Below are 70969 nucleotides of genomic sequence, written 5' to 3'. Positions count from 1 at the left end.
TCTAACGAAAAACCACATTTTTACACTAAAAAGTCAAACATGATACTATTCATTTTACCCTTTATTTTGTCCTTACCGTTAAAACTCAAAGTTTTCAAGTCATTTTCATTAGTTTTCCTTAAAAAAAAAAGGTTAATTATAAGTTATAATTTGCGCCTATCTGTTTCCCAAACCTAACGTCCAAACAACATTCGCAGTTTTCTTTTCCTTTTTCGTTCTCTCCTTCTCAATCTCCTTCAAATGTCTCTAAAGTTTTTTACCCTAGTTTTAGTTCTTGCATAAGATAAGAAACTAAAAAAGAGATATCAGTTAAAGTTGTTGACTAATTACTTTCATACGCATGAAAGATTAAATTAAGTGGCAATCTTGTGCATTAAGTGTCACAGCCCGTCCCAAACTTCTTTTGTCGATGATGTAAAATGATGGAATTGTCCTCGGACGTTAATTGATGTGTGTGAATTATTATTGGGTTAAATTGTGTTAGATTGGTGACCCAATTAGAACTAAGACTTTTCTTAGTTTTGATTGGTGGCTTTTGGACCACACACACACCCACCTTTTCTCTCTCTCCTTCCCGTGCTCTCTTTCTCTCTTAGACTCTGACTCTCTATCCCCCTTCTTTGTACAGACCAACCCAGAAACCCTTTCAAACCTTGTAGATCGAAGGTTTTAAGATCACCATTGTGTTCGTGAGGACCATACGAGTTCAAAGGTACCATTTTCAGGTAAGGAAACCTTCGATTTCACGTGGAAACCCTAGCTCCGATTTGGTCATTGTTCATGTATACGTGAAATCTTGTGTTTCAGGGAATTTGAAGCTTATAGGAAGCTTAAGGAGGTCCTCACGAGTCTCAGGGTACTTCGTTGGAAGGAATTGGACGTCAGAGGGCTGAGATCAACGTATATCTAGGTAAGCCGAACTATCGAGCTTTCTCGTGGAAAACCTAGTAGATTTTAAGCCTTGAAACTTATATAACGTGAATCCACATGTTATTAGCTTCATTTTGGTACCAATTTTTTGGAAAATGGTGAAGAAACGAAAAAGAATAAGCGATTTAAAGTTTTACCCAGAAACCAGCTAAGTCACCGGCAACCGGCGACTCGCCGGAGAAAAAATGAGCATATTCCGTTAAGTTGACGGAATATGCTAACGCCGTTAGTCATCTTTAACAGTTACCGTTGGGTTTTAACGGAATATTCCATGGAATATTCCTAACGGCAGTTAGAGAATCCGTCAGCATTCCCTGCGTATGGCCGAGCGTATTGCCTTGCACTCGCCGGCGCGTGGCGGCGCGTGAGAGGTCAGAAAAATATTCTAAAAATTTGGGAATGATCCTGAGATTGTGTAGGTCACTGTGGTATATTCAAATACCAAAATTGAGCATTGTATGAGAAGTTATTAGTTAGTTTTGCCTATGTGCTTTAAATAACGTTTTTATAGTTAATTCGCATATAGGTGAAACTTATCCCGAGAACGAGCGTGTTCAAGGGCGACTCGGGGGCTACGACCATTCGACATACCAGTGAGTGGGCTTTTGGTTTTCAGTATATATTTATATACTTGATATTTTCCCAGAAATATGTGTTTAAATGAAAGTATGTTGTAAATGCCATGCATATCAGTATAATTCGTATATGAATTGGTATATGATGCTTTATATATATAAATGTGGTGCTGTGGACGCTCAGATAAACTCAGGTGTGTTATGTTTGGTTATGTGAATTGTCAATGATGTGATATGTGATTGAATAATGTTGAACTCATAAAACTGCACCTAGGGTGATTGTGATTTAGCTAGAGATATGACACATGCCTGTATATAATGTCACATCCTGCACCATATGCTCATATTGGATCCAATTTAGGTGCACAGTCCTGTCGCATAGACCATCTTAGGTGGTTCCGACTCGTAGGTGACTAGCGATTTATCGCCTAGCTATTATGTGAGAGTAGTATTGAGCATAATTATATCACACCCATTATTGTCATACAGACATTTTCCTTTGGTTCCGACTCTTGTGCAGTATGTTGTCGTATAGGTCATTGTAATGACTTCGGCTAGATTGATTTTGAGCTATGAATTCAGCCGTATAGGCTACCACAGGGGTTCCAGCTAACATGTTATATTTATATGAAATTATTCTTACCTGAATTGCTTACTCTGTTATATCTTGGCATGACATACATATGAATATGATTATGTGAAGTATAATTTGAATTGATATAATTTCATATATATTTATGTATATGCATATATCTTGATTCTGGGAAAAATTATACATGTTTTACAGCGAGGGGTTAGATATGTTGATAAATGAAATGGTTTTGTAAAACATTTGTTTTTGCCCACTCAAGTTTTCTGTTTTGCGCCATTCCAGGTTTTAGGTAAGTTTGCAGTTGCTGGGTGCGAGGACTTCGGCGGTTCTGACATATCTAAATAATTGTAGGACATCTTATGGCACTGTATAATTAGTACTTGTCCTACTGGACTGCACCTAGACTCTATATGCTCTAATTAGGAGTGTTTACTTTTGTATTTTACTCCTAACACTTCATGTTTAGTAGTGCACTCTAGTAGTTTCGGTTTTTAATTATTCATATATCTTATCTTCATTGCTTCCACAACCTCTAAAATGCTAGAAAATAAAAATTTCAGTGAATATAGTCTTATATATTTATTTTGTTCGAACTATTATGTTTTAAAGCTTAAAATAGAGACATGTTTTTTTTTTTTTTTGAAAATAATATGCAAAAGATGCCTCATTTTAATTTCTCGCCTTGGAACATCAAAAACTCAAGAATGATCCTTGTGAGAGGATGTGATTTAAGCAAAATGATTAATTAATATAGGGAATTTCTTTTTCTTTATTTTATTTTATTTTTTTTAAAGGAGATCAGTTGGTGACTTCGCCACGTCAGTCTACCATTTCTGGGGTCGAGAAGACTCACAGAGGAGTTGCATTCTTCACCTGGTTACCATTGTGTGATTCACATAGTGTCAAAAATCGAACTCAAGAAGTATCTGTGGATGCAAATTTTCGCCGTCTTTTCCATTGACGAAAATGCACCTGCAAAATAATAACACTTAAGATTAAGGCCAAAAGCCTCATGCGTCCACGATGAATGGGACGGGCTTTGATCGAAGAATCTCCGATGCCAAAGTTAGAATTCTGAAAAGAATGTGTTTAGGAGTTTGTGGGTAGCAAATGACTTAACATTTTAATGGGATAAGAGGAGTATTTATAGGAGGGTGGCCAACCCTAAGGTGGAGAATGGCCGGCCATATATGGTGGTATTTGGAGAATAATTACAAGATATTATGTGAAATAATATCTTGCAATTAACATGACAATTATTCCTAAATTAAATAGGAAGTTTTGGGAGTTACCTTTTGAATAAAATCAATAAGAGATTGATGATGAGTGATGAGAGGGATTTGAATAAATACCATTTTGATCACCTTTGACTCTTCTTGATTGAATCGTTATTGTCTGTTGCATGCGCCTGAGAATTCTGGTATGCCTCAAGGGTAATTTTGTCCTTTTAACCCAAAAGTCCACATGTCACCTCCATAATTTTCTTGATTATTTTTTGCTCCACAAATGCCTCCACACCTGTTGGGCTGCTTGCAGGAAATGGCAGCATGTGTAGAGATCTCCAACTTTGATGCAGATTCCTACTTGGACTTGGAATTAGATTCTTCTAGGAAAGGAAAATAAATTACCTCCAAAGCCTATTTAAGTCTACCTTAAGTAGGGGATTCAATTAACTTCAAAGGGCAATTATTTATCACTACAAGAAATAGAGAAAGCTCAAGGATATTTGTTCCCTCTCCATTAGCATTCTTCTTTGCTTGCCCGTGCAAATAACCGTTTTCCATTGATTTCTTTGTCTTCTTCGTGCCGTACCAAGGTAAGAAAATTTAATTTTCTTTGTCTTCTTCTTGGGTGGTGCTACTGCGTGGCAGTTGTAGGGATAGTGCGACATGTCGGCTGGCAGGCCAAGAGTCGACTCAACATGGGCCGAGGAGGTGGTGTGGCAAGGGCCACGGCTGGCTGGAGCCAAGAGCTGGCTCGGCATGGACCGAGGAAGTGGCGTGCCAGAGGCCACGGTTGGGCTTCTTGTCAAGAAGGAAGAAACTGCTTAAGTTTGATTTCTGAGCTGCCGTAGATAGAGTAATCGAAGATGGTGCTGCTAAGATCGGATGCCACGCCCCGATCCTGACATACGTCCAAGATCGACATGTGACGTCACCACATCCCTGTTTATCCATCATGTCTTGCCTCCAAAACAACCAAAACACAATCAACGATTCAACCACGCAATCATTTTCTTTTATTTCATGGCTGCATCTAACCTTAGCATTAGACTGCCTACATACCCTAAGAAGGGATCAAGCCTTTCGTAGTTCACCCTTCACTACACTCCGACGTTTATCCCAGTACGTTCTAACAGAAAGGCATAACATTCCTCAATCAATTATTGAGACTTGACAAGCATAAATTATTTGATTCAGGCTACATAATGAACCCATATGACATTCAAGATTTCCATTCCATTGATCATATAAATCACTATGTTTACAACATAATACCACAATCGATAGCAGGTAACATATCAAAGAATTAACAAAGCACATTATTATTCTCTGGTCACATTGATAAACTAATCTAATCATATTAATAACAATCATATCCAACATCATTCCACAATCACTTCACTTAACCAATTCCATGAATCAAAGATGCACAATATTAACATTTAACTTTGTTAATCAATCAATAAGATCACATATCATTTCACAAAATTTAATAAAAGAACTGTTTGTACCATACTTGACCAATCCCGAAACTACCGAGCACCGGCCAACGCTATACTGTCAAGGACCCAGAAGAGTTCCCCTCCGACCAGGAGGCCAATCACTACTCGACACGTGTCAAGATTAGAAGCCAATCAGAGCGCAGCACGTGTCGACATCAAGAACCAATCATAACATGACACATGTCAATGTGACAAAGCTACAAGTTTTTCTATAAATAGGGGTCATTCCCCCACAATATGGCCTAATGCCATTTTGTGTTAAATCATTCACAAGAACTCACTAAATTGAGAGCTTGATCCTTTGTACTTGTGTAAGCCCTTCACTACTAATAAGAACTCCTCTACTCCGTGGACGTAGCCAATCTGGGTGAACCACGTACATCCTGTGTTTGCTTCTCTGTCTCTATTCATTTACGTACTTATCCTCACTAGTGACCGAAGCAACCAAGCGAAGGTCACAAAACCTGACACTTTCTGTTGTACCAAAGTCTTCGCTGATTTTGTGCATCAACAAGAACTATACACAATTCCCTCCATGGTAAATCTAATTTATACTCACAACATTTACTGTGAGTAATTCCCATTCATTTGAATCTAGGGTTTCAGTCTAACTTTATGGAAATGAGCAAGAGTAATGATTCCATACCACTTAACAGAATCGAACTAAAATACGATTGCCTACCGAAATGTACCAAGTACAACTAATCCTTATCACCCCTAGTATGCGTATGGTCCCCCATTGCGAATATACCAAGAAAAACCATATGCATAATCTAAGTGTGCAGGCAGTGATCACCTATCGCAGATACACCAAGCATGATCACCCTTGAAATATGTATGGTCCCCTATCGCAGATATACTAAGCAGGATCACATCATAACTCTAGGTAGTGATCACCCATCGCGGATATACTAAGCATGATCACTCCTAGAATGCGTATAGTCTCCCTATTTCAGATAAACCAAGCAGAACCATATGCATAGTCTAATAATGTAGGCAGTGATCACCCATCATGGATATACCAAGTATGATCATCCCTAACAGTCCCTCATCGCGGATATACTAAGCAGAATTGTATCCTATAGCTCTAGGTATTAATCACCTATTGCAGATATACCAAGCATGATCATCACTCCTAGAATGCGTATGGTCTCCCATTGCGGATATATCAAGCAGAACCATAAGCATAGTCTAATCGTGCATGCGGTGATCACTCATTGCAGATATACCAAGCATGATCACTCTTGGAATACGTATGGTCCCCTGTCGCGGATATACCAAGCGAGACCATCTATGTACCACTGCTACATGGTGCAGCTAGAACAACACACACATACCCCTACCTCAACCCCTATGATTTACAACGTAAACACCTACAATATCGCATTTTCATGACCACTAACTATCTTGTCATACCAGCATATAAGTTCTACATAATACTTCTAATAAGATTCTAGGTTCGCATTTCTATACTAGCAATCTTACATTTCATTCGTATCATCTAGAAGTTCAGTAAACATGTATAACACAATAAGGCGCCATTTGCATTTAAATCGAGGTGCACATCACCTGGGATAACTCGCAAAATAAGATAGGCCCGCTAGGCTCCACTAGGTCTCTAGTAATGCTACTTTTAGTATTGAAGAATGCTTCAAAACATCTTGACCAAAGTCAATCCTAGTAATCTAATCAGGAAGATCCGTGCATTAGACTTCCGATCCGTAAGCTCCTAAAGTTCTTAAATATTACGTACAAGAACATACTAAAATTTGGTGATGATCTAATAGTCGGATCATCGTTCGCTACAATGGTCAAGTGGTCATCCTTAATGAAACTAGATTCAAATGAAAAAATTTCACTAATCGGGTGTCAACTATGGAACTGGGGTATCAAATGTATACTAGAAGGATCAAATGGTCCCTTGGGCCACGCACCACCGCCACATGCTGGCCGCCTCGACTCTTCGAAAAATTCACCTAACTCCAAAAATTACCAACACAACAAGGGGAACAACTTTCATACCTGGGCCGAAGTCCAAATCGGCCGGGAAATACTTGAAATTGCCTTCGATCTGTCGGAAACCCTAGAAATGGGTGTTCTTGATTCGACCTCAAAACAAACTCCGACACCTCAACCACTGCTTGGGCTTTGTTCTTGAGGTTAGGGGGAGTAGATTGGTGATGGTAATCGATGGAGTTAACTTCGAGATTGATAAATTGCCGCCGTGGAACCACTGCACCGCACCTATGGGTGCGGTTCTTCATGAATCCGAGCCCAATTTCTTTGATTTTGGGGTGGAATTGGTAGAGGAGGGTCGTGTAGTGTATCCTAGGTGGTGTCTTGGAGTAATTCGCTGGAATTTGGCTGGAGAAAGCATTAGGTTCCATGGTTCCCGCCGGGTTGGGTCATAAAGGGAAATGAGTGGAGGAATCCCGTGCTTCTCCCTCTCCTTTCTTTCTTTTCTGATTCGTCCCCCTCTCTCATTCATTTCTCTCATTTTTTACCCCTCTCCCACTACCATCTAGCATATTCTAGTCTTTTTTTTTTTGACTAATTATGAAAAACCAAACTTTGTAACTAAATAATTAAAATTCTAATATTAACAAAAACATAGTTAATAAAATCTAATAGATATGAAATACGTAAATTAAATAATGAAATTCTGGAGATGGGATTTCACATCCCCCGGCCTTATAAAAAATTCGTCCTCAAAATTTTCAATATCGTTCTTTTCCACTATTCACAAAATTACCTATCAACAAGTTCAACATTTCGAACTTCGATTTACAATTATCATTTCAGCAGCAACAATACTAATTCTCATGCAATCACGATTAATGATCTATCGAATAAGAATTTTATAACATAAATACGAATCAATTCACAATCACCTATATCCATGATTTAAATGAAAAGTGTTCTAACTACCATTTGAAGTAATAATGATACATGTGAATTTCATAGCAAACTTTCTAAGATTAAAAAAAAATTAATTGAACCACTTAATCAATGCATTATCAACATTCATAGACAATACCTCTGCTTCTGACTAATTAGCACAATACATGAGCTCAACACAACGAATGCTAATAAAAAGCAATGTAACATAAGCAACACAATGCTTCAAACCAACAAAGTCAAACGCTTAAGTAACGTCTCGTCAAAGTTACTCATTACATTACCCAAAAGCATTTCCTACTCTAAGGTAAAGGTACGAGAACCTAATACCTAAGCTCTGATACTACTAAAAGTTGTCACGCCCCAATCTCGATATACGTCCAAGATCGACACGTGATGTCACCACATCCCTGTTTATCCATCATGTCTTGCCTCCAAAACAACCAAAACACAATCAATGATTCAACCACGCAATCATTTTCTTTTATTTCATGGCTGCATCTAACCTTAGCATTAGACTGCCTACATACCCTAAGAAGGGATCAAGCATTTCATAGTTCATCCTTCACTACACTCTGACGTTTGTCCTAGTACATTCTAACGAAAAGGCATAGCATTCCTCAATCAATTATTGGGACTTGACAAGCATGAATGATTTGATTCAGGCTACATAACGAACCCATATGACATTCAAGATTTCCATTCCATCAATCATATAAATCACTATGTTTACAACATCATACCACAATCCGTAGCAGGTAACATATCAAAGAATCAACAAAGCATATTATTATTCTCTAGTCACATTGATCAACTAATCTAATCATATTAATAACAATCATATCCAACATCATTCCACAATAACTTCAATTAACCAATTCCATGAATCAAAGATGCACGACATTAACATTTAACTATGTTAATCAATCAACAAGTTCACATATCATTTCACAAAATTTAATAAAAGAACTCTACACAATTCCCTACTTGGATTATAAATAATAACATGGTAAATCTAATTTATACTCACAACGTCTACTGTGGGTAATTCTCATTCATTCGAATCTAGGGTTCCAATCTAACTTTATGGAAATGAGCAAGAGTAATGATTCCAGACCACTCAACGAAATTGAACTAAAATATGGCCTCTTACCGAAATGTACCAAGTATAACTAATCCTCATCACCATTGGTATGCGTATGGTCCCTCGCGGATATACCAAGCAGAACCATAGGCATAATCTAAGCGTGCATGTAGTGATCACCCATAACGGATATACCAAGCATAATCACCCTTGAAATATGTATAGTCCCTTATCACAGATATACCAAGTATGACCACATCCTAACTCAAGGTAGTGATCCCCCATTACGGATATATCAAGCATAATCACTCCTCGAATGCGTATGGTCCCTCGTTACGGATAAACCAAATAGAACCATATGCATAGTCTAATAATGTAGGCAGTGATCACCCATCGTGGATATACCAAACATGATCACCCCTAACAGTCCCTCATTACGGATATACCAAGCAAGACTGTATCTTATAGATCTAGGTAGTGATCTCCCATCGTGGATATACCAAGCATGATCACTCATAAAATGCGTACAGTCCCTCATTGCGGATATACCAAGCAGAACCATAAGCATAATCTAATCATGCATGCAGTGATCATCCATTGCGGATATACCAAACATGATCACCCCTAAAATATGTATGGTCCCTTATCGCGGATATACCAAGCAGGACCATCCATGTACCACTGTTACATGGTGCAGCTAGATCATCACACACATACCCCTACCTTAACCCTTATGATTTACAACGTAAGCACCTGCAATATCCTCTTCTCACAACCACTAACTATCTTGTCATACCAGCATATATGTAACAACCCGTGTCGAATAATTTTACGAATTTTAGAACAAAGGGGTATTTTGGTAATTTCATTGAGTTTGGGCTAGATATTTTGAAATGTGTTTTTGGGTCTTATTTGGTATGCCCAAAGGAGCCCACCCTTCGGTTTTTATCCTCTGGCCCAAACACTACATCCTTTCTCTTCCTTCTTCCCCGTGACAACTCACACTCTCTCTCCCTCACTTTTCTTTTCTCTCTAATTCTTCCATCCATTTCCTGAGCTTTCTATCCTCTACAAACCTTCACTCCTCTCTATGTTCACACACGCACGCACAACCACCATCACTCATTTCCTTCCATGCAAGTTCCACAAAGCCTGGAATGAAGGGACACCCTGTATCACATGCACCGTGACTGCACCACTGTGCAGTTTGTTCTTCGACGAACCTTTGATGTAGGTGAGTCCCCATAACCTTTTGGATGGTGTTTAAGGATAGTTTAGGGTTGATTTTAAGTTGTATACGGTTGTTGGATGTAGAAACACCTCGAATGAACTTGTCCCAGATTTCGGCGAGAACCTATGGCTTTTAGGCCATTTTCTGGCCAACTCCTGCCACCACACGTCTTGAAATTAGTATGACTCTCTTCCTTTTTCCTTGGGCTTCATTTTGGTATATTACATGATAAGTTTTAGTTAGGTTTTGGGGTTGAATGGAGCTCGAAGAGGTTTGATTTTCTTCTTCGACGAGATCGGCCATCCCGGCCTAGAATTGGGCCAAACCCGATCCACATACCTAGGCCGGCCCAACGAGTTGGGCCATGTTAACCCAAAACCCAACCCAAGCTTTGGCCCAAACTTATACTTGAAACCAAGCCCAAAACCCTAGCCAGCGCGTGGGTCCACGGGTGGGCCTACACGTGAGCGCCTGTCTTGGCTGGCGCGTAGAGCACACGCGCCTCCACATTAGGTACTGTGCTTCGTCGCTGTCCACAGCGCTGCCATGGACTTTTCCGGCTACCCAAATCTGCGCGTGGCCGTCCGGGCCATCGCTCCATGGTGGCACATGAAGGTCTTATATTTTTTACGTCCTGAATCCGTTTATGATGTTTGTTTCTCAAAATTCAATCGTTATAGTATAGTTTTATTAATTGGTACCTTTATGTGGTTAGGTGTAATTGTTTATGGCATTTTCGTCCTCTTTTGTTTGCACAGCTTTTCGACAGCGAAGTATCTGTGAGTGAACCCTTTTAAAAATGCATATTTTACTATTAGAAATGCATACATGAAAAGCATGATTTATTGGTTACGTTTTATGAAACCTTTATGAGTAAATTGGTTTCACGCTTTATGAATTATCATGCTTTATTGACTTTACGTTCCTTGTGGTATATATGATTGATAACTATATACATACTTGTGAATGGGGTTTTTACGATATGACATTTTAGCTATTAAACTTCGATTAAGATATATATATATTAGAAATATTATGTTAATGTTTTTATGTACTTACTTAGTGGTTATTCATACGAGCTGCCTAAGGATGAATATCCTGCCTACGGGTGAATGTCCTGCGTACGGGCGAATGATTTGCCTACGGGCAAATGATACTTATATTGGCTTCGGCCGGGCGTTTGGTTGGTAGCTTTGGCCATAAGATACTTATATTGGCTTCAGCGGGGCGTTTGGTTGGTAGCTTTGGCCGGAAGATACTTATATTGGCTTCGGCCGAGCGTTTGGTTGGTGCCTATGGGCGGAAGATATTTATATTGGCTTCGGCTGGGCATTTGTAGATGGCTTCGGCCGGAAGATATTTATATTGGCTTCGACCGAGAGATGTAGTGCCTTCGAGTGAATGAAGATATTTGTGTGCGTGTGTGTGTCTATATATATATGTATGCCTTGTGCTACTACTGCTAGGCACCCTATATACGATATATGTTTTATGAAAGGTTTTATGGCATGCTAGGGTTTTCGGAAAAACCTATTACTTATTATGCTATACGAGTTTTCTAAACTTGGGGGTTAGTAAGTTAAAGATTAACTGTTTTAGTATTACTTATATATCAAATTGGTCTACTCATGTTTTGTTTTGCACCCCCTCAGGACTTAGAATCGAGGCGTACAATCCCGACATCAAGGCACTCCCGCATCGGCATCTTCGAGTCCTCTCAGTGTAGGACCCATTCCTTTGTTCATTCAATTTATTATTTTTCCTTTTTTGTGTCTCGTATTAGTTGTATGCTCTGAACACGTTCCCCAAGTGCATAATCATTATATATAATTTTATAAGTTTTATTTATGTTTGTTACTTTTTTTACATGTTAGTATGGCTTCGTCACCTTCAGGTGTCGGCCAACACATGCCTACCTTGGTGTTTAGAGGATATTAGGGTCAGATGTGTCAATATAAGTTCTACATAATACTTAAAATAAGATTCTAGGCTTGCATTTCTATACTAGCAATCGTACATTTCATTCGTATCATCTAGAAATTCAGTAAACATGTATAACACAATAAGGCACCACTTGCACATAAATCGAGGTGCATATCACCTAAGATAACTCGATAACTAAGATAGGCCAGTTAGGCTCCACTAGGTCTCTAGTAATGCTACTTTTAATACTCAAGAACGCTTCATAATATCTTGACCAAAGGCAATCCTAGTAATCCAATCAAGAAGATCCGTCCATCGGACCTCCAATCCGCAAGTTCTTAAAGTTCTTAAATATTACGTACAAGAACATACTAAAGTTTGGTGATGATCTAACACTCAAATCATCGTTCGCTACAATGGTCAAATGGTCTTCCTTATTGAAACTAGATTCAAATGACAAAATTTCACTAATCGGGTGACAAATATGGAACCAGGGTACCAAATGTAGCCTAGAAGGATCAAATGGTTCCTCAGGCCATGCGCCACTGCCAAGAACCGGCCCTCCCGACTTGCCGAAAAATTCACCTAACTCCAAAAATTACCAAAAATTACAGAATTGTAGAACACAACAAGGGGAACAACTTTCATACCTAGGCCGAAGTCCAATTCAGTCGGGAAATACCTGAAATTGCCATTGATTTGTCGAAAACCTTAGAAATATGTGTTCTCGATTCGACCTCAAAACGAACTCTAACACCTCAACCACTGCTTGGGCTTTGTTCTTCAGTTTAAGGGGAGTAGATTGGTTGTGGTAATCGATGAAGTTAACTTCGGGATGAACATATCGTTGGAGTGGAACCACCGCGCCTACCGATGTAGTTCTTCATGAATCTAAGCCCAATTTCATGGATTTTGGGGTGGAATTGGTAGAGGGAGGGTTGTGGAGTATTTCCCAGGTGGTGTCTCAGTGTAATTCATTGAAATTTGGTAACATAAAGCATTAGATTCCATGGTTCCCGCTGAGTCTGGTCGCAAAGGGAAACGGGTCGAGGAATCCCATGATTTTCCTCTCTCTCCTTTCCCCTTTTTTATTTTTTTTCTTTTCTAATTCGTCCCCCTCTCTCCCTCATTTCTCTCATGTTCCCTCTCTTCCACTGCCATCTGGCAGATTCTAGTCATTCATTCTTTCTTTTTTCTTTTTTTTTGACTAATTATGAAAAACCAAACTTTGTAACTAAATAATTAAAATTCTAATATTAACAAAAATATAGTTAATAAAATCTAATAGATATGAAATATGTAAATTAAATAATGAAATTCTGGAGATGGAATTTCAAATCGGAGCTGCTGAAGATGAAGTGTCAGGTGAGCAAACTACTGAGTGCGAAGTGGCTGCTAAAGCGCCCAAGGTTATCCAAGCTGCTAAATGAGTAGTATGCTCTATTTAGCTTATGTATGATTTCGGCGACCTTTGTATAAGTTTATCAATTTGCTAGAAATTTAATATACTGCTTTCGTTTTACTCCATCTTTGTTTTTCTTGAAACTTTGCTTGCTTGAAGTGTCTTGCAAAACTTTTAGCCATAAAACCGTTGGTTGAGCATGCTGATTCAAAAAAGGCTAACGATCTGCTTAGCTGGTATTTGAGTATTCGATCCTTTAAGCTGTGTGGCCTGCATCACAACATGATAAAGGTATGTGGAATATGAAAATCGTTAACTAATCACATCAAAATGAATTGTTATGTGGAAATTTATGGGCAGTTTGCCCCTTTCCATTGAAGAGTAGACCCAGATGGGTGTCGGAGAATTGTTTTATCCTTTTGCATTGGAGAGATTACCCATATAGGTGTTGGAGAATTGGTTTATTTTTTCGCATTGGAGAGATTACCCATATGAGTGTAGGGAAATTAGTTTACCCTCTCGCACTAAAGAGCAGACCCATATAGGTGTTGGGGAATTAGTTTACCCTCTCGCACTAGAGAGTAATTAGTTTATCCTCTCACATTAGAGAGCAAACCCATCTGGGCGTCAGGGATTTAGTTTACCCTCTCACACTGAAGAGCAATTAGTTTATCTTCTCGCATTAGAGAGAGCAGACCCAGATGAGTGTCAGGGAATTAGTTTAGTTTATCTTCTCGCATTAGAGAGCAGACCCAGATGAGTGTCAGGGAATTAGTTTTCCTCTCGGACTGAAGTGCAATTAGTTTATCCTCTCGCACTGAAGAACAGACCCAGATGGGTGTTGAGAAATTAGTTAACCATCTCGCACGGGAGAGCAATTGGTTTATCCTCTCGCATTAGAGAGTAGACTCAGATTGGTGTCGGGGAATTATTTTACCCTCTCACACTGGAGCTTACCCTAGATGGGTGTCGGGGGATTGGTTTACCCTCTCGCACTAGAGAGCATGGAAGTCGTTGCCATGAGCGCAGTTGAGGAAAACTGGACTGCTAAACAATTAAAATAATCATCAGCCTGTGAAGTCTTGTTCGTCGATCTGCTTGAGACTTCGAACTGTTTATGGAGCCCTCTTAAGGGTGTAAGTAGGAAATGCATTGAGCTACTCCCAGACATTCTCCAAGTACTGCGTCATCCTTACATGTTTCATCATGTGTTCTTTTGATGCTTGGTTGGCGTTCAGCTGAGAATCTGGACGGATTGCAAGCTTCTTCAACACTAAGTCTTTTGTTAGCAAGGGCTACTAGTAAAACCTCATATTCTAATCCATCATTGGATGCTTCGAAGGTTGAAGTACCATGGGCTTGGTTGGCGCAGTTAGGAACCGTATGGCAAAATCGACATAGTTGGGAGCTGTGATGCGAGATTAACACGGCTATGAGCTATGGTGACAGATTAAGGGTTGCTGGGTGTCATAAAGCAGGTAGGCACAACTGTGAGAGTGGAGTCGGGGGTCAGCTTAGGCTATGTTGTGTGTAGTAGTAGGAATTGGACCACTAGGTCTGCGATGCTCGGCTACTGGTGATGTGCTACTTGGTATTGAATTGTTTAGAGTGATAAAACCAAGACTTGCCCCTGGTTCTTTATGGGTGGGTTGGTGTGTCCTTCTGGTACTCGTTTGCCCTCGATTCGCCATTAGGCTGAGTTGTTTCATTTGTCGAAACAAAAGTAATCTTTTTATCCGCCAATGTATGTGGGATGGTTGCATTTGCTCAATCTTGTCAATGAAATATGACCTGCTTATGTTGGTTATGTCTAGTTGAAGCGCCTCGTCAGTAGCTTCGTTGTGTTCGAAATTGCGCAATTGTTTGGTTGAGAGTCTCTCAACTTCTTTTTTAATTTGCCTCTGTTGGGGTATCGAAGCTTCTGGCTGTCCTCGATCATGACATGTTGGTCTAGTATGCTTTTCCCTATATTCGGCTCGTCAATACCGCGACCGAGGTGCATATGATATGTTCTTGGTAGGCGAGCAGGTTACTCGTAGGCTGATAGTTGAACTTAAGCCAGATTGAGTGACTGCTTCTCTATGTTTGCTATGCTGCCTACTCTGATGTGAGGTGGACGATGCTCCTTGCGGGCCTAGCCACGAATGAACACTTTGCCTGAAAGATTGTCTATGTTGATAATTGGAGTGTGGCCTCAACCGTGAATGTATGTTTGTCCATAGGCTTAATCAGGAGTGCATGATTCTCCGCGCGCTAAGATAAGAGTATACAATATCCCAAAGATCCAGGCGAGAGTGTAGACTGCCAGAACACTCAGTTCGTGGCTGGTTGAAGGGCTACTTGCCGGGATGTTACTGGAGAGGTTTATCGTCTACCCTTGTCCTACTTTGAGACACCTCGTTTAGGGCATGCTGCATCTCGGTATGCTATAAAAGCTGATTCACCAAGGTTTTCTTTTGCGCGAGGGCGCTTATCTATTCTATGACTTGTCGGGACAAGTGTTGTTCGCCATTCGGGATGGAAGAGCCTAGATGGTAGGTTTCTCCATATATGGTAGAAGTGTCGTGGACTCTGTTTGCAAAATTTTGAGTCGGGATAGTCAAATCCGTAAAAATTAGGGGTGAAAATGCCCCCGGTTCAATCATCGATCTATAAATTTAAAGTCAGGACAGTTGAATCGGTCGGGATCGCCAAGTGGGCCACATGAGTGGGTTGGGTTACGGAAGTGGGATGAGCCATATGTGGGGCGTGTGGGTGTGGTGTGACGCTTAGAGCGCATTGAATCTGCATTGCTGAGGCTGCGGCCTAGGCCAAGAGGATTGTTGGCGCAGCTTGGGCCTGGGATGCGCCTTGGGCCTGCACTGTTGGGATAACAGCTTGGACAACGGCTCGGTTGCCTTGCGGCATGGGCTGCTTGGGCCTCCTCCTAGGCCATTAGAGTAGCTGCTCCCTACTCTCCATATGCTTGCTGCCATGGAGCTAGCCCATTCCCCTCTACCACGGTGGTCCCTGTGGCTGCCATGGCGATGGTGCTCTGTGGTGACAAAGTTGCTCATCTTGCCATCCCGTTGAGCCTCGTGGATCGTCGTGGTGGGGCTACGTCTCGTCCTCCATCATTCGATCCGGATCTTTGAATGTAAAAAGTTTCGTTCTTCATGGTTTTCGAATTTCCTGTCATTGTATTTTTCCCTTACCTCTATTCAAAGAATTCAAAAATTCTAAGAATAAGAAAGTACGAAATAATTTACGAACGAACGAGAAATGAAAAACTTTGAATGTGATAGTCTTCTTGGAGCGTGTGAATCAAACTCTCAATGAAAGCACCAATTTGTGGATGCAAATTTCTGTCGCCTTCTCCTTTGACAAAAATGCACCTGCAAAATAATAACCTAAGATTAAGGCCTAAACCTTCACGTACCCACGATGAATAGGGTGACTTTGGCCGAAGAATCTTCGATGCTAAAGTTAGAATTCTGAAAAGAATGTGTTTAGGAGTGTGTGGGTAGCAAATGGCTTAGCATTTTAGTGGGATAAGATGTGTATTTATAGGAGGGTGGCCAACCCTTAAGGTGGAGAATGGCCGGCCATATATGGTGGTATTTGGAGAATAATTACAAGATATTATGTGAAATAATATCTTGCAATTAACATGACAATTATTCCTAAATTAAATAGGAAGTTTTGAGAGTTACCTTTTGAATACAATCAATAAGGGATTGATGAGGAGTGATGAGAGGGATTTGAATAAAACCATTTTGATCATCTTTGACTCGTCCTTAATTGAGCCGTTATTGTTTGTTGCATGCACATGAGAATCTTGATGTGCCTCGAGGGTAATTTTGTTCATTTGACCCAAAAGTTCACATGTCACCTCCATAATTTGTTTGATTATTTTTTGTTCCACAGTATCGTGTGAAATACAAATTTAAAATTCATCCCAACTACTAAATTCTTCACCATAGAATATGCAAGAAAGGTACTTTGAATTGTTAATTCATCGCCAGAAATGACTTATAATCAATAGTTCATTATTTAATGGATTTTTTTCGTTCTAATACTCCATCCAAAAGTTATCAGTATTTATCAAAGCTGTTCCTATATAAAGGAACGCTATTGAATCAAATGACAAATATATTCTTGAGAAAAAGATGGCTTTTCCCGGATGGTGGTTCCTCTCGAATCTTTTTGTTTGGATAATTGAATATAAACGAGCAGGGAGGGATCCAAGTGTACAAATCATACAAGTCCAAGCATCCGTTCTTATACAATAAAACAAGACAAACAAATAAAATCCCAAGCTAACCTCCTTTTTCAATTGACCTATTCCCCCAAATTCAAGACAATCTCCGTCTTATTATTATTATTATTATTATTATTATTATTATTATTTTATTTTATTTTAATACAAACGATATTTGTATTAAGGTAAATTGCTATTTGATTCTTCAATTTATCATCCTAATTGAAATTGACCCTTTAAATGATTTTTTTGGTAAATTAAGGACCTAAACGTTTGAAAGATAGCTAATTTATCCCTTACTGTTAGACTCCATCCACACATCAAATTGAAGAACAAATTAGGTCTCTCTTGGAAATTCTTTTAAATAACTAAAAGTGCTTTTAGTCAAAATATTTTTAGATAAAATACTTTGTAAAAATCCAAGTAAATCTTGAAGTGCTTCTGCAGCAAGCACATAACTAACGCTTCTCGTAGGAAATACTCCAAGTGCTTTTAAATTCAAAAGAATTTTCTTTAAAAGCGCTTTCAGTTATTTTAAATATACTTCCAAATGAGCCCTTAATTTTTTCATCATTCATTCTTACATGTCACGTAGGACAACAACAACAACAACAACAACAACAACAAAGTCTTTTCCCACTAAGTGGGGTCGGCTATATGAATCCTAGAACGCCATTGCGCTTGGTTTTGTGATCACTGTGCTCGGGCCACACAGCGCACCACTTACGGGTGACGCCCTAGCTTTAGCGCGATTTTGTTCTGGATTCATTTTCATAAGGATTCGACGTGATCATGGAGTGCCGGCTGTCGACTATCTGACGCCCTCCCCCTCCTCCTTTATCCGGGCTTGGGACCGGCAATGTAAAATTACATAGGCGGAGTTGCATTCCTCTTCGACGCCGGCGCCGCACGAGACCGACGACCTTGACGGTCGAGGGCTCGCGACGGGCACGACAGTCGTTTACATGTCACGTAGGACAAACAATAAAAATATAACACATGGACTAGGATAAATAAAAACTTGTGAACATAGAATCTGAATTAGATTAAATATATCTTTACTAAAGTTAAATTAATTAAAGTATGAAATAACATTTTTAATTATAAAAAGGTTAAAAGAACAAAACAAAATCCTAATAACATGTTCGGCATTTTAGCCAAAATGATATCTGAGATTGACATAATTCCTCATTTTAGTCTCTGATATGAAAATCAATAAAATTGGTCCCTGGTTTGTCCACCACAAATTATTATTATTTGTTTTCCATAAAAAAACTATCAATGTCCTCATTAAATGGAGGGGAGGGTTCGATAAAAATACTTTTAAAAAGATGGTCACATAACGAGAATATTGATAAATTTTTTACGAAAATACCAAAATAATTTACGATGAACAAACTTAGGAACCACTTTTATCAATTTTCATTGTCAGAAATCAAAATGAGGAATTATACCGATCTCATAAACCATTTTAACTAAAAAACCTAACATATTCCCACCTGCAGTCACCCCCTCCTCCATCACCACCTCACCCCATCTCTCATGTCCATGTCCAATTCCTTTGAACTCACTGGTGCAATCTGAGGTGGAGTGGAGAGGGTTTGTTCCCACCTACAGCCACCTCCCTCCTCCCCTCCATCACCACCTCACTCCCTCTCTTTTTCCCTCATGTCCATGTCCACTTCCTTTGAAGATGGCATTTTATTTTATTATAATTTTTGTTACAAATTGATTTAAAAATAATAATTTTGATTTGTAATTCTTTTATCTACACGTGTCGTATTTTAATTGGTAGCTTTAGTTGACATATTGACGTATTAACAACAAATTGGATAGAACTAACAGTAGGGAGTAAATCGACTGATTTACAAAAGTTTATGTTCTTAATTTACCAAAAAATAGTTCATGGAGTCAATCTCAACTAGGTGATAGTTTGGGAGGTTCAACGGCCTACAGTAAGAAGAAAGAGAAAATTTAAACTATATGTGCAATAGGTTAAAGAGAAAGACCTTATCTCCAATATAATCCTTCATTCACATATTTGCCTTGTCACATCCCGGCCCGAGCCCCAACCACATCCCGGACTCGACTCCACCGTAGCACGATATTGTCCGCTTTGGGGCCCGACCACGCCGTCACGATTTTGTTTCTGGGAACTCACACGAGAACTTCTCAGTGGGTCACTCATCCTGGGAATGCTCTCGCCCGAACTAGCTTAACTTCGGAGTTTTGATGGAACCCGAAGCCAGTGAGCTCCCAAAAGGCCTCATGCTAAGTAGAGATGAGAATATACATATAAGGTTCACATGATCCATTCCCCTAAGCGATGTGGGATGTTACAATCCACCCCCCTTTAGGGGCCCGACGTCCTCGTCGACACACATTCGGCCAGGGATTGGCTCCCAAAATGCCTTGTGCTAGGTAGAGATGAGAATATACATATAAGGCTTATAGGATCCACACCCCTGGACGATGTGGCATCTTACAATCCACCTCCCTTAGGGGCTTGACGTCCTCGTCGACACACAGCTGGCCAAGGATTGGCTCTGATACCAAATTGTCACATCTTGGCCCGGGCCTCCACCACATCCCGGGCTTGACTCCATCGTAGCACGATATTGTCCGCTTTGGGCCCTAACCACGCCCTCACGGTTTTGTTTCTGGGAACTCACATGAGAACTTCCCAATGGGTCACCCATCATGGAATTGCTCTCGTGGAAACTCGCTTAACTTCGGAGTTCCGATGGAACCCGAAGCCAGTGAGCTCCCAAAAGACCTCGTGCTAGGTAAAGATGAGAATATATATATAAGGCTTACATGATCCACACCCCTGGGCGATGTCACATCTCGGCCTAAGCCCCCACCACATTCCGGGCTCAACTCCACCGTAGCACGATATTGTCCGCTTTAGGCCCCAACCACGCCGTCACGGTTTTGTTTCTGGGAACTCACACGAGAACTTTCCAGTGGATCACCCATCCTTGGAATGCTCTCGCCTGAACTCGCTTAACTTCGGAGTTCCGATGGAACCCAAAGCCAATGAGCTCCCAAAAGGCCTTGTGCTAGGTAGAGATAGAAATATACATATAAGACTTACATGATTCACTCTCTTAGGCAATGTGGGATGTTACATGCCTAATTTTGTAATATCCTAACTAACACAGATAATGTTGATGAGTTGTGACTTTTTGCTGCAAAATCCAAAGCAAAAAGTCTTTTCTATGAGTTTATTAGTACCCTAACTTAGATCAATTATTTTAAATTATGATTAAGACTTTATTTTGTTTAATTTTTTTTAAATAAATGATATTATTTACACTAAGGGAAAATAAGATGGACTTAGGCTCACGATAGGTTAGCAATAATGTGATTCAAACTCACATTTAATAAGAATCGAACTTAAGATCTCTCATTTACAAGTGAAAAGGAATACCACTAGATTATAGTATTAAGTGGCAAAACTTTGTTTTGTTGTATCTGTAATTTGTTGAATCAATCTCCAAGATTCGTTTAGATTCTTATTTATAATGTATTAATAAGTAGTGTACTTAATCAAACTTGTTATTAACTAACAAAGTTGGTATATTTGTCGATTTGCTCTTTAAACTTGTATAGAGCTGTCAATTTCCCCTTGAACTTTAATTTTAACCAATTACTCCTTGAACTTTTATAATTAGCCAATTTCCACCTTGAACTTTAATTTTAGCCAATTACCCTTGAACTTTTATAAATAGTCAATTTCCCCCCATGATACTAGATTTTAAAAATTTAATCCAAAATTCAAGGAGAAAATTGGCTAATTATAAAAGTTCAAAGAGTAATTAGCTAAAATTAAATTTCAGTGGAGAAATTAGCACCTCTATACAAGTTCAGGGAGCAAACGATCAAATACCTCTAACAAAGTTATGTCATTCTTAAGGAATCCGGATCCTCTTTGGGAGGATCTCGAGGATCCGTGAATTATGTCCGTTCATCGTATATCGTGCGATCAGTTTTCTTCAAATACTGTTTGTATTCACTTTTAAATAATAAAATTTAAAATGATTTATGGTCGTACGATATACAATGGACGGACAAGATACGCGGATTCCCGAAATTCTCACTAAGAGGATCCTAAGAGGATCCTTATTCATTCTAGGTGCCATGTCATTATCATTTCCCAAATTTTCAAACATGGAGAAATAATTTTGCTTATTTGGTGAGTACTATATGTGTTGATATAGCTGATTAGATAAAGCCAATACTATTTCTTTTGACTTGCAAACCAACGCGTCAAGTATACGTAAGCGATTAAAACGTAATAGTATTCACTCATCCACTTAATAATTATGAATCTAATTTTAGTTATGCGTTAGTGTTTTTGAAAAGTACATTCATGTTGAAAATAAGAAAATACATGATGTGGAAAGAGTTTTGGGACACTATTGTTCGTATTATTATTTTCATAACATGTGCGTATGTAACATTTACATTGTTATATAGTGAGATTTACGATATATGGGTGGTTTTCAAATTTATATTTTGAAAGAGATCTTTATCAGAAACATGTTCACCAATTTCACCAAGTTGATCAACAATGAGTTGAAAATGCATAGTGGCTTCATTAGCAACATAGGTATGAGAAAAGTGCGTATTAAGACAATCCCATAAAGTATGGGATGTAGCACAACCAAAATTCAGATAAGTAAAGATTCATATGTCATACTCATGAGATAGCTAATTACTAGCTTGTCATTCAATTTTCTCCTCATGGCGTCGGCTTCTTCCTCCTCTCTTCCTGGACAAGCTGTGGTTTTTTATTTTTTATTTTTTATTTTTATGGCCGAGACAAGAAGAGAAGGGAAGGGGGAGAAACTCAAGGACCTAAGAACAAATCTAGACGAGTGATACCATGTAAAATTATGACTCATTGCATTGTATAGATGTGTGAAAAAATATTACAATATATATAGGGTTATATTAATCATATTTAGGTAGGAATCATAACCTAATTACAATTGAAAAGTATATTCCTATAATACATGCTACAATAATGAAAATGATGCGGATTAATTAAGTCTAATCTACCAATATATTATATTTAATATGCCTTATTATTTTTATAGGTTGTCATGGTCGACAACAACGCGAACATTATTCAAAGCATATAATCAGTTTTTAATCAAGGTGGATTACAGTTCTTATTGGTTTGAAACATTCAAACTATTAAAATATAATATAGTTTTGAATAATTGCTAGTGGACGTATTAAACGAGAGTGCGAGAGGCACGATAACGATTCTTATTGAAAAATTTAATCCATAACGCATGATGCACGATTAAGTACATATTCATATAGACCATGAAATTTATAAATCAAGACGTGCTCAATTATCAAATTTATTAAAAATTTCTTAAGTACCACATTATTTTGTTTGGGTTGATCAGTTGACCCGATAAAAATGCCCACCCTACTTGAGAACCTGCATTGACATCGAATATGAAAACTTGGCTAGGTCCCTTCCATGTATTTAGTACAATTATTCATTAATGGTCAGATATAATGTAATGGCATTCAACAATCATATTTGACCATCAATAAATGATTGCAATAAGTACTTCAATCCCTAGCCAATATTATTAAACTTGAATCGCAATGTTTACATCAAAAACGAGAGTATTGAACAACCCTCACCCCATGGCTACCTAGTGTCCCCATTAAAAGTGAAAGAAGGCTAGATGTGCTCTTAGCAAATGTCCCCAATAAATTCTCTGGCCAATCTCGCGCCACCACCCTCGCCCCACGGCTACCTAGTGTCCAAGGCACCATCAACATCAAGCATACAAACTCCTATAAGAGGAAGCCATTGGACATGAGTTATCAACAAATGAAGCCTCTCAATTAGGGAATTGATTGAGATAAAAATGATGTTTCAATTTTAGGGAACTACACGTAAAATTAATTTCACAACGGGTCTTTGAAAGATTTTAGAGATGTGAATTAGCGACCTACTACTAATTTTTCAAAGAAAAAGTGTTTAGGGGTAATTTGAATGATGTAATTAACACATTTTCTGTTTATTTTAGAAGTTAATTTGCATTGAAAAAAAATACTTTTAAGATGGTGTCCATCTTTTTTTTGGGTTCAATTTTAAAATATTCATCAATTCATGCTCTTTGATACATTTCCCCTCAAAATATGCAAAAAGTTAAATTAAAAAAAAAGGGAAAATTAGAATCCCCTACAGTTTTTCTATATCATTTAGATTAAACATTTATATCTTTTTAAAATTTTATTAAAGTTGTCACAGCCCGTTGTGGAGCCAAAAATAATCACAAGACGACACATGGATCTTTGAATAAAAAAGGACAAGAATACCCTTGAGGCACATCGGGATTCCTACGCGCGAGTAGCGGATAATCATCTTTCAACCAAGTCAAAAGTGCCCAAAATAGGTAACAATTCATAACCTATTTCAACCAACCACATCAAATCCTTTCTACAAGGTAATTCCCAAACACATTCCTTTTAAATTATGTTAATTGGCTAATTAATGGGTTTATTGCCTAATTAATCCATTAATTGTCAATTAAACCATCCATTATATCCAATTAACCACCAAAATATATCCCATTCAACCCTAAAAATAGGCAATGGCCGGCCACCTCCCTTTCTTCCTAGCCTTTTTCATTTTTCTCCATTTTATTACCCCATTTATACAAGTAATCAATTTTGTAACCACCAATTTATTCTTTAGGGTTCAATTAGCCAATAAATTGACTAATTAAACCAAAATCATAACCACAAAATCCCTTCAAGGCCGGCCACACCTTGAGGGAAAAGAGACAAGCCTAATCCTATTTTCACCAAAAATTCATTCAAATTCTCTTACAAAACACTCTTCTTCTCTCTAAATTCTAACTTTAGCATCAGAGGTTCTTCGGCCAAAGCCCCCCATTCATCGTGGGCGCGTGAGGCTCTTGGCCTTGACCTAAGGTGTTAATTGTTTTGTAGGTGTAGTTTTGTCCAAAATCAAGGAGGAAGAAATTTGCATCCACACCCGTCCCGGAATTTTGGAATATTATTGGTTGCGAACGTGGAAGTTACTAAAATATCCTTGGACATTATAGTGTGTTGTGTATATTGTGTACTTAGGTTTTGGATCCATCTATTATATTCCTAAGTACAAGCTCTTTAGTCCATTCGTACTATTTTTAGAACTTGAAACCTTCGAAAACCCTAGTTTCTCACGAACTCCGATTTAGGTACTGTTCATGCACTAATTATTGTGAGGTTTTTAGGAGTTTTTAAGGACATAGGAAGCTTTGAATCATCCTCACGAAGCTCGGAGAAGAAAAATGGCATGATTTGGACGTCGAGAAATCGAAATATATGCATTTAAAGTTTGGCCAGAATTATCGAGCTTTCTCCAGCGGGTTTTCGTGGATTTCAAGCCTTGGAATTGGTAAGGATGTGTTCTTCTAGTTATAAGCTTCAAATTGGGACCAATTTCATGAGTTTTGGTTAAGAAATGAAGGAGATATAAGGATTTTAAAATTTTTCTAGTTTTCGGCGACGGCGACTATCACCAGAGTTCGAAGGTAGGGGATGACGGAATATTCCGTCAAGTTTGACGGAATATTCCTAATGGCGTTGGTTAGTTTAACTATTTCCGTTACTATTTAACGAAATATTCCTAACGGGGTTAAGGGATTCCGTTACGGTCCCTGCGTGTGGTCGCGCGTAGGGCCGTGCCTTTGCCGGCACATGAGGACGCGTGAGGGCTCCAAAATTTATTTTAAAAATATGGGGATGTTTGTAGAGTTGTGTATGTCACGATGGTATATTCATATACCTCATTTGAGCAATGTATGAGAAGTTATTAGGTAGTATTGGTTATGTGCTTTAAATTAACGTTTTTATAGTTGTTTCGCATATAGGGGAGACTTATCCCGAGGACGAGCGCAATCAAGGGCGACTCGGGGGCTACGACCCTTCGACATACCAGTGAGTGGGCTTTGGTTTTAAGTATATACGTATATGCTTGATATTTTCCCAGAAAAAATGCATTTAAATGAGTTATGCTTTGAAAATGCCATGCCTATTGATTTATGCTTAAACCATGAGTTAGAATTGTATGCATAAATGTGATTTAGTGTTGTGGGCGCTCAGGTAAGTACTAGGTGAGTTTATGAATTATGAATGGGTATTGAATGGTTGTGATTAATTGAGAACATTGAGCTCATAAACCTGCACCCTGGTGTTAGTGATTAGCTAGAGATATGGCACATGCCTTTATATAATGTCACCTCCCACACCATATGCTCACATTGGATCCAATTTAGGTGCACAGTCTTATCTTACAGACCATTATAGGTGGTTCCGACTTGTAAGTGACTAGCGATTTATCGTACAGCTATAATGAGAATGTAGTAATGAGCATAATTATATTACACCCAGTCTTGTCGTACAGACCTTTTAATGGTTCCGACTTGTGTGCAGTGTAGTGCCGTATAGGTCATTTGTAGTGATTCCGGCTAGATTGACTAATGAGCTATTAATTCAGCCGTATAAACTTCTGCAGGGGTTCCGGCTAAGCTGTTATTTCCCATGAATTTATTTTCACCTGAGTTACTTATCCTGTTTATATCTTAGCATAGCATACTTATGATTATGAATGTGTGTAACATGATTTGAATGTGTGTGTGTGTATATATATATGTATATGTTTATATTCTATTTCTAGGAAAAAGTATACATGTTTTACGGCGAGGGGTTAGAGCTTTTGAAAATTTAATGTGTTATCAAACCTTTATTTTTGCCCACTCACATCTTCTGTTTTGCGCCCCTCCAGGTTTTAGGTAGACTTGTTGTTGGTGGCATTGAGAATCTCAGCGATTCTGACAGAATAAAATATTCGTAGGATATCTTCTGGAACTGTATAACTAGTACTTGTCCTACTGGATTGCACCTACACTTTCTATGCTTTGATTAGGAGTATTTACTCTTGTATCTCACTCCTAGCACTTTCTGCTTATTAGTGCACATTAGTAACTTTCGGTTTTTATTTATTCGTATATTTCTTATCCTTATCGCTTCCGCACTGTGCACATGGCTACGTCACCCTCACGTGACGGCCAGCACGCTTAGATCTCGGTCGGGGTGTGTCAGTTTGGTATCAGAGCCTAGGTTGAGCAGTCTTGTATATCTTGTGAATGATTTAATCATTGTGATGTCTTCTGTCAGAACTTGAGACTGTGTATAACCTGAAGCTGAATCATTTCATAGGCAATGAGGGACATGAAGGAGCGGAAAAGTGGCTTAATCATGTTGAGAAGACTTTCCTTGTGATGCAGAGTTAGGGGAATCTTCCTCCTGATAGGTGGGTCGAGATGACTACCTGGTTTTTGGGTCTGGAACCTATATCTTGGTTGAGATATGAGTCATTTCAGATGCCACCAGAGGTTGTAGCAGATTGGGAAGTTTTAAAATAATTGTTTCGAAAAAGGTTTATTCCTCCTGAGTACATTGATCGCAAGAAACAAGAGTTTACATATCTGAAACAAGGAAACATGTTAGTGAATGAGTATTACAGAAGGTTCACTGATTTGTCTCGATACGATCTAGAGGTTGCTGCTAATCCGGTCAAGATGCTCTATCGCTTTAGGTTGGGTACTAAGAAGAAATATCGTTCTATAGCAACATCGACTCCCTGTGCCACTTACCAGGAGCTTTATGAGGTTTTACTGCGGATTGAGGACTTAGAGAACATGCCCAGTGAAAGTGAAGATGAAGAAGAAAAGAACGGGAACCAGAGGTGAGATGATAAAGGTAAAGGTCAATCATTTCAAGGACCTCGTAAAACCTAGAATTTTAAGAGAAGTGTTGTTTGTTCCAACTCTTATAGTGGAGGTTTGAGCTCTAATGTGCAAATGAGAGGTGGTAGATTTTCTAGGGGCCCAAGATTTCAGAAGCAGAGGGACTTTGGTGGTTCAGGTGCTTCTTTATGCCGCATGTGTAATAATAGGCATTTTGGAGAATGTAGGAGAGGCAGCAATGCATGTTATACTTGTGGACAGATGGGGCATAGGGCTGCACATTGCCCTCAGAATCAGCAGAGGCCCCAACAACATTCCTTACTACCACATGCGCCGATCCAGTAAACTTCAGGACCTAATGGTTATGGCCAGATTGGTCGTGGTGGTGCTTATCATTATCAAGGTGACGCCGCTCCTTATGCTACAAGGCAATATCAGTACTCATATAATCCTCATTATCAGGGTAGTTACCCTCAGTATCAGGGAGGTTCTATGCCATATCAACCACATTCAGCAGGTGGATCTCAGTGGTACCGGGGGGACAGCCCCAACAGGTAGAGATTGTTGCTAGCAGTGCAGGATCTTCGAGGCAGTCTGGTCAGCTGAGACAAAGACGTGGTGTTCATGCTAACAGAGGTTGTGGTTGACGACATCATTATCAGGGACGTATCCATAATATGACATTGCAAGATGCTCAGAACAATCCTGACTTAATCATGGGTACGTTAAATATTCTTGGTCATTTTGTTAGAGTATTGATTGATTGTGATGCTAAGCATTATGTTGTTTCTCATACATTTACTCAAGTGACGCAATCTCATCCTACACCTCTAGGATATGATTTAGAGTTTTTTATGCCTAGAAGGGAGATATGTTATGTTGATCGGGTATATCCAGAATGTCCAGTGATGGTGGAGAATGTTGTTATGCCAGCTAACTTTATTCCGTTAGATATTGTGGATTTTGACGTGATTTTGGGCACTGATTAGTTACACTACAACCATGTCAAGATAGACTGTTATGGAAAGACAGTCACGTTTCATCGTCCTGGATTACCTGAAGTTACATTTGTAGGAGAGCCTAGCGGAGTGAGGCATGGTGTTATTTCTGCCATGAAAGCCAAAAGATTGTTGTCGAAGGGCTGTCAGGGATATTTGGCTCATGTGGTGTTGAATGATAATGTTCCTAGTAGTGTGGAAGATGTGCGTGTGGTTAGGCATTTTTCGGATGTGTTCCTTGATGATTTACCTGGATTGCCTCCAGATAGAGATGTGGGTTCACTATTGATTTGCTTCCAGGTACAGATCCTATATCTTTGACTCCATATAGAATGGCTAATGCTGAATTAAAGGAATTGAAAGTTCAGTTGCAAGAATTGGTTGATAAGGGATTTATTCAACCTAGTACTTCACCTTGGGGAGTTCCATTCTTATTTGTGAGGAAGAAAGATGGAACCTTGAGGTCTAGTTACTGCCAATGGAAGATTAGAAGTGAAGATGTCCCTAAGACAACATTCAGGACTCGATATGGTCATTATAAGTTTCTTGTGATGCCATTTGGGTTAACTAATACACCAGTAGCTTTCATGGATTTAATGAATCGAGTATTCCAGCCATATTTGGATAGGTTCATCATTGTCTTCATTAATGATATTTTGGCATACTCTAAGTCTAGAGCAGAGCATGCTAGACATCTTAAATTAGTGTTGAAAAGTTTGAAGGAACACCAGTTATATGCTAAGTTTAGCAAATGCCAATTCTGGTTAGATCAAGTGGCATTTTTGGGACATTTTATATCAGCTCAAGGCATTCGAATGGATTCTCAAAAAGTGGCCTTGCAGGCTATTATAGACGGTTTATTAAGGATTTTTCAGTTATTGATTTACCATTAACGAGGTTGACCATGAAGGATGTTAACTTTGAGTGGGATGATAGTTGTGAGCAAAGTTTTTAGCAGTTGAAGTATTATCTCACTCATGCACCTGTTTTAGCATTTCCTGATGATAATGGTAATTTTGAGGTCTACAGTGATGCTTCTTTGAATGGTGTAGGTTGTGTATTGATGCAACATGGTAGGGTGATTGCTTATGCTTCAAGACAGTTGAAACTTCATAAGAAGAATTACCCTACTCATGATCTGGAGTTAGCGGCTATCATCTTTGCTTTGAAGATTTTGAGACATTATCTTTATGGTGGGAAATGTAAGATCTTCACGGATCATAAGAGTCTTCAGTATATTTTCACTAAGAGAGATCTCAATCTTCGGCAACGGAGGTGGATTGAGTTACTTAGTGATTATGATTGCACGATTGAGTATCACCCTGGTCGTGCATGCAGTGGCGAATGCACTTAGTAGGAAGACTCCAGCTAGACTTAATACCATCTATGATTGTCATGTTCCTCTTCTTGCGGATTTGAGGTCCACTAGAGTGGAGTTAGGAATGGAAGATAAAGAGGAAGCCTTGCTTGCTAATTTTCAAGTTAGGCCAATCTTAATTGATCGTGTGCTCGAGGCCCAGATGAATGATGAAGAGACCCAGGAAATAATTCAAGCAAGGAATTTGGGGAAGAAGAAAGATTTCAGAATTCGAGAAACTGATGGTATACTTATGCAGGAAAGCAGAATATATATGCTGAATAATGCAGAGTTAAAGAAAGAAATCCTTGATGAAGCACATATTTTGGCATATGTAATGCATCCAGGAAGCACCAAGATGTATCATACCATTCGACCATTTTATTATTGGCCAAGTATGAAAAGAGAAATTGCCGAATATGTGAGTAGGTGTGCATTTGCCAACAGGTTAAAGCTGAAAGGAAGAAGCCGTTTGGGTTGATGCAGCCACTTCCCATTCCATAGTGGAAATGGGAAAATATTACCATGGATTTTGTGTACAGGCTTCCTCATACACAGAATGGTTATGATGGCATTTGGGTTATAGTTGATTGGCTCACTAAGTCAGCACGTTTTATTCCAGTAAGGAAAAAATACTCATTAAGCCGATTAGCTAAGTTATTCATATCGAAGATTATGAAATACCATGGTGTTTCAGTTGATATTATCTCGGATTGAGATCCTAGATTTACTTCTAAGTTATGGATAGCGTTCCAAGAAGCTCTTGGGACAAGATTACTTTATAGTATGAAATATCATCCTTAGACATACAGATAATATGAGAGAACTATTCAGACATTAGAGGATATGTTGAGATCTTTAGTGCTGCAGTTCGGCGATGGTTGGCATAATTGCTTGGATTTGATGGAGTTCGCCTACAACAAAGTTACCATTCGAGTATTGGTATGGCACCTTTTAATGGGCCCGGAGATTGTGGATGAAACTACTCAGAATATTCAGGTAATTAAGTCTAACTTGAAAGTGGCCCATGATCAACAAAATAGCTTAGCAGACAAGCATGCCACTGACCGGATGTATAATGTAGGTGATTGGGTATTTCTGAAGCTATCACCATAGAAATGTGTTGTGCGGTTTGGAAAGAAAGGCAAGCTGAGTCCTAGGTATATTGGACCGTATATGATCACCGAGAGAGTCGGTGAGGTCGCTTACAGGCTTGAGTTGCCTCCAGAGTTGTCCAAAGTGCATGATGTATTTCCTGTTTCGATGCTTCGACATTATGTCTCAGATCCTTCTCATGTAATACCTCATCAACCGTTGGAAATTAATTCAGATTTGACTTATGATGAGGAGCCAGTGACTATATTGGATTGGAAGGATAAAGAGCTAAGGAATAAAACAATGCATTTGGTGAAAGTTTTGTGGAGAAATCACTCAGTGGAAGAGGCCACTTGGGAAACGGAGGATCGGATGAGAGAGATGTATCAACGCTTGTTTTATGACTATTAGTGGATAGGTTTGTTGTATATAATTTCGAGGATGAAATTTTATAAGGTGGGTAGATTGTCACAACCCATCCCGGAATTTTGGAATATTATTGGTCGCGAACGCGGAAGTTACTAAAATATCCTTGGACGTTATAGTGTGTTGTGTATATTGTGTACTTAGGTTTTGGATCCATCTATTATTTTCCTAAGTTTAGAACTAAGGGAACTAAAATGGACTTAGTTTTGTTGGTTTTGGCGGGTGACCTGCGTGGACACACACACACACACACACTTTCCATCACTCCCGTGCTCTCACTCTCTTCCCTATTGGACTTCTTTTATTTTCCATACAAACCGTACAGACGAACTTTGAACTCAAGCTTTCATGCATGGATCAATGTTAAAAAGGTAATGTTCTTGTTCCTTACAAGCTCCTGAGTCTATTCATACTATTTTTAGAACTTGAAACCTTTGAAAACCCTAGTTTCTCATGAACTCCGATTTAGGTACTATTCATGCACTAATTATTGTGAGGTTTTTAGGAGTTTTTAAGGACATAGGAAGCTTTGAATCATCCTCACGAAGCTCGGAGAAGAAAAATAGCATGATTTGGAAGTCGGGAAATCGAGATATATGCATTTGAAATTTGGCCAGAATTATCGAGCTTTCTCCGGCTAGTTTTCGTGGATTTCAAGCCTTGAAATTGGTAAGGATGGGTTCTTCTAGTTATAAGCTTTAAATTGAGACCAATTTCATGAGTTTTGGTTAAGAAATGACGGAGATGTAAGGATTTTAAAATTTTCCTAGTTTTCGACGACTGCGACAGTCACCGGAGTTCGAAGGTAGGGGATGACAGAATATTCCTTCAACTTTGACGGAATATTCCTAACGGCGTTGGTTAGTTTAACTGTTTCCGTTACTATTTAATGGAATATTCCATGGAATAATCCTAACAGGGTTAAGGGATTCCATTAGGGTCCCTGCACATGGCCACATATAGGGCCGTGCCCTTGCCGGCGTGTGATGTCATATCCCGACCAGGGGCGTACCACTTCCTAGGCCCGCTCCACCACCGTAGCACGATATTGTCCACTTTGGGCTTACCATTCCCTCACAGTTTTGTTTTTGGGAACTCACGAGCAATTTTCGAGTGGGTCATCCATCCTAGGAGTGTTCTGGCCTCCTTCTCGCTTAACTTCAGAGTTCCTACGGAACCTGAAGCCAGTGAGCTCCCAAAAGGCCTCGTGCTAGGTAGGGATGAGAATATACATTTAAGGATCATTCCCTTGGGTGATATGGGATGTTACAATCCACCCCCCTTAAGGGCCCGACGTCCTCGTCGGTACGCTTCCGGCCAGGGATTGGCTCTGATACCATTTGTCACATCCTAGCCCAGGACGAACCACTTCCCGGGCCCGCTCCACCACCATAGCACGATATTATCCGCTTTGGGCTTACCATTCCCTCATGGTTTTGTTTTTGGGAACTCACGAACAACTTCCCAGTGGGTCACCTATCTTGGGAGTGCTCTGGCCTCCTTCTCACTTAACTTCGGAGTTCTTACGGAACCTGAAGCCAGTGAGCTCCCAAAACGCCTCGTGCTAGGTAGGGATAGGAATATATATTTAAGGATCACTCCCCTGGGCGATGTGGGATGTTACATGTGACGGTTCCAAAATTTATTTTAAAAATATGGGGATGTTCGTGGAGTTATGTAGGTCACAATGGTATATTCATGTACCTCATTTGAGCAATGTATGAGAAGTTATTAGGTAGTATTGGTTATGTGCTTTAAATTAACGTTTTTATAGTTGTTTCGCATATAGGGGAAACTTATCCCGAGGACGAGTGTAGTCAAGGGCGACTCGGGGGCTACGACCCTTCGACATACCAGTGAGTGGGCTTTGGTTTTAAGTATATACGTATATGCTTGATATTTTCCTAGAAGAATGCATTTAAATGAGTTATGCTTTGAAAATGTCATGCCTATTGATTTATGCTTAAACCATGAGTTAGAATTGTATGCATAAATGTGATTTGGTGTTGTGGGCGCTCAGGTAAGTACCGGGTGAGTTTATGAATTGTGAATGTGTATTGAATGGTTGTGATTAATTGAGAACATTGAGCTCTTAAACTTGTACTCCGGTGTTAGTGATTAGCTAGAGATATGGCACATGCCTGTATATAATGTCATCTCCCGCACCATATGCTCACATTGGATCCAATTTAGGTGCACAGTCTTGTCATACAAACCATTATAGGTGGTTCCGACTCGTAAGTGACTAACGATTTATCGCACAGCTATAATGAGAATGTAGTAATGAGCATAATTAGATTATACCCAGTCTTGTCGTACAGACCTTTTAGTGGTTCCGACTTGTGTGCAGTGTAATACCGTATAGGTCATTTGTAGTGACTCCGGCTAAATTGACTAATGAGCTATGAATTCAGCCTTACAGACTTATGCAGAGGTTCTAACTAATGTGTTATTTCCCATTAATTTATTTTCACTTAAGTTACTTATCCTGTTTATATCTTAGCATGGCATAATTATGATTATGAATATGTGTAACATGATTTGAATGTGTGTGTGTGTGTATATATATATGTATTTGTTTGTATTCTATTTCTAGGAAAAAGTATACATATTTTACGGCGAGGGGTTAGAGCTTTTGAAAATTTAATGTGTTATCAAAACCTTTATTTTTGCACACTCACATCTTCTGTTTTGCGCCCCTCTAGGTTTTAGGTAAACTTGCTGTTGGTGGCATTGAGGATCTCGGTGGTTCTGACAGAATAAAATATTCGTAGGATATCTTTTGGTACTGTATTACTAGTACTTGTCATACTGGACTGCACCTAGACTTTCTATGCTCTGATTATGACTATTTACTCTTGTATCTCACTCCTAGCACTTTCTGCTTATTAGTGCACATTAGTAAATTTCAGTTTTTATTTATTCGTATATTTCTTATCCTTATCGCTTCCGCATTGTGCACATGGCTACGTCACCCTCACGTGACGGCCAGCACGCCTCGATCTCGGTCGGGGTGTGTCAAAAGTGCTTTGACCAATAGTCGCCTCTATTTTTTAAAATTAAAATAATTTTTTAATTTATCATTTTATCTGCATGATGCACTTTTCTTTATTTAGTGGAGATATTAGTAATTAAACTATATTTTCTCTTCTTCCGAATATGTTTTTTCGATCACAATTTTTTTTTGTCAAAATCTTTTTCAAATAGTTGGTGATCAACATAAAAGCTCAGTATAATTTTTTTTTCAATTTTTTGTGAAATTATATTTTTTTGTTGTTGTTTTTTTAAGTACAGTTGTTGACGAATTATTATTAGGTAGAATGCATTATGTATATATTATATGCAGGTACGTTTGAATTTACAAAAATCATTAATTGGTACATTTACTTGTAATTTTGGTACATTTGATTTGATACATATTATTAATATTGGTACATTATTTTTATTTTGGTACGTTTTATTTTGTACACATTGTGTATTGGTACGTTTACATTATTTTCAATCCTATTTTCTCTTAACGTACTAAAAGAAAAACTTATTTCGGTACGTTTGATATTGGGGGATTTAAAAATATTTTAAATTATTTTGGAAAGAAAATATCTTAAATCATAAATAATTATTGCTAAATTGTAGCATTATTGTGAAAATAAATTGAATCTAAACTTTTTTTTTTTTTACAATTATCTCTAACGGAGGAGAGTGTAATCAAAAAGCTAGATTATAGGAAATTTATTACAATATAATGTGCATATAACACCAAAATTATGGTAAAAAAAACTTTAATCAAATCACTAAAAAGCATGAATGTTTGATCTAAAAAATTTAAAACTGAGGCGCCTATATCAAAAGATCCAAAAAAAAAAGAGTAACTTATTTTACACCATCAGTTTGCATACAATTATAACCTCAAACAATATCTTTTAAAACATTTCAATTTTATACATTACTTGTTATTTCATTTCAATTTTATATATCATTAAGAAATGTGTTCATTTCAATTTTATCTATCAGATAAAAAAACTATTATTTTTTCGGTATAATGCCTATGTGGACGTCACGGGTCTCACAATATAGATGCCACATGGATCCAAAGCACTCCCCCACACTTTCTAAACCGGTTGCATTATAAGTATGGTGTATGCTCACTATACACTTAAACATTTGTCATGTGTCATTTCACCTAATTCTAATTTACTTTCATATTAAATATTACTTTTTCAATTCTTAAAAAAAAAAAAAAATTAACCATTAAATAAAAAAAATACAGTGCCAGATAATTAGGTGTACGATGAGGATGTGGTTAGCTGAAAATGGTCCCTTCTAAAGCCCTCTCCAATTCTTCGCTTCACACAAAGCATGGCAAACCCAACACCTCCAGTCCCCTTTCTCCTCGCCCTTCTCCTCCTCCTTATTCTGCCCTTCATCTTTTCCCCAAGTGGCGAATTCGTCCGGTTCGCCGAGGCGGGAAAGCGCAGAGTCCACATCACCGACGACCTGGACGACGTCCTTGACGACGAGGAGGACGACACCTGGAAAGAATGGGGCAAGAAAACGAAACCCTCTTCCGATTTTGATCCGCCGCCCGATTTGTCGAAGATGGACATGTCGCAGATACAGGCGGAGATGATGAAACGGCAAACCGGGCCGGCTTTCGGGTTCGTGAAGCTGCGGATGGGCGAGAAGCGGACTCGGGTAATTCGAATTTGCTCTTCATTTTTGCTTTTTATTGGGTTTTCAGCTGAATGTGAACTGAGCATGTGGATTTTTTGTTGTTTGTTACTGGGTTTTGTCTCTGATCTAATAATTTTTACTTGGAACTTGAATCTGTTAATTTTAGTGTAATAAGTAAGGTAAGTTTCTGAGCAAATGTATATCGATTCGGCATTTCAAATTTGAAGGGCACTGAGAAGTTCATTGAAAGTTTTGAATTGGATTTGGCGTGTGGGACTTTCTGTGAAATGCTTCGGAATTAGAATAGAATAGGGTGCCTGTGAAAGAATTTGGTCGAATGATGGAAATCGCGGCTCTTCAAGCACACCTTTTCTTTTAAACAGATCGATGTTTGATCTGTGGGGATGGGGATTCAAACTCGGGTACATGGGGCGGGGACACTGCCCTGGCCAATTGGCGTAACCCCATTTGCACAAGCACACTACTTTTAACCTTTGGGACTAATAATGTGTGGAAAGTACTGATATTGCTGAACACTCCTGGATGCCATAAGGAAATTTCGTGGATGGAGACATGAATTGGAGACCTGTTATAGCTTTATGTTTGTATTTCTCGTTTCATTCTATATCTTACTGATCTCTATGTTGCAATGCTATATAGCATAATTTGAAGTTGATCTACTGGCTTCTAAGTAATAGAGATGACTTCATTTACATTTTCTTGTCAACTTTTGATGGTTTTTAATTTTTTATGTGATTGAATGAGGTTTTTTTTACAAGGCTTGAATGAATGGTAAATTTGATATGTGCTTCTCCCCCCTCCCAGGATACAGTGGCCGAGCTTGCTATGAAGTGGACTCAAGTTCTGAGGACCGGAGCAATTGAGGCAAGGTTCATGGGTGTTGATCTAAACACGATCATGTTCAACATGGAAAGAGGCCAAGACACAACAGAGGTACACTTTCCTCCCACGCTGGCTCTTTTTTTCCTCCGGATAAAGAAGTATTAATTCCCTCATGTCCGGCTGAAGAAATTGCTCTTAAGATGTCTTTAGTTTTTAAGAATACTTTTCACATAGAGAAAGGTTTGAATGCCTGTTGTTGTTGATCATGAATTCGTTCGTTTGAATTATTGAGCTGATTATTGCGTGTCGCGAGCTTCTGTGTTCATTTATTCTTAATATAGTTATATAATTTGTTCTTTTCTCAATTCTCCAGTTGAAGGAGTTTGCGTTGAAACAACCAGAGGCCTATGAGATAAAGATTGGCGATCAAGTTTTTCGAAGACCAGGAGATCCTCCTTTAGAGGAACTCGTTGAGAAGCTCCGGGATGAGAAAAAGAGAAAGGAGAGTGACAGTGCAACAGAGAGCAATATACATTTGAAAGAGGAATTGTAGTTGTACCAGTAAATTTTCTGACATGAAATATAATAACCCCTGTTGTAAAACCATAGCAACCTCCACTCCTAATGATGTTGGAAAAGGTAACTGTAAACGAGCTTTGTTTCTCGGAATTCTGTTTTTATTTATGAATTTGTTGTATGAAAGGAGACAAAGTGCTCTCAACTAGTTTAAATAGAGAAGATGCATACAAATTTCCGACTTAATAGTCTAAGTCTCCAACCGAATAGGGAACAAGATTGGCATGAACAGAAGCTACTTCAACTTCTTACTGAATTCAGAAAGCTCGACGATCTGAATCCTGGGAATTGTAGCTGCTTCCTCCCTCTCTTTCTGCGTATTGTACCCCCAATTCCCTGATCGAATTAATCCCAAGTTAGCAACTGAAGCTCAGACGAGTTTAAGTGTCAATGTTTGATGAGGCTCAAGGGAGAAGAGTAGAAACAGAGAAAGTTTACCTAGATACAAATTCCAACCATCCAATTCAGGTTCTTTGATGACATTCTTTAGGGTTGCCAAACGATCTTCGACAAAGCTGGTCAATGTCAAGCGTTATTGATCTCGTTCACATAAACTCGGTTAGAACATGTATTATGCTAAGCTTTAAGCAGAAAAGTATCTTACTGCAGTTTCAGTCCCTGATGTTCTGGTTTCTTTTGAATTTGCTTCAATACTTCTACCTTTGGACTGGAAGACGAATTAAATACTTCGTATAAGAGTAATCCATAGGCATACATACGTAATTAAAGTTATACATTACGGAAAGCAAACCATAACCATTGGTTCCGAAACATGAAATACGGATTAACAATAACTTAATACACTAACCCACTGCCAAGACCAAATATCTTTTCAGGCGGTATCGTCACTCCTGCAAGTTCTCGCAGCAAAGCATCAGCGAATCGGCTCTGTCCAAACGAAGAAAGGGAAATAAGGAGGTGAGAGAATGACAAGGGTGAAAGTTAGAGACGCAGAAGTGTACTCTCCAAGTAGAAAATCTGTAAAACGCTCGTTTATTGTGATCGGGAGAAAGAAAACCCGAAAGTCTCAGAAATAATTGATGCATGAGTAAGGGTAACACCTGTTTTGTGGTGACTATGTATATGGTTGAGCTTGCAAATCTTAGAGCATCAGGAACGCCTGGATATAATCTGCAATCAAGTTATCTCCTACTCAGTTATGCATTGAACTCTCCCAGCCCCAACAAGTTTGAGAGAGATGGGAATTCTGCGAAATGAAAATCGATCAACAGTGAAATAGTCCGAAATTCGGGTACCTATTTGCACCAATCCAAGTTTTCAAGTCCTCGTCCATCCATTCATCCCTGACCTTCCCGAAAAGATGAATAAGCGCATCCCTTTCTTCACCCCATTCTGCCATGATCACCGGCTTCAGTTCCGACCACTTGTCCAGTATCCCATCCACCGTGAGCCCGTCCGCTACGGAGGACTTCCTTATAGAAGGTATCCTCATTTCCAGCAGCAACCTCACTAGTAGCAGGTTCTCATACCCTGTTTCCACCACAGGTCTCACCTGCCACACCATAAAATTCATTTTACTCCTCCTTCAATCCAACAAATGTTAACGTTCTCTTGTCCGACAATCTACCATGTTGTTATCAGATTGTGAATAACGAGCATAATTCTATGTTTGCTGCTGTCCCGCAATCTAGCATGTTACGTTTCATTATTACTAAACACGGGTTTATGTTTTCTTGTTCAACAGTCAAACATATTATGTTATCAAACCGTCAACAACACCAACATGAACATACCGTAATTGTATCTAATCAACATGAACAATGTTCCGCTGTTCCACAATCTAGCATGTTTCGTTATCAGACTTTGAATTATGACCACACAGAAATGATGATTCTATCAAATTAGAACATGGGAATCTGGAGGACTTACTATGTACATCTGCTCAAGAACCCAATCCTCCAAAGCTGAATCCACGCCGTTGAATAGAGTTGGCCATCTCACTTTAGCAGCCTACACATTTCATAACCACCATTCAAACAAACTAATCAAATTAATTAATTAAACATTTTTAAGCTTTTAAATAAAAATAAATACAAAAACACAAAACATTACCTTCACAGCAGATTGGGAGCTCTCTCCGCAGCTATCACACAAAACTCCATCAAAATCCAGAGCGTATAAATCCCCCATCTCTCTCTCCCTCTCTCCTCTCAGAGCCTCTGGTCTGAGTGGTTTCTTTTGTTCTTTTATCGACGGAGGACTTAAGGCAGCGGGCGATTATTCTTCTCCGCATCTTTTGGATGGACTTTTATTGGGCTGAGCAGTTAGGCCTGCCATTATGGGCCCAACTAGAATGAAGCGTGGCCAGTCTTTGAGTACCCACTGCAAACGACATGTCGTCAAACTATGAAACGACAAGAGAAGGAGAAGGGTGGAGGTCAGGAGGTGTCACCACCACCGGGGGAGTGGCTGGCCCCGCAATGATTGAGTATGGTGGGGAATGTGGGGATAGGCTCATCATACAACGCACTTTGATCATATGAAAAAGGAGAATAAACGAATTAGGAAAGTTATCAAGCCTATATCATTCATAATTCATTTGCATCTTGACCCCACCAAGTTTGAGATTAGCGATATATCTTTTTTTTCAATATTTTAAGAGATCTTAAAATCAAATGTTCTCTTATTCTGCAGTTCAACATTACTTTTCGTGTGAATAAAATTTACGTGACTTCATCGACCCAAAAAATATTTATGTGACTTCTGGTAAAGAAAATAATAATGTTTTTGGGATAGACAATTAATTGAAACACTATTAAAATATTGTTGCCGTTCAATTGACATGCATAATTTTGCAGCGCTCACATGTAAACATGTTTATATTTGAACTATTCTGATAAAGCTCAACAATTCTTTTCATACATTTCTACTCATAAACTCTCTTTTTTTTATCTATTTTATTAAAAGCGCGTAAAATAAACTTCAAGCACTTTTATGATTCAAAAGTTTTTTTTTTTTTGCATTTCCTACCAAGTATTGATATGTAACTTTTTGTTTAGAATTTGTCAAATAACGTTCTTAGTTTTTGGAAAATATCAATAAATATTGTGAAATATATATTTTTTTTGTCAAACAAAATTACTTTCATTTAAAAAACTAGTACAAGAAAGAGAGACCAAACGGCTTCCTATAAACAAGGTAAAGTAAAAAGCTCCAGCAAAATAAGACTTGTAAGTTGTAACTCAAGATACAAAAGAAGATCTACATAAACATAGACCCTTAAATAGAAAAAATAAACAACAAAAAACCTAATCTAAAACAGTATAAACCAAACTGACGTCACAACCACATCCTTGAAGAAAGGTAAAATATTTAATTGCATGTCCTAAATTTAGCTTTCAATTCAAGACTTAATTTGATAGGAACATATCCAACCTTAAATTGGATACTAAAATTTACATTGAAAAATGGATATGGTGAGTAAATTTCAGATGTAAATACCAAGACATGTGTGCAATGGAAAAAATTTAGGACAACAACGTCACCAAAAAAACAAGGAAAACTGGCGTAACGCAGTAAAGTTCCTCGCTCTGCACACACGCAAACCAAAAACTTACCTGCTACAGCCGGTCAACCGATGCGTCCAGTTTCATCTTTTCCGCTATCGCCGGTTACCTTCTTCACCTCCCTCTCTTTTATTTCTCCAGAAATCTCTACATATAAAAACCCCACCCCACTTCCCGAGACAGTTTTCAATCTTCAACCTTCGACCCCATCTGAACGTCGTCGTTCCGATCCCCCATCGGGCCGTTTATATTTAACCGCTTTACTTTTTCTGTGAGTTCTTCGTATCGATATTAATTTCAATTTTTTATTTGTTTCGGGGAATTATATCGTCCGTTGATTGTTGTTTGTTTGCTCGTTTGTTGATCTGAACTCGTTTGATTAGGGTTGTGCTTGCTAGTTTTGATTGAACTGGCTCTTGTTTTGCTTTAATTTGATTTTTTTGGATGATTTTTATTGTTAATTTGTGTATTCAATAATTATCCACTCGCAAATTGTTCTGTTTGCTGGTTCATTGAGTGAAGATTTTGATTAAGTTCTTGAGGACTTGTGATTAAGTATTCGATTATTAAACAATTTTCTGTTGGTGTTAATGTTTGTTAGGAATTTGAAAAAAAAAATATATTTCACTTTTGATATTGTTGTATTTGTCGTTTGATATCCTCGATTCGGGGTTTTGAATGCACATCGGAACTTTGTTTTGTGAATTACTATGTTCGTTTGAATTGTATCGGTAGGAATGAAAAAACGTAATGTTTAGAGGCCAAAAGAGATTATGTATGAAGATTTTATTTTTATTCAATTCCCGTTGGTTCATTTTAGTTGATCGTCGCTTTCAAACGAAAGTTGCCTTTTGTGACCCGGAAGTTTTTGTGCTGTAACAAATCAGAATTGGATTTAATTAGTATCTCGTTTTACTGAATTCTGATTGTTTTTTTTGGTTGGTTATTTTGTGTCTACTTGTGCCCTGTACATATGAAACAGGAAGCTTTAAGTCCTTTAAGATGGCAGATAATGAGGAGAGAGAGGAAAGCACTGTGCGGGGTAAGATGGCAGATAACGAGGAGGGGGAGGAAAGTACTGCTCGTGGGAATGGATGGGAAGTTGTACAACTTACAGCATCTACGTATGCTGCTGCTCCTGGTCCAGGAGGAATTGAGTTGAGCAATGAGGATCAGAGTGATACCTATGGTGAGCATGCTGAATCTTCTCGTGCTCTTTTCATGTCTGGTCACTTTGCTTTTCCACCCAGTCAGCATGAGAATTTGCCGTTGGAGTCCGATAGAAGTGAAATTCATAATGAACATTTGGACAGTGATGTCTTAGCTGAGATAGGTATTGAAGAAGGAGGTAGGTCAAGTGGAAAGGAGGAAGAAACTTTGACTTTGAAAGGGTTGAATGTGCCAGATGAGTTTGCAGGAAAACAGTCTGTATATGATAAGGATAACATGCAATTGATTGGTGATACAGAGTTTGAAGAAGGTTTAATTTTGGCTCACAAAGATCAGATTATAATCGATGCTGCTACATATCATTTTGACGGTGAAACAGATCTTGGCAGCTTAACTCATTTTGGTGAGAGTCCCACTATTCCTGGACTCGAGGAACCTTCAGAACAAGGTTTAGGTTTCTCTGAGGACATCATGCAATCCCCAAGGTCTCAGAAAGATGATAAACTTGATGTTTCTCGCCTGCCCTGTGGAGCTTGGTGGAAAAGAAGAGCTGCTTCCTTGTATTCTCATGCAAAAGAAGCAAATGCAGTTTGGTCTATTTTCGTAGCAGCAGCTGTGATGGGGCTTGTGTTACTTGGGCAGCGGTGGCAAAATGAAAGGTGGCTGGCTCTACAGCAAAAATGGCTGTTGAGCGTCAATGATCAGGTCTGTCGATTTCCATTGTTTTCTCTTATGATTATGTTTGCATTTAACTATTTACTTGTTCTTTCCCTGGTCAAGGAATCGATATCCCATGTTTGTTGGTTTTTATTTTTGGCCTGATCTTACATTATGTCATAAATTTCATGATGTAAGCATTTTATGCAATTTAGAGACGTATGCCTTGAAAAGTGTTAAGTAGTTGATTCAGTTGATATTTTGCCTCCTCTCTTTTCTTTGTGCAAGATTCACCGTGATGTCTGTACATTATTCAGTTAGTTCCTTATTCTTGATGTAATATACATGGGGTTACGATTTGTCTCCTAGTTGAGTGGAGAATCAGGTTATGGCTTTTAATTATATTTTAAAATTTGATACCAATTCTTTATCCAAAGATTAATTACATTGGAAACACGACTTTTCCCAATCTGATGACCTTACATGAACTCACATCATGGTACGGATGATAAGTAGCTTGTTGTTAACCAATAATAGCGTGCACTGACATGCAAGGCAAATGTGCATTCTTAGAATCCTAAGATTTGAACTAGTGATAAGTTGCTTATATGATTGAGTTTGCTTCTACCAAGAGGAAAGCCTAGTTCGATGACACTGACATTATGTTATATTGACAGAAAACAGGAAGGATGATTGGTCCCATATCCCGTCTTAAAGACGTTATAGTGAGCAGCCACCGCCGAGGATCCTTTATCGGGAGCGGCTCCTCAAGCGAGGCTTAAGATGATGACGAAAAATACCATGGGTGAAGAGAGAAGTGATGGAGTTGGAGATGCAGATGAGGGTTACATATTAGTTTGTTTCCGATGTGGTTGATATATATTCCTTTTATGGATAGTTTTACTTGGCTACATGCTAAAAGTTTGATATAACCGTCGTATGATCTTTTTCGATCACCATGAAGTTGCCGCTGTACAGAGCTCTTACTTGTTACGATTTCTATGATTACGTTTTTTTGTGTTGTGGCTGGAGTTCTGCTTGTGATTGTTGTGAAGATAGAAGTACATTTTGTTGAATTTCCAGAATTTGTAAACCGGAATACGGAGTGAATTTTATCATGGTAAAGCTCTATTTGCACTCATTGCTTTGCCTATTTCAAAATGCAATTCATTTAGTAAAAATAACCGATCCATTCGATTCCTGTCTAGTTTTGATAGGTTTGATGATTTGACGGATTGATTTTGGATAAATTTTGTGTGGCTTCAATGCCACATATCATATAATGATACGGTGTTTTAACATTTCAGTCGTTTATTCATATATCATTTAATGTTATATGGTACTGATGAAAATTTTCATGCGTAATTTCCTTTATGCATGCTCATTTTATATTCTTTATTGATTTTCATTTGATCGTTTCAATCTAAAACAAAAAATAAATAGTTGATTCTTACTGAGGTTTGAAAAAAATCAAAGAATACCTCCAAACATTGTACTCGGCCCATCATAACTCGATTGTACCGTAAATCATGATGACGTTCCATACTAATAAAATAAATAATTGTTCCTTGTTTTATTTACATGTCTTTATTTCTTTGATATGAAGCGTCGCGCGACACTGTGTACCATGCCATAAAATTGCTCTCAATCACAATTTCTATGGTACCGCATCTTACGGTGGACCTTCACACCCACAATCCAGTTTAGGGGTGGGTTCAAAAAACCGAAAACCGAAAAAAACCGAAAATCAAACCGAACCGAGGCCGAAAAAAAAAATCATTTATAAAAAAAAAAATATGTTGGCCGCGTCAAGGTTTGAACACCTAACCTGCGGGTTGGGGTAAGGTGCTGCTAGCCAACTTAACTGTAGGCTTTGTGTTGTTGTAATTGTACCAGTAATATATTTATAGGTTTCTTATGTTTAATGCTTTATAAAATTTCTTAACTTTACAAACCCTAGCCGACGTCTCACTCCCATTTCATTTCAGATCTCACACTTCTTTCTTCCGTCCGCTGCTTCCTCAGTCTCTCTGTCTCCCTCTCTCTGTCTCCCTCTCCCTCTCCTTCCTCTCTTCCTCCAAATCACTTTCTCCCTAGTCTTCTCATGTCCTCCTCACGGATTCCTTCTTCCAAATCATGATTTTCGCTCGCCCCTTTCGAGACCCGACGAAAAGAGGAACTGTTAGAGCTTGAGATGATCATGGCGATTTTGCTGCAGCAAAGGTTGTGGGTTTTATTTATTTGTCAGTTCATGGGTTTTTAATTTTATGATCATGGCGATTTTATGGTTACCCATTTGAAATTTATGTAATTTAAGGTGAAAAAGTTTGTATTTTTCTTTGAATATGTTTCGGAATTTTCTAGATCTATTGTGGACTTGACTATGAATTTGAATGTGGGCACTGGGCATGCGATATTGGAGTCCGATTATGACATTTAGACGAACTTATTTGCTTTTTTTTTTGTGTTTCGATCTGCATCTTAATTTGTTGAATTATTTCATGATTTTGTAAATTTTAAATTTTTAGAATTTTGAATCCTGGCGATGTACTTGAAGAATATATGTTTCTGTATTTGCTTAAGTTTTGAAAATTTGAACTCGATCTGCTTGATCATAAGTAGTTGAATTACTTGAATATATTCGGGATTTTGAGGTGAGAAAATGTATATGTTTGGTTAGTGAGAAAATGCATGAAGGTGAAAGGTTAGTACCTAAAATTGCTGAGTTCAAGTTTTTCGGTTTGTTGTAAAGTTTTAGCAAAGACTCATTGGGATTTTCATATGGTTCTTCCTCTGTGTAGTCTTAAAAAGGGAATTAAATTCTTTTGCGTCTCTTATTTTGTTTATGGCTTTGTATTTGTTTTCCATAGAGGAAAGGCTACTTTGAACAATGACCCAAATACTAGGCACTCTGTGAACCAAATAAAAGAAATGGATGCTTGGCATATAACTCAAGGAATGTTGTGGTTGTTTTGCATTTTTTGGGGACGAAAGGGAAAAAGTATGCCAATACAAATTAGAAATTAAAGAGTAAATCGGGGGTTGAGGATTACCTGATCGGAAAGCTCACCAGCAAGTCTGCCGGAACGATGATAGAAACGCGGAGGAGTGGCGGTTGTGTTTTCGTGAGAGTGTTATCTGATTTGAATCGAAACCCTAACAAAGTTAGCTGAGATAAAAGAGAGAATAAAAGCGCGGGAATCTTACTTCCCGCCAATTAACTTTTATTCTCTCTTTTATCTCAGCTAACTTTGTTAGGGTTTCGATTCAAATCAGATAACACTCTCACGAAAACACAACCGCCACTCCTCCGCGTTTCTATCATCGTTCCGGCAGACTTGCTGGTGAGCTTTCCGATCAGGTAATCCTCAACCCCCGATTTACTCTTTAATTTCTAATTTGTATTGGCATACTTTTTCCCTTTCGTCCCCAAAAAACTCAAATTCGTGAGGGTAATTTATTAATTTGGTAATTGTTTTTGGGGGGTTTGCTTCAAAATTTGACTAGGGGAGTGTTTGGATATTAAATGATGATTTTATGATGTTGGGTATTGTAATACATTGATTTATTTTGCCCAAGTAATCGGCTTTTCCGGTTCTTTAACATGCGTTTGAAAGGCTGATTTCCTTTGAAGTTAATTGTAATACATTGATTCATTTGCATCCACTATTTTCGTGTTGGTTTGCGGTGTGATTACTAAGTTATTTGTTATCGATGTTGTCTACTAAAATTCTCTGTCTTTAATCTTGATGTTTATTTTGGCTAGAATTCAGACATGGGTAAAGAGGAAAGTCCGAAAACCACAAGGAGAACAACCAGATCCTCCGCTTTAGCTACCCCTTCAAAGAATGTAGTTGAAGAAACTAAAGCAAGTAGTTCGCACCCGCCAACTCTCAGTGACCTAGTATTGGGTGAAAAAGGAGAATCCTTTAGTGCCGATGATCTTTTGTCTAGTTTTCCTGGAAGACGTAATCAAATATTGGAGCTTCTGCGCCTTCTGGGTCCACAGAACTCTCCCATGTTTCCTGTCTTTGTGTATGGAGGCACTTCTACCGGGAAAACCAGTATTGTTGTAGAGACATTTAGGCATCTTAAGCGCCCTTTAGTTTATTCAAGCTGCCTTACCTGTTATAATCCTCGAATCTTGTTTGAATCCGTTCTGAACCAACTATTTCTTCACCGAAAGAATGCAGCAAATGGTTATTCTAGTGCAAAGCGCTGTGAAAGCCCATCTGATTTTGTTAATTTTCTTCGCGATGCCTTGGTCAGCATTCTGGTTAATACTAAGGGAAACTCGGGGAAAGTAACCTCCAAAAGGTCAGGAAAGTCTAATGGAAATATGATCTACTTGGTCTTTGACAATTTGGAGCGTCTTAGAGGATGGGATAAAGGTTCCACTATATTACCTTTACTATTTAATCTCTATGACATTTTGAAAATGCCTGAGGTCGGTCTTATCTTTATCAGCAGTGCCTCGCCAGATACATATTACTCAAATATGGGCTATGTGGAGCCTATCCCTCTATATCTTCCTGATTATACACAAGATGATCTGCAGAAAATCTTCATGAGAAACCAGGCAAACAAAAAGCTTTACTCCTCTTTTCTCAGGTGCGAAAATAGTTGTTTTTCTTCTTTGTACTCATCTTTTGCCTTTTGGTTTCTACTGATGGACTCTTTTTCTTTCTGGTTAGTGTTGTGCTAAGGCCCTTCTGTAGAATTACCAGACGGGTGGACGAGCTTTCTTCTGCCTTTTCACCATTATTCACAAAATATTGTGAACCCATCACTGATCTGAATGTTGTTCCCAATAAAGAGACGAACCAAAGGCTGTACAATTTTTTTCGTCCCCATATTGCTCCTGCACTGAATGAGACATTTAAGGTTTCGTCGCAGCAATCCCCCGAAGTTGAAGTTAAGGAGAGAAAAGGAAAGGGGGGCACAAGGAAATCCAGAGATTTTGAAGTTGAAGAATTAGATTTCCATATGCCTACTTCCGCCAAATATCTTCTTATTGCAGCATTCCTTGCTTCAAGAAACCCAGCTACCCTTGATTCATCCCTGTTTGATTCTACAGGAGGTTCTAATAGTCGAAAACGAAAGAGGAAGTGAGTCTTTTAAGAATAATTATAGACACTGGTACAAATTTTAATTTTGTTTTTTATGCTATCATTAAAGTTAATACTGCTGTAATCTTTTCAATACAAGGTCTGACATTCCCAAATCCTGCAGAAAACTACGCTAAAATATAAGTGTGTTCTTAAGCATGTAGCCACCTGCTTCCATTTTACCTTAGCCTAACCAGTTTTTTTTCGATATGTTGTGCAGAACATCTAGATAAAATTTCTGACATCTTTTTACTGCACTTATTCAGTGGAGGAAACCAAAATTTCTGCAACTTGCAGATCAACTATCTTTGCACCTTTTGTTTTGGCATTTTGCAATGCAGCAGTTGTAAACACTGAATTATTCTGAATAATGCTTCTTGATTGATGGTTAGGCTTTCGGACAAGTCAATGGAACAGAAGGAAACTGCAGAACAGGAATTGCTTTTGAATCCTGGATCATTCCCAATGGAAAGGTTATTAGCCATATTTCAGTGCATTACATCTGTAGGAGAAGGTCCTCTTGATGAGGAGGAACAAGAAGATGGTGGGTTAGGCATTCAAGATGGGAATGGCGGGCTCATGTCTGATGTTCTCTTACAACTGTCCAGTCTCTGCAGTGCTAATTTTATTGTCACTGGTGGAAGCTGCCCGCTGGAAGGCTCAACTCGATATCGATCGACAGTGAGTGAAGATATGGCTCTTAAGGTAACCTAACGTTTCCCAAATTGAAATTATACCAAAATTTTATGTTGTAAGGTTAGTAATTCTTTTGAAATTACGTAACATCTTGTTTATATTTGGATTACAGGTAGCAAGGAGTATTAAGTTTCCTCTCTCAAAGTATATATACAGATGATCTGCTTTCGGGTGAGGTATCTGTGATACGGTTGCCAATTTATTCTTGAGGATGAAGCAACTTACCTGGTTTTCAACTATGTTACCCTCCTACTGTGTTGAATCATTGAACTCTCCAAATTCTCTAATCCTCATCTTTGTTGAGCAACATGAAATGACTGGTATTGAGTGGATATACCGATTGTCGTGGTCTTTCTGACAGCTGGGATAACACCATTGAACATAAGTTTCAGACAGTATCTTGGTGCCAAGTTTCTGCAGGATTGCCATCTAACAATTGTAGTAAACCACTTATCCGTGTTACATCCTAGTAAGTTGCAGGGCATGGAAATGTCGTTTCCTTATACAATGTCGATCACAATTCTGGAATTGTTTTCCTATTTTTGTTTCCTTCCGCTAAATTTCAACGTAGTTGATTCTTCCATTAAGGTTTGGTCAGATGTAAGTGCTGTTTGCAGAGAAGGGCAGCAACATTCTCGGCCGATGCTAAGCTTTAGCCTCACAATGTGATACATCATTCTAAGCCTATTGCACGCTCCGAATCCAAATCAAAATTGGAAGAACAATAAGAGTTATGGCCCTGCAGAGGGAATTTTATATCACATTCACATGGCTCTGCATTTTACAAAAAAAGTGGTAAGCGAATATCTCACAGCTGCAAGAGATGTACGCATCATAGGACAGTGTATCAATAGGTCATAATTTTATTATTTGATGAATCATATGACAGAAAAATGTCGACTTTGCCAGATTGTTCAGTAGGTCTCACTCAAAATTTCATCTTAAATGCAATTTAGAGCAGGGACGAGTTGATGATGCTATATATGTTGCTGCATAACCTTATCTGAGCCCATGAGTGGTTGAAACGGTAGGAAGAAGGATAATGCTTGTGTCCCCTATGGGGACCAAGTCCCTCCACTTTTCTTACCTTATCGTCTGAACACCATGATTGGAACCATTCATTCTTTTTATCATAATCTAATGATTATACATGCAAAAAAATATTCATTTTAGAGAGCCATTCATATGCACAAAAAACAGATGGTTCATAATAAGGATGATATTTGTGACTAAAATCGTTGATTGATTTAACGTGTATGAATAACTAAACCATCACGGAATTAAATGATTTTTTACAAATATAATCTTTAGATGATGACAAAAACAATTAACGATTCTGCTTATGATGTTCGAAGGATAAATATTCATTAATAGTAAGTGGAGCGCGAGTAAATCCTTTTAAGAGAAACACATGCATTGTCCTAGAAGGAATTAGTATTCAGAACGTTGAATTGGCTAGTATTTTGGGGTCCCCAAGGCCTTATTTCTCGTTTGGTCCAGCCGGGGAGGTGGATCAATGTATCATATTTGTTGGTCATCAATGCGTTGGATTGGTCCAGCATGGGAGGTGGATCAATGTATAATATTTGTTGGTCATCAATGCACAGTTGGATGTTTCAATGGCAGCGAAGATTTTAACTTGTGATCTTTTTTAATATCAAAAAGAGAAGTACCAGAACGTTCAGAAAAAAAAAACCTAATGTTATTTCAAGTCGGTTTTGAATATTTTGCTTAAGAACTACTAGAGTTGTGGCCAAAATTTTAACCACTAGCTAGAGTTTGGTATTGTTAACACTCAAAATTAAGAGATCAACATAAAACAGTATGGTCCATTTTTCGTCAACTCGTGATATAAAGCTAAATTATGAACAAAAGAATTTAAGTGGTTCATCCTAAAAATGGGCTACGCACACTGCATTGATATGATATATATATATATATATATATATATATATATATATATATATATATATATATATATATATGATATGGATTACAAGAGTGCTCTTCTACCAATTGGCTTGAGCGGTAGGAAAGTACTTTAGGTTTTGCGCTCATCTTTTCTTGTTGGTAGACAATCCAGAATTATGAGTAGTTGGTAATGACGGTCGTCTTTTATCATTGTGGGGTTTTGTCATCTAAATTCTCTGGGCTAGTTTGCAGGCCCATCTCATTAAGCCCAACAATATTTTAAAGGGTATAAAAGGATCCTGTGTTAAGCTGACAACACTTGATCATTATCAATACATGCCGTCTTATTATTTAATTGGAGAAGAACTTAAGTTCAAATTTCACGGACGACGTATCATTATCAACAAATGATCTTCGTTTTATTGGAGAAGACTTGAGTTCAAATTTTATGGACAATGATTAATAAAAAAAAACTCGATCAGAGATCATGCTTTGCAAGCCACCCGACCTACATGATGTTGTACCTAAATTTTCTTGTTCTGTTCAACTACTTAATTCTAGGTCATTAGGAGCCAAAATATGTATCTAAACAAATGGGGGAAGCATAGGCTTTTCTAAGGAATGTCTCGATCAAAACCATTCACCCGAAAATTTCCTGTTATCGTGTAATTAAACCGTTTCGATTTCTATAACAAAATGGATGGTCATTAGTTCCACAAATGAAAGCTTTGTATTGATGTGGATGGATTTTGGACGAGGGAGATGATCAGTCTTTGAATAGTTTTATATTTTGATAAATACACTATGATTATTTTGATATTATAGCAACTCAAACCTATTTGCATGTAATGCTTTGCTCTTTTGAGGAAATGCCTAAAAGAAGGCTGGTTTTCCCTTATAAGTTTCAGTACCAAAGTTCTCTGTTTTCCTTAATTAGCATGATGAATGTGATAATATGATACCATCTCTTACATATAGGGAGAAAAAACGAAACAAAATTGCAAAGTGGTTGCCTAGGTAAACTCAAGATTTTGACTTTTCTACGAACCGGTGAAATTAGTTTGATTTGGTTGGTTTGAACAATTTGGTTGGGTTTTTGCCCGTCTTTATTTCAAACTAATCCTAAGTTGTTCAATGCGGCATTGAGTTGATATGCTATAGGTTTTGACCTACTTACGTACAAACGGGTGAAATTGGTTTGGTTGGCTAGTTTGAGTAGTTTGACCGATTCTTTGCCCATTCTTACTCCAAACTAGTCTTAAGTTGTTCACTAGGAGTCATTATTTTATATGGAGAATTTAACATTCCTGCAAATTTGGTGTAATTGATTTGATTTGGCTAGTTTGAACAAATTAATTTACTTGGTTTTTACCCACCACTACTCCAAAACTAGTTCTAATTAAGTTGTTCAATATGTTTCCCAACCCACGATCCAAACTAATGTAAGCTCTTCACAACATAAGGGGTCAATGGGTTAATGTTATACATGTCAAGAATGTGAAGGGATGTGTTAATGTTGGTGGTGTTGGAATTTTGGATCGTCGAGCCCGCCTCATTCTAACAACATTGATACTATCTCTAACTTTACCACATGCCTAATCCTTCAGATGTTGGGTTTTATCACAGATGCGGGGTTTTATCACAAAAGGCATTGGTGTATTAGTTGGAGTAGGGTAATACTATTTAAATCTTTTGGTTTCTTTTCACCCCACCAATGTGGGACTTTAACACTCCCCTCACGTGTAACCGCATGAGATCCACATCGGTAATTGAAACTCAGAGGAGGTCCACTCCCGTTGGGCCTACTTGTTTTCAATAGAATTCAGCGGTCGTCTTTATATTAAGAATTCAGACTTGTTTCCTTATGGGTGACAAGCTCATTGGCTTGCACGGGCCCGCACCGTGGCTTTGATACCATGTTGGAATCTTTGGATCATCGGGCCCGTCCCACTCTAACAACCTCGATACTGTCTCCAATTTTACCACTGCCCAATTCGTCAGATGTGGAGTTTTATCACAAAAAACCCCGGTATTAGTTAGAGTAAAGTACTACTATTTAGACCCCACGGTTTCTTTTCACCCCACCGATGTGGGACTTTAACAGGTAGTGCATGCATGCACCGTTTTGTGTAATTTGTGGATAAGCTGTCGGTCAGAAAAAACATTATCCCCATGATTTTTCTCATGCAATGTGCACCATGAGGTGATGAGGAAAACCGCAGTATGTAATTTGTGCACAAACTGTCGGTGTCTATAAACTTTTGAATTACATGCAAATATATATTAAAAAATATCTAAAAAGTAAAAATAAATGTGTGAAGTGAAGGTCATTCACTTTCATTTATTTTACACGTTTGCGTGTTAACTATATAATTCATTAAAGATGAGTAATGCTACACTTACCACTTATTGTATCATTTTTCCAATAGAGGTAAAGTATGCTAACACATGTGGGTTCTATTTCTATTAAATAAATAGTACAAATAAATAGTAAGAGTAATATTTTTGTTAAAAAATTTATAAAAAAAAGGTCTTGTAAAGTAAGAAAGCAAAATATCTAACCAGTGCATGGTCAATGTGATAAGTTTTACACGAAATGATTCGGCATGAATAAACAAGTTTAATTAGGTCTATTGGTCATTTACATGGAGCTTGAAAATCCCATGGCTTTGCTAAAACGAATAATTAAAGAATTATGCAATATCAAATACAAATGATTTGATTTTAACATATTACAAAATTCTTTCTTTTCTTAAACAATTTTGTGTTTTATGCACTTTCTCCTAGAACAATTTTGTTTAAATTCTTTTTATTTTAATTGATTTACTGTGATATGACAATTAAAAAACAAAAATCAACACTTATAGACTTAGTTTCGAGAGGATTGATTTGTGCAAAACTATTCATTATATTAAAGGCACATTGAAAGAAGAAATGAATGACAACTTCCTTAACTATATTGAAGTAAAAAATGGATGACACTTATAGGCCTTGTTTGTTCACGACGATTGGATTCGGTAAAACTATTCACTATCTATATTGAAGACATTTTGAAGGAAGAAATTGATTATAGTTTCCTTAATTATTTTGTTCAAGTTAAAAATTACCATGAAGAAATGGATGACAACTTTCTTAATTATTATATTTCTTCATGAGTAATCTTCAACTAGGACAAAGAAAATTATCATTCATTTATTTCTTCAAAATACATTCAACATAGTGAATAGTGCTATTCAAATCAATCTTTTCATAAAAACGAAGCCATATTCTTCAATAGTTCAATTTATGGTTTACAAGTCAAACTACTTGCTAGCTAGCTTTGCATGCGAATTGCGATTAATAATTCTCGGATGATGAAAGCTAGCACAAATATGGGCCCAGTTCTGGGAAATTGAGATGATCAATGGAGGTTGTATATAAAGGAGAACTAATGAAAATGATTTGAAAATTTTAAGTTTTAACGATAAGGACAAAATAAAGGGTAAAGTGAATAGTACCATGATCGACTTTTTAGTGTAAAAATGTGGTTTTTCGTTAAAGTGAATAGTACCGGGAGCTTTTCGTTAAAATACCCTTAATAATGCTTGTGTTCGGAGAACCTATGATTATCCATTAACATATATTCGAGGTACGAATGTAATAATCGGAATTGTTCATTCTCTTTATCATCATTTAAATACTGCAAAAATTCAATCTAGATATCATTTAGCCATCTATATATATCAAACCAACCAACAAATTTTTTTATAACAAATAGCATCCTCATGATGAACCGTCTACAAATGAATGACTAAAAGATCTATAAATTAATTTTTTTTTTTATAGAGATCATCTTTAAATGATGATTAAAAAAAATTCTAATTACAAAGTTTGTACGTTAAAAATACATTATCCTATATATAATTCTAACCCATTTTACTAGTGTATACTCAAAATACAATGTGTAACCTAGCTAATAATTAAGTGAAGCTTTGTCAGAATTGCACATGATGTGATTAAATTTGATGACACTGTTCGACATGTTGCTTAGCCAAGCACACCTAAATGGTGGAATGGTTTAAAAAAAAAAAAAAAGGGTTAGGTACACTCTCACAAACACATTTCATGATCAAATGCATGGTGGCCTCACGTAAGGCTGGCTTAATCACATTCACATTCACATTTACAATCGGATAAATTCGCAGAGTAATGTTTTCTTCACATTCACATATACAATCGGATACGTTCGTAGAGTAGTGTTTTTTTTTGTCAGACTTTCACTTTTAAAGTAGAAAGCTGCTTCTATATAAGTTCAATATGTAATGTTTTCTGGTTAGATTTGTGTGCTTGACACCCGCACGTGCACGCACGCGCGCGCGCACACACACATATATATGTATATGTATATGATATATTATCATACTGTGAATCTAAATCAAGTAAGAATCAACCTGAACAACTATTCATCTTATTCATAGTCGGATAACACATGCATGATCTCATACATTCTCGGTCACAATACACATCTTATATATGTCTGATAAGAGAACATTGTACCAAATTTGTAAAACTTCCTTCATTTCATTGCAATTTATGATAGGGAATGTCAACGCTTATTGCCGCACAAGAGCACAACACAAAGCTTGCCAGGTTTCATATGCATCCTGATATATGATGAGCTCATTGAACTGCCAGAGTCTGCCCAAATGTGCAAAAATTGAGATCGGCATTCAGGTGACCTAAATATATTGTATAAGGGTTTTGACTTTCTTCCTTCATGTTATAGATACAGAGAGAGGCGCAGAGTCTTTGGAGGAGGATTCTCTACCCTCCTATTAGAGAATCTTGCTCCCAGTTTTTGATCGTTCATTGATTATACAGCATTGAAAGTGAGAGGGTCAAACCTGTGAGTGAAGAATCCCACAATATTGTTTGTACTACTATCCATACTCTCTTCTGCTCTAGGAGGGGGCTCTGCAGAATCTGAGAGGATAAAGATAAAGCTAGATAAGCAAAAAAGAGTCTCACAAGCTAAAAACAAAGAGAGGTTGGGGTATTACCCAACCCTAACCAAAAAGACCCACATGAAGAACCCCATTTTCCTCATTTAAGTTCAAGACTTATAATTTCATTATAAGAATGGAAAGCCTAAACTATGAGAAATTCTGTTGTAATCTGTCATGTGAGGATAGAGATACGTATGTAAAGATATGTTCCTAGTTAGAGCAACTCCACCCATGGAGCCTTCCCCCCTAGCAATCCACTATTGAATCCACCCTTTTGAACAGTAACTGCCTCAAATGAATAGTAACTGTCATTAATGAACAGTAATTGCCATTTGCATCTCCACCCTTGGAGCCCTCCCCCCAGGCAATAAGCAATAAAATATTAGTTTTTTTTGTTTGTTTAAATAATACAAAATAAAATTATTTGTAATTTCGGATAAGATTTTTTAAATCGTTCTCGTTGCGCCACGTGTCATTTTATAAAAACAAACAAATATTTAGCGATGGATTTCGATAAGATTTTTATCCAATGTCATCGTGCCACGTGTCGTTATTTTTTGAAAATCTTTGACGATAGATTTTGATCAGATTTTAACTCGTTCAAAATTACGCCACGTGTCATTATCCGAAAAGATAATTATTGGAGATCGATTTCAATAAGATTTTTATCCAATGTCATCGTGCCATGTGTCGTTATCTTTTGAGAATCTTTGACGATAGATTTTGATCAGATTTTAACTCGTTCAAAATTGCGCCACGTGTCATTATCCGAAAATATAATTATTGGAGATCGATTTCGATAAGATTTTTATCCAATACGATCGTGCCACGTGTCATTATCTTTTCAAAATCTTTGAGGATAGATTTCGATTAGATTTTTAACGAATGACGGCATGCCACGTGGCCTCATCTACAATCCGATCCTTTTCTGAATCGTCCATATAATCCACCATCCATCCTCACAAATCTCACACCAATTTTCTCAACATCTCTATCTCATTATTCATAATTTCTGCTTCTTCTTCACCATCCATCCTTAGAATGTCTTATTCTTCATCAAGGATGATGTGGGAAATCGATCAGCAAGAGGAGGAATTGTTTAACCAATCTAAAGGAATGTTCAACCTTCAGATAGCCGAAAATGAGATGGAAGAGGATGAGGAGCGTAGAAGGAGAGATGATGAAACAAGAATGGCCAGAGCCTCACATTCCCGTCGAGTCATCCAGACTGTTGCTCAGATATGCAGGCCCAACCGTTCAAGAAACCTTGATAGAAGCAGGCAACGACGGGGTGAAGAGCTGTTGGACGATTACTTTGTCCATAACAGTGCATTTCCTGATACGTACTTCAGACGCCGTTTTAGAATGGAACGACATTTGTTCAACAGAATCATGACTGATGTTTGCAATCATGATTCTTACCTTGTGCAAAAGAAGGATGCTTGTGGTGTTATGGGTCTCCTGCCTGAGCAAAAAATCACTGCTGCGTTGCGGATGCTTGCGTATGGAGCATCTGCAGACCAAGTGGATGAGATAACGAGGATGGGGAAATCAACCATTCTTGAGGCCCTGATGAGGTTTTGCGGAGCAGTTGAATCTTTGTACACCGCAGAGTACCTCCGAAAACCTACTCACGTGGACTTGCAAAGGCTTCTGAAGAAGGGCGAGATGCGAGGTTTTCCTGGGATGATAGGAAGCATCGATTGAAGCCTTCTTACCTAGAGGCCTAATTGGATAACGGGTCGACCCCGACGCTTGTTCAGGAATGGGCGTTTCAGGCACTTCTTCTCCATCTTCTTCATCAACATGGGAGCCATGATCAGGTGTAGAGTGTGGAGGGGTGCTGTGTACAAAGGTGCTGTGTAGAGGGATGTTGTTCATGCATACTTCTGGACCAACAGGCACAACTTTGAATTTAGGACAATCTTTAACAATATTCCAACATTCCCACTGGGTGAATGATTTGTTTCTTGATTTGATTTTGGCACCATACCATGCTTGTGCTTGAAGTTGCTACAAATGAATAATATTGAAATTATTAGGTAACAAATAAATAATACAAACAAATGAATAATAATGAAATTATTAGGTAACAAATAAATAATACAAACAAATAATAATAATGAAATTATTAGGTAACAAATAAATAATACAAACAAATAATAATAATGAAATTATTAGGTAACAAATAAATAATACAAACAAATAATAATAATGAAATTATTAGGTAACAAATAAATAATACAAACAAATAATAATAATGAAATTATTAGGTCACAAATAAATAATACAAACAAATAAATAATACAAACGAATAATAATAATGAAATTATTAGGTAACAAATAAATAATACAAACAAATAATACTAATGAAATTATTAGGTCACAAATAAATAATACAAACAAATAATAATAATGAAATTAGGTCACAAATAAATATTGCAAACAAATAATAATAATGAAATTAGGTAACAAATAAATGAAACAAACAAATAATTATAATCAAATTAGGTAACTTTTCTTAATTTTAAAACTATTTTTTCTTTATTTATAAAGCATATTAATATCGACCGTTGATCTCAGATCGAACGGTTGATATTAAATCAAATTTTTTTTTTTTTTTACCGTTGAGATCCAACGGTCCAAATGAAGGAGCCGTTGAGATCGAACGGACCGTGGGAAGCCATGTGGCTTCCCAACGGTAACTGTGAAAAGCTGTAAAGCTGCCTGTTTTTCTGAAAAGCTGTCGGGCGACGCGCCCCCACACGCGAGTGGGGTGCACGCGCCTGACAGAAAAAATTAAAAAATGGGCTTGGAGCTCGGGCTCCGGAGCTGTCACAAATTGACAGGCCCCCTGCTCGGGCCTTCTCTACGAGCTCGGGCCCCTTGTGGCTGGACCCAGTTGACAGGCCCTCAGGCCTTTTGTTCTCGCCTGTCCCCCGGCCAATTGACATGGCTGGAAGTGCTCTTACAGTGCATGCAAGAATCCGCTAAGTTAGGGTGACTCATTTTCAACCCACTATTGACCCATTTAAAACACCATTGGTGACTTATTATATTCAGCAGACACAATCAGTGTGCTTCTCTGCATTTGAGTTCAAATTTTGTTTCTTTTCCTTTTAACAATTTTTATGCAATGAAGATGTAATAGTGAGTGGTACGAAAAATAAACGATTGTCTGTGGGTGACGGTGACTTTTTTTATATTTGCAATATAATTATCATTGTTTGATTTTGTTCCTGGTCTCTCTCCTCTTATGCTATACAGTTCCTCAACTAATCCCATTAAATTTTCCTCTTCATTCAATGCTCTTAAATTAAATCTCATCTTCCATTTCCAGTAAAATTAGGTGTGTAAATGTGTGTGCTTCCTTGTGTGTGCATGAGAGAGAGAATTGCATCTTAATTTGCTAGAGCCACTGGTTTTCTAGAGAGGGAAAGAGAGGTTTTGAGCTAGCTAGCTTTAAAAAAGTTCAACGACCTCTGAAAACATTTATGGCGCCTTTGCTGTGCTGTGTAGCTTAATTTTTAGTGAGAGAAAATACAGAGAGCAATGTCAAGGACCAGTCTGTCCTCAATAAATTGCTCACCTATAAATCTCTCTCTATAATACTCAATTTTGCACCTCCATATCTTCTGCTTCCTCTCTCTCTACTTCTTCTCTACTTCCTCATCAAATCACCACCTTATAATCTTCATCTATCAATGTTATTATTCCTCTCTACCCATTTTTTAATTAGATCCATCAAACCTCAAAGTCCCCTCCTTTTCTCAATCAAATCCCTCAAACATTTCATATCCATCAAAATCCCTACCTGGGTTTTTCTCCAAGGTACGTTTTACAGTAGCTTCTTCCGCTTCTTCACAATAATTCATACCGAGAAAGCAACTTTCCCTTCAGTGATTGAGTGCGGTTTTTGCATTGCTGTTTTTTTGGGTTTGGTTCACGTGGCAGACAAGTAAAATATGGAGATTGCGACGGCGTTGCTGGTTTTAACAGCCATCACGGCTTACCTCCTTTGGTTAACCTTCATCTCACGGTCGCTGAAGGGTCCACGTGTCTGGGCGTTACTGGGTAGTCTCCCGGGGCTCATTGAAAACTCGGACCGGTTGCACGACTGGATCTACGACAACCTACGCGCCTGCGGCGGCACGTACCAAACCTGCATCTGCGCCATCCCCTTCCTCGCCAAAAAGCAAGGCCTCGTGACCGTCACGTGCGACCCGAAGAATCTGGAGCACATACTCAAGACCCGGTTCGACAACTACCCCAAGGGCCCCACCTGGCAATCAGTGTTTCACGAGTTGTTGGGGGAGGGCATCTTCAACTCGGATGGCGACACGTGGCTGTTTCAGAGGAAGACGGCCGCACTTGAGTTCACCACCCGGACGCTGCGCCAAGCCATGGCTCGGTGGGTCAGCCGAGCCATCAAGCTCAGGTTCTGCCCGATTCTCAAGTCGGCTGAGCTCCAAGCTAAACCGGTTGATCTCCAAGACCTGTTACTTCGGCTCACTTTTGATAACATATGTGGCTTGGCTTTCGGGAAGGATCCGGAGACTTGTGCCCCGGGTTTTCCTGACAACGGCTTTGCCATGGCCTTCGACCAAGCCACCGAAGCCTCGCTGCAGCGGTTTATCCTGCCAGAGGTGTTGTGGAAGCTGAAAAAGTGGCTTGGGCTTGGAATGGAAGTCACATTGAGCCGAAGCCTTGTGCATATTGAGGAGTATTTATCCGATGTGATTGCATCCCGTAAGCTCGAGTTGCTGAGTCAGCAAAAAGATGGGAACCCACACGATGATATGTTGTCAAGGTTCATGAAGAAAAAAGAGAACTACTCGGACACTTTTCTCCAACAAGTGGCGCTCAATTTCATCCTAGCTGGACGTGACACATCATCAGCTGCGCTAAGCTGGTTCTTTTGGTTGATCACTCTAAACCCAATGATTGAAGACAAAATTCTGCGTGAAATTTGCACCGTTCTGATCGAGACACGTGGCGATGATATGGCAAGTTGGTTGGACGAGCCGTTGGAATTTGAGGAAATTGACCGATTGATATACCTCAAGGCAGCATTGTGCGAGAGCCTTAGGTTGTACCCTTCCGTACCCGAGGACTCAAAGCATGTGGTGTGCGACGACGTTTTGCCGGATGGCACATTTGTCCCCGCCGGATCATCGGTGACATACTCCATATACGCAACGGGGCGGATGAAATCGACGTGGGGAGACGATTGTCTAGAGTTTCTCCCGGAGAGGTGGCTATCTCCCGATGGTAAGAAGTTCATAATGCATGACTCAAATAAATTTGTGGCCTTCAACGCCGGTCCAAGAATATGTCTGGGGAAGGACTTGGCTTACTTGCAAATGAAGTCAGTAACCGCGTCGGTTTTGCTCCACCACCGTCTCACGGTGGTGCCGGGCCACAAGGTGGAGCAAAAGATGTCGTTAACGTTGTTCATGAAATATGGACTCATGGTGAATGTGCACAAAAGGGATCTGGGGGCAATTTTATCAAGCATTAAAAAGGAGATGACGACGGAGGGACAATTGCAAGGGGAAGAGCAAGAGTGTGTGGCCGTTGAATGTAACGGTGACAGTGGTGGTGGAGCGGTGGTCGGGGTGGCTTAAGAAGTTTAATTTTTTGGGTGGTGTATTTATGGAGTGGTGGAACCTATGAGAAATGAAAGGGATAGCTTTCCCTTGTAAGCAAAAAGCTTTGCAAATTTTTATTTCCATTTAATATTCTTTATGTCGATCTTGTTTGTTCAGATTTTATAAATTGCTTTTATCAAATTATTATTTTTACTCAATTTGATTTTCTGCTTCTTCAATTATATATGATCTATGAAGATGTGAGTAAGAATAATTAGTCAACGCAATGTGCTCGATCTCTTACGTCTAAGTTCGAACTTCACATCCAGTAAATTAGAGTAGCTTAGAGTATATCACTTTATTAAGAAAATTTTTATTTGATTAACCATTTGATCTTATGGCAACTTTTTGATACATGCATTATTATGTATAATCAACCGTTTAGGTAAACGTTATTTATTCTAATCACTTGAGTTACAAGCCCTGAGCCTTGAGCTTATGGTAATTATGGTAATTACAACAATTACAAAGAGAGATAAGGTGAATAAAAATTGAACAATGCTTGGCTACTCAAGGATAAGTAAGAACTCATATTCAAAACTTTCCATGTTCGAATTACAAAGGTTTATTCTTATGATCAAAACCTTTTATATTATAAATCACTCTATAAAGATCATATCTGCAAACAATGAATTAAAACTAAAGTTATTTAGTCAATCTATTGTAGCAAATACATAGATGATTTGTATTGTTTTTACCAATTCCGTTCATCTGTCTTTATACAGTTCAATGACTAAACAACCTTAATTTAATTGATTTTTTTGCAGAGGCGAAATAAAATGATTTATAATATGAACGGTTATGATACAAGCATAAAGTTCTCTGGATCGACAACGAATAGTTTTGTGTAGGAACTCCTGCTCATTCTTTAAGTAGCAAGTGTTCTTAAAAATTTCTATGCAAGGTATAAGGGTGGGGTCTATTCTTATCTATAATCCAATGTATGTGGTTCTTATATTCCATCAACTTGAATGTAGCTGATGGATGGAAATGCCTGGCCCTACTTACATTGCATAAAGAATGTCTACCAGCTCCAGAAAAAAAGGCCTACATATGTTTCTTGTTCTTTCTTCTTCTGATTAATCTGTGAACTATAATTAGAAAAGAAATTAACGGCTAAACAAAATTCCGATCACCGATTGAATCGGTGATGTGAGCAGCATTGCTGTTGCCTGTGAATCGAACTGCGGAGAATTTCAGTAAGAAAGAACTCGGGTGGATGACATACTATTACCATTGTATGGGCAAAAGAAAAAGGTTCATGGGGGTCTCAAGCCCACCCAGAAAGGGCCTCAGAGGTTGTTACGAAAACAATGATGGCGGTATTTAAAAACCTAGAGAACTTAGCCGGATTTTCCCTTGTGACGCGTTGCTTCCATCTTGTCATAGTTCCGTTCCTTGTGTTCTTGCATTTCTCTAGTCGAGGATTTTCTCTCCAGTTGAAAACAAGTTCCAGATTAATGTGCCAATGATGTACAATACAACAGAGACCTTGAATACATCATCCCAAGAACCTGCAGAATCGAAGTTCAAGTGCTCAATACAAAACTGGAAACTGGAACTTGAGCGGAAAAAGCGTATTCAGAAAAGAGGTTGAGGGAAGCATTTGATTGTACCTCGTTGGAGTATGTACCCTGTTGCAGCTGTACCGAAAACACCAGCAAGAACTCCTGCTGTGTTTGAGAGTCCCAGCAATACTCCCTGTAATTGTATTTATAAGTTTGATCATACAGGATTCAGACAATTTGATTACTTGTTTAGTTCTTTCGTATGGGATTGAAAGCACAAAGAACACTGTTAATTTAATAGAGTAAAAATTGATCACAAAAAATTGTTAACACAAAATTCCAAGGTGGAGAAACTGCGTCAAGTAGCCATAGATTTTATAACTTTGTAAGATAGCAACTCACAGCATAGCGAGGTCCAATGTCTTGGTGGTTGGAGTAGAGACCGGATTGTGAGAATGCATCAGATCCCTGTCAATAAGAAAGAACGCGTGAACAGATAATCCTAGGAGTAATACTTACCAACTAGTTTTTACCTGACTGCATGCCATGCATAGTACTGCCATTGTGGGTGTCTTGACACGGCTCAGCAGTGTAAGGGAAAAGGCTGGTCCCAGAAACCCAATTGATTGCATGATCTGCAATGAAAAACGGATTTGTAGATATCTTAAGGAACATAAAGCAGGAGAGCCAGCTCCTGAACCACTTTTAATACTTCAAGAAGTTTAGTCCTTACCTTACGAACTGTTGTTACAGAAAAACCTTTGCTGACAAGTGTATCTGCAATCCAGCCTCCTATATTTGCAAAAACAGCCATCGTCAACCATGGCAAGACACAGAGGAGCCCGGATTCAGTGAGGTTGAATTTCAAAACCTGTAGTATGTAAAAGGAATTTAGTGACTCAACAATTTATTTGGGATTGAAATTTAATCTGCTTCTGGGTCAAAATTTTTGATTTGCATGCGGTTAGTTTTTGTGTGAGACATTACTTTATTTTCTGCATCGAAAGATTGCATGGAGCTATTATCTTTTCCCATACATGTGAGTGCCTGTATGCTCAATTTTGGAGGAATCAATTCCGTACCTGATTGTAGTATGTAGGCATCCATGTCAATAGAATAAAGGTTCCCCAATTGTGGCAAAAGTGGCAGACTATAAGAGCCCAAACAGGTGTTTTTGATAATATTAGCTTCCAAGGAATGACCTTAACAGGCTCCTTAGATGTGTTTCCAGTTCCACCCATGATAAGTTCTTTTTCCTCTGCGCTAAGCTCCGGATCTTCTTTTGGTGTGCTATATGCCTAACGATACAACAATAAAGATGATCTGGAGTTAAATTTAATGGATCAACATCCAAAATGCTGCTCAAATCAGTTCATTCGTATATTTCATACATATCATGTCTAATTCCGAGTATATTTTCATGGTGTAAGGAGAAGATCACCAGTTATGTACGACGAATGGGCATGAGAAACAATTAGTGTAAATCATTTCATATTTCAAAAGACAAGTGACCTTAATAACAATAATTCTGTACACTTATACTTTTAAAAATGAAGATTCAGTACTCAGTAGCAGTTCATTCACACAATCCCGTAAATGAAAGGAAAAAAGACATCACCCCCCGAGCAATCAAAACAAGTCTATCCAACAAACTTTCATCAAATACCATTGTGAGTCAAAGAATACATTAAACACTACAATTGCATATCACATCGGACTTTTCTATCTAAATGAAAGCATTACCGGATATTGCACAGCTCAAACAAGAACATATTAACGGTCTGGAGATGTGATAATATTTATTTATCTTCTTTTGAAATAGTCTATCTTAAATCAAGAGTAGACAAGGTAATTCAAGTATTTCAAATGTTGAGGGAAGCAAGAACATACTTTATTCAGCCATAATGCCAACCAGATACTACCAAGAGAGCCAAATGAGTAAAACACGGACGGCCATTTGAACTTCTGGATTAGAATCGGAGAAACGGCCAACCCAGTGACAGAACCAAGGTACATGCCAGTATATACTAGTGAAAGTGCTCTGCTTCTCTCAGACACTGGAATCCACTTAGAGAGTATATTATTCATAGCAGGCATAGCGACACCCTGTGAAACGAACAAGGAATATCTGTTCAGCAATGAGAACCCTTAGTTGAATACCAAGAGAAAAATCCTATTTCAGAAGGGAAGCTGAGATACAATTAAATATCAAATGAGAAAAAATTTAAATAATTATACATAAAACCTGAAGGAAAACTTCTGCGTGCTAAACTAGAAAAGTGAAATGGGACAATTGGTGTCCAAATTAACTTGTCATACAAATAAAAGTCCTTCATTCTTTTACAAGTTTTAAGGGGTAATCATTTTAGGTTATTTATTTTACTCCTGTTTTGTTTCTTAAGCTGAATGATTTGTTCCAAGCCAATTTCTAAAGGAAAAGTAAGTGTCAAGTGTCAACTAATACACTGCAGAATCGGAGTAAAATAGGATTAGAGATCCAATGCAAAGCGCTAGAAAGACGAACCTCACCAATCCCCATGAAAGCACGCATGATAAGCAAAAAAGGGAGGCTGATTTTTGCTGCAATAGGTGTCAAAATTGTCGCTACTGACCACCATATCACTCCAAAACCCAATACACGCTTTCCACCAATTTTATCTGCCAAAATGCCTCCAAGAATCTATAAACAAGAGCAATCATAAAATTAATACGATCATGCAGGAGAACTGAGAGTAGAAGTTACAACTTATATATGCTATATCATATATGTATCTTGAACAACAAATATATGCTATTCTTAATAAAACAGTATCCTCTAGACCATAGAAGGACACAACCATGATTAGATGCCCACTAATGCGTGCTTAGGAGATTGAGAATGAAGGTGTGCTAAGGAGATTGAGAATGAAGGTCTGCTTAGGAGATTGAGAATGAAAATGTAGTTTATTTTTGAGTAATGCACATACATTAGTAAACTTAGTCAAACCTGAGTAAGCAGGTAACCCCAGAAAAAAGAGGACTGAATCAAGCCGACTGTTGCACTATTCCAGTTGAATTCCTGTGCCATGGGAAGTATTGCAATGCTCATGTTTACCTACAATATAAAAATTTTACACTGTTGTTAGCTGATTGAGATGTATCACATTAAAAAACCAATACATTAAAAACATATTTTCGAATTGTGCAATGCTTTTGTTTACAGATGATGTAACATCAAGGTTACTACGATATAGGAAATACTTTTATCTTGATGAGAATTGCCTTGGTAGCTTAAGACATCTTGTAACTAATTATACAAGAATATATGTTGTCAAGAAAGAGGCTATATATGTGTGTCTATATATCTTGAACCTTTCAAACAACACATATGCACAATGATGCAAAACAGAAAAATACTCACACGATCCATGTTGCACAATAGGAATGCTGTAAAACAAAGGAGTACAATCACCCAGCGCTTGGGAATCTCCCACCAAGAAGGTACTTTACGCACATTTCCAGCTGCCAAAATAGCTTCACCTGACCCCTCTATTGATGTGAGTGAGTCCACCTCTGATTCTGTTATGTCATTATCCTCCGACTTGTAATAAGCACAGGTCCTGTTAACCTTAGCATGTTCATACTTATGATATTTCCAGTAATCAAGCTTATCCAGCTTTCTTGATTGAATACAACTTCTAAAAGAGTGATTCGAAGAAAGATAGCTTTTACATCTTCCTCTAAGTATTTGTTTAGTAATGGTGCTCTGAGACCTTATACCAGATTGCAAAGACATTAGATATGGGTTATCGCCTTCATCACGCACCCTACCTGTTGCCTTCAGAACGTTTGTATCTGAAGAATCAATTGCATGCGGATAAGGGCTGTACGAGTATCCAGATATAGAACCACTAGCCCTGGGAGTACATAAAGTTGGGTAAACTGTTTTCCCCTGATAATACAGACGCTCTCCCTTGTGATGCACAATGGCGTGGTTTGTTTGACATACCTTTCCTGCCAATATCAAAGAGTCATAAAGTAACAATGTAACCACCTCTGAAGCATCAAAATGTCAACAGTATCAGCAATCCTAAATTGTCCCATATCTATTTGTAGTCTCCTGGTATATAATTTGTCCAAATTTTGTTGAGCCAAATTAAGCAGGTCCTTAATGAACTTAGCAAGACAAAATTATTCCCAAATTTGCTCAGTGGTTTAGCGAAAAAGGTAGTTTCTTGCTTAGTGCTTGCGTGCACATATTCATACACACATGCACGCATAAATGTACATATCCATGTCTGTGTGAAAACAAGAAACCCATCCGAATTTATTGGCGAAAAATTTACATGCACCGAAAACCGCGAATTGTATTGAATTGTTGAATTCAATAGTAGAATCCAATTAAAGAATAATACTTGCGTTCCCTCATGGGGAATGCACAATCCCACTTTTTGCATATAACCATCATAAAAAAAACCATTCAATTTCTTTATCTTCATTTGAAGATCATCCCTAAAAAAAATTATTCCAATCGGAGATTGTTTAGTTATCAATATATTTGGATGACTAAATGTTTTTCGATTCGAGAGATTGTCTATAGGGAATCAGGGATGATCTTCAAATAAAGCTTAAGAAGTTGAACGGTTCCGATTACAAAATTCATAGGGAGCACATAGGTTATTCGAAAGAGGTGGGTTATGTGCATTCTCCCATTGGGGGAACACAAGTATTATCCTCAATTAAATTACTACATTCCCATCAAAATTCATCACAAAAATCAATAATTTGCTACTGAAAATCTATGAACATATCCAAATTATCCACACAGAATGTAAGGCGGAAGAAGCAACATGCAACCAGATTAAACCGTTCACCTCACAAAATTGGAAAATTCAAACAATACAACAATCAAATTCAACCGCATGCATGCAATTATTCCACTGCAAACAAGCAAGAATTCACAAATGCAACCAAAAATAAAAATACTGAAACAAAATAAAAAATAAAAACCATAGAACAAGGTAGTAAAGCAAGCTACCATACCTGAACCGATAAAAGAACCGAAATTTCGGTTCGATATCAAACCTCCGATCGCCATTGAATATATCTCCAACCAAAAGCAAGCTATAATCTCAGTGACTCAACAGTTTTTAACTCCAACAAAATATTTACTCCATTCCAGAACTCAGAGAGTCCAAAAACCAGAAAGCTTAGAGGCAGTGACTGCGAGGGACGAATCGATGCGTCGCCGTTTTGGAGCTCTCTCTGTGTGCCTCGTTGCTTCTCCGTCGTTTTCACTCTCCCCCAACGCTCGAGAGGATAACCAGGGGCTTTTTTCTCATACAAACATTTTATGCAAGATTTTTTCTGATTTTTATTTTTATTTTTTATTATTTAAACAAGCGGGAAAAATTGGGTGGGCGTTGCACTCGAAGGAAGATGGGTCGACAGGCTGACACGTGGCCCATCTTTCTCGTGAAGGGGAAGGGAAGGGATGAGGACAAAGTTATCCAAATACCCCTCCATGCAAGTTGGATATCCAGTGGGATTTAGATGGGTGAAAGGATAATTAGAGTGAAGGAGTATGGGTATTTTTGAGAATTGAGTTAAAAAATCTGGATCCTCAAGAACCAACCGAGCAATCGGCCACTCACGATTATGCAAAATTTATACTTTCGTTATTTATTTATTGTGTTTATTTTTGTTTAAATTTTCTCGCCGCATAATTTAGCCGACGTGGAATATTCGTATACGTACCCAAGGAATACGTGGAAAGTGGGGATGGTAATGTAACGTCGGTTTGGAGTCTTATTAGGCCTAATGTTAAAACAGATTAAATTTTGTAAATAAAATGATGGGAACGTTGATGATTGGATTATTATTTAAGTGTTAATTTTTTTTTGGTCAAACGATAATTTTTTTAGATTAGATGTTAAATTAGTCACCGACGAAGTTTGAACCCATGACATCATGTAAGGGCTCTCAACACCTTTCACCACTGTGGTAAAGAGTCTCTTGCTACTTAAGTGTTGATTAACGTGTTTATTTTTTATTGGTAACATATCATTTGGTTTGCAAATTTAATTTAAAATTTTGGTCTCCTAGTATTGCCCGTCTTATTAATGCAATACCCCCAAATAAAAGAGCTAGTTAATTGAAAAGAAATGAGTCTTTCATGCTATTGAAAAACCAAGAAGAAAAGATTCAACTTTGAATAATTTGATTATGTACACGAAAATAGAGTTTACCAGTAATTTAAAATTACAGGATATAAATAATTTTTTTCTCAAAGGGGAGTCAGAGTAGTCACGTAACTCAATCTAACAGTAGAATGGATAAAAATTAATTGTAGCAAGTGCATTTTCATTACAAGCGATCCTACTATAAAATGTGCATTGGCCGCTATTGAAATGTACAAGTTCTTAATTTTTCATGTAAAAAAAGTCATGGGTTCAGTTTTGAAATAAGTTAAAATACAATTAGAGTACAAATCGAACTTCAGTAATAGGTTAAAAAATATGTTCAATTTTCATGTATTGAAATATGTTAAAATACTACATAGAAGGTGCTTGTTATATGTTCAGTTAATTTTTGAAACATATAGTGAAAAAATTTAATAGCGTTAAGTCTTAGTTAAGTTGGAGGACACGTGTTGAAAAAGTATCTAGAAAACACATGAAGGAGACACATAGTTAGGGACAGCAAATTCGATTTGTCGACTTAGATTTAGTACGTTTGATTTGATTCGTCGACTCTAATTCAGTTAACAATGTTAGTTATTTAGTTAAGTGAGTGAACACATGTCAAGTAATTAGAGAAGATGTACATAAAGGAGACTAAAACGGTTAATGTTAGTTATTTAGTTAAGTGGGTGAACACGTGTCGAGTAATTAGAGAAAACATAAAGGAGGCACTAAATCGGCGGCTAGTACAAATCAAACTTCAATAATCTTTCCCTTAATTTTTTTCTTAGTACAATAGTCTCTCTCTTTTTTTTTAATACAAACAATACCATACAATACAATACAAACAATAATAAAGACCTAGCTCCATACTCCAAAACGCACCCCTACAGAGCACACGAATGATGCATGCATGGCAACTTTGACTGATGACGGGAAGCAGTTGGTAATTTTCTCGATCAGAAGATATCAGGAGCTACCTAAGAGATAAAAGTAAACAAGCGCCGGTAGTTACGTTTGATAACAAAATTACTACTCATATATGTGCGTGTGTACGTGCATCTGTGAGATGAAGATCAGTACATACCTCGTAGTAAAATTACCGCGCGCTTATCGTTTGAGATGGTTTGAGCATCCACCGTCGCCTGATCAAGGCAACCCTCACATAAAACCAGTCATCTAAAACATTTTTAAGAAGTTGATGTACGCGTATCTCCATGACCTGATGAATATCAAACTGCCGCAAACTCCCCAAAATCCAGCAAAAAATCCAAGCCCCGCACATATGTAAAATCCCTTGCTTATTGTTGAATTATGGCCAAAACAAGTCATCACCTTTCGGCTAATAAAGAAATCAAAAGAAAAAAAAAGGTGAAAGACAAATGATGATGTTTCTTCCTTGTTTTAGGGAAAAGCAAATGATGATGTTTTCTTCTTTTGGGGTTTTTTTATTACCATAATTATTGTTGTTGTTCGGGTAGAAGAGAAGAAAGGGTGAGCTCATTTTTGAGATTTGAGCAGAAGTGAGAAGAGTGAGCTGCCGAGAGAGAGAGAGTTGCAGAGAGCCCAAAACAGAAGAAGAAGTTGCTGCTTCATTTGATTAGTAATTATCAACCAAAGTAGTTGTTGTTGTAATAGCTTTGAGCTATATGTATAGAGAAGAAATTATTCATTATATTTCTTTCTCTATTTGTTTCTTTGGTGTGTGAGAGCTATTGGGTGTATTGGGCTTTTGGGTTGTGAGATTGTCAACACTTTGTAAACTCCCATTTGGTTGATAGTGGATTATTGGGTGAGCTCCTACTGCTCCGAGGACGTACTCCAGTTACACTGACTGTTGAGGAACCTCGTTAAAATCTTGGTGTTCTTTAATATTTTGTTCTTGCATTTTATTTGATATATTTCTTGTGGGTTATAAAAGAGTTGGTTCTAAAAGGTTTGGTGCTATCTTAGCACAACAATTGGTATCAGAGCACTGGTTGCTCTTGGGTACTGTCTAGTTGCCAAAGATGTCAGATGGGCAAGATGAAAATCCTTTTGGAAGCACCTCCGGGTTTGCAAGAACTACGGTGCAAAATGCAAAGTTCGAAGTGGAAAAGTTTGATGGCACAAACAACTTCGGGATGTGGCAATGTGAGGTTAAAGATGTGTTGGCTCAACAAGATCTACTTGCCGCTTTGGGAGAAAAACCGGAAGCTATGTCGAAGTCGGAATGGGAGAAATTAAATTTGT

General features: G+C 38.1%; 6 protein-coding genes and 1 long non-coding RNA gene across 9 annotated transcripts; 4 read left to right on the top strand and 3 right to left on the bottom strand.

The window, feature by feature from the left end:
* Positions 1-35557: 35557 nt before the first annotated feature.
* LOC103405140 (uncharacterized) lies at positions 35558-37489 on the top strand. Its single transcript, XM_029096981.2, has 3 exons — positions 35558-35965; positions 36770-36898; positions 37161-37489. Exons 1-3 carry the CDS (start codon positions 35630-35632, stop codon positions 37338-37340), a joined length of 645 nt encoding a protein of 214 aa, XP_028952814.1. The 5' UTR covers positions 35558-35629; the 3' UTR covers positions 37341-37489.
* Positions 37428-39598, bottom strand: LOC103406175 (uncharacterized). The gene is made up of 8 exons (XM_008345183.4): positions 39437-39598; positions 39254-39334; positions 38620-38876; positions 38425-38494; positions 38172-38251; positions 37968-38030; positions 37802-37878; positions 37428-37699 (listed from the first exon to the last, which is right to left on the bottom strand). Exons 1-8 carry the CDS (start codon positions 39512-39514, stop codon positions 37599-37601), a joined length of 807 nt encoding a protein of 268 aa, XP_008343405.2. The 5' UTR covers positions 39515-39598; the 3' UTR covers positions 37428-37598.
* A 1348-nt stretch (positions 39599-40946) lies between these two features.
* Positions 40947-43858, top strand: LOC103405230 (ATG8-interacting protein 1). The gene is made up of 3 exons (XM_008344232.4): positions 40947-41161; positions 41873-42765; positions 43395-43858. The coding sequence occupies exons 2-3, from the start codon at positions 41893-41895 to the stop codon at positions 43497-43499; spliced, it is 978 nt and encodes a 325-aa protein (XP_008342454.2). The 5' UTR covers positions 40947-41161; positions 41873-41892; the 3' UTR covers positions 43500-43858.
* An 802-nt stretch (positions 43859-44660) lies between these two features.
* On the top strand, positions 44661-49501 carry LOC103404864 (origin of replication complex subunit 5). Of its 2 annotated transcripts, none has more exons than XM_029096870.2 (5): positions 44661-44940; positions 46484-47328; positions 47412-47825; positions 48218-48530; positions 48634-49501. In XM_029096870.2, the coding sequence occupies exons 2-5, from the start codon at positions 46493-46495 to the stop codon at positions 48679-48681; spliced, it is 1611 nt and encodes a 536-aa protein (XP_028952703.2). In that variant the 5' UTR covers positions 44661-44940; positions 46484-46492; the 3' UTR covers positions 48682-49501. The 2 variants fall into 2 exon arrangements, with proteins under 2 accessions (XP_028952703.2, XP_070674006.1); XM_070817905.1 differs by having other exon boundaries at positions 44675-44940; positions 46491-47328.
* Positions 49502-58505: 9004 nt separating this feature from the next.
* On the top strand, positions 58506-61226 carry LOC103404945 (cytochrome P450 86A8). The gene has a single exon (XM_070817902.1). The coding sequence runs from the start codon at positions 59383-59385 to the stop codon at positions 61042-61044; it is 1662 nt and encodes a 553-aa protein (XP_070674003.1). The 5' UTR covers positions 58506-59382; the 3' UTR covers positions 61045-61226.
* A 1036-nt stretch (positions 61227-62262) lies between these two features.
* Positions 62263-67943, bottom strand: LOC103405038 (ascorbate transporter, chloroplastic). Of its 2 annotated transcripts, XM_008344042.4 has the most exons (11): positions 67599-67943; positions 65977-66569; positions 65563-65670; positions 65101-65256; positions 64467-64682; positions 63659-63874; positions 63310-63447; positions 63110-63211; positions 62979-63044; positions 62685-62769; positions 62263-62582 (listed from the first exon to the last, which is right to left on the bottom strand). In XM_008344042.4, exons 1-11 carry the CDS (start codon positions 67651-67653, stop codon positions 62485-62487), a joined length of 1833 nt encoding a protein of 610 aa, XP_008342264.2. In that variant the 5' UTR covers positions 67654-67943; the 3' UTR covers positions 62263-62484. The 2 variants fall into 2 exon arrangements, with proteins under 2 accessions (XP_008342264.2, XP_070674000.1); XM_070817899.1 differs by lacking the exon at positions 65977-66569 and having other exon boundaries at positions 67599-67880.
* Positions 67944-69464: 1521 nt separating this feature from the next.
* LOC139195851 (uncharacterized) lies at positions 69465-70024 on the bottom strand. The gene is made up of 2 exons (XR_011580925.1): positions 69825-70024; positions 69465-69717 (listed from the first exon to the last, which is right to left on the bottom strand). It is a non-coding gene; the product is annotated as an uncharacterized lncRNA (long non-coding RNA).
* Positions 70025-70969: the final 945 nt, after the last annotated feature.

Source organism: Malus domestica, chromosome 01 (assembly GCF_042453785.1).
Source record: "Malus domestica chromosome 01, GDT2T_hap1".
NCBI lineage: Eukaryota > Viridiplantae > Streptophyta > Magnoliopsida > Rosales > Rosaceae > Malus > Malus domestica.
The sequence above is the reverse complement of the archived record's forward strand: the minus strand, read 5'-3'. Positions and strand labels throughout refer to the sequence as shown.

What these genes read in the sequence shown, in the direction of transcription:
- LOC103405140 (XM_029096981.2), top strand. Translation starts at nt 35,630, where the DNA reads ATGGCAAACCCAACACCTCCAGTCCCCTTTCTCCTCGCCCTTCTCCTC. An exon ending in TGGGCGAGAAGCGGACTCGG is followed by an intron (nt 35,966 to 36,769) that starts GTAATTCGAATT and finishes CCCCCCTCCCAG; the next exon opens with GATACAGTGGCCGAGCTTGC. An exon ending in GAGGCCAAGACACAACAGAG is followed by an intron (nt 36,899 to 37,160) that starts GTACACTTTCCT and finishes TCAATTCTCCAG; the next exon opens with TTGAAGGAGTTTGCGTTGAA.
- LOC103406175 (XM_008345183.4), bottom strand. Translation starts at nt 39,514, where the DNA reads ATGGGGGATTTATACGCTCTGGATTTTGATGGAGTTTTGTGTGATAGC. An exon ending in ATATTTGGTCTTGGCAGTGG is followed by an intron (nt 38,031 to 38,171) that starts GTTAGTGTATTA and finishes TTCGTCTTCCAG; the next exon opens with TCCAAAGGTAGAAGTATTGA. An exon ending in TGGTTGGAATTTGTATCTAG is followed by an intron (nt 37,700 to 37,801) that starts GTAAACTTTCTC and finishes TAATTCGATCAG; the next exon opens with GGAATTGGGGGTACAATACG.
- LOC103405230 (XM_008344232.4), top strand. Translation starts at nt 41,893, where the DNA reads ATGGCAGATAATGAGGAGAGAGAGGAAAGCACTGTGCGGGGTAAGATG. An exon ending in TGTTGAGCGTCAATGATCAG is followed by an intron (nt 42,766 to 43,394) that starts GTCTGTCGATTT and finishes TTATATTGACAG; the next exon opens with AAAACAGGAAGGATGATTGG.
- LOC103404864 (XM_029096870.2), top strand. Translation starts at nt 46,493, where the DNA reads ATGGGTAAAGAGGAAAGTCCGAAAACCACAAGGAGAACAACCAGATCC. An exon ending in CTTTACTCCTCTTTTCTCAG is followed by an intron (nt 47,329 to 47,411) that starts GTGCGAAAATAG and finishes CTTTCTGGTTAG; the next exon opens with TGTTGTGCTAAGGCCCTTCT. An exon ending in AGTCGAAAACGAAAGAGGAA is followed by an intron (nt 47,826 to 48,217) that starts GTGAGTCTTTTA and finishes ATTGATGGTTAG; the next exon opens with GCTTTCGGACAAGTCAATGG.
- LOC103404945 (XM_070817902.1), top strand. Translation starts at nt 59,383, where the DNA reads ATGGAGATTGCGACGGCGTTGCTGGTTTTAACAGCCATCACGGCTTAC.
- LOC103405038 (XM_008344042.4), bottom strand. Translation starts at nt 67,653, where the DNA reads ATGGCGATCGGAGGTTTGATATCGAACCGAAATTTCGGTTCTTTTATC. An exon ending in CGGTTCTTTTATCGGTTCAG is followed by an intron (nt 66,570 to 67,598) that starts GTATGGTAGCTT and finishes TGATATTGGCAG; the next exon opens with GAAAGGTATGTCAAACAAAC. An exon ending in TATTGTGCAACATGGATCGT is followed by an intron (nt 65,671 to 65,976) that starts GTGAGTATTTTT and finishes TTTATATTGTAG; the next exon opens with GTAAACATGAGCATTGCAAT.